This window comes from Martes martes, assembly GCF_963455335.1.
Source record: "Martes martes genome assembly, chromosome: 9".
Classification (NCBI taxonomy): Eukaryota; Metazoa; Chordata; class Mammalia; order Carnivora; family Mustelidae; genus Martes; species Martes martes.
This window is the reverse complement of record NC_137896.1, coordinates 14,452,293-14,521,344: the sequence shown is the minus strand read 5'-3', so window position 1 is coordinate 14,521,344 and position 69,052 is coordinate 14,452,293. Positions and strand designations below refer to the sequence as shown.

At 48.5% G+C, this 69,052-nt stretch overlaps 4 protein-coding genes across 17 annotated transcripts; 3 read left to right on the top strand and 1 right to left on the bottom strand.

The window, feature by feature from the left end:
• The first annotated feature begins 2,480 nt into the window (after positions 1–2,480).
• Positions 2,481–7,242, top strand: SYS1 (SYS1 golgi trafficking protein). Of its 2 annotated transcripts, none has more exons than XM_080813439.1 (4): positions 2,481–2,664; positions 3,013–3,120; positions 4,717–4,784; positions 5,982–7,242. In XM_080813439.1, the coding sequence occupies exons 2-4, from the start codon at positions 3,022–3,024 to the stop codon at positions 6,220–6,222; spliced, it is 408 nt and encodes a 135-aa protein (XP_080669565.1). In that variant the 5' UTR covers positions 2,481–2,664; positions 3,013–3,021; the 3' UTR covers positions 6,223–7,242. The 2 variants fall into 2 exon arrangements, with proteins under 2 accessions (XP_080669565.1, XP_080669564.1); XM_080813438.1 differs by having other exon boundaries at positions 2,511–2,664; positions 2,881–3,120.
• A 6,391-nt stretch (positions 7,243–13,633) lies between these two features.
• On the bottom strand, positions 13,634–16,151 carry TP53TG5 (TP53 target 5; the record flags this gene model as incomplete). Its single annotated transcript, XM_080814479.1, has 4 exons — positions 13,634–14,129; positions 15,472–15,602; positions 15,763–15,837; positions 16,104–16,151. 4 exons carry the CDS (start codon positions 16,149–16,151, stop codon positions 13,634–13,636), a joined length of 750 nt encoding a protein of 249 aa, XP_080670605.1.
• Positions 16,152–33,801: 17,650 nt separating this feature from the next.
• On the top strand, positions 33,802–43,263 carry DBNDD2 (dysbindin domain containing 2). 12 transcript variants are annotated; one of them, XM_080813432.1, is made up of 5 exons: positions 33,802–33,956; positions 36,267–36,439; positions 40,870–41,016; positions 41,210–41,347; positions 42,556–43,234. In XM_080813432.1, exons 3-5 carry the CDS (start codon positions 40,878–40,880, stop codon positions 42,759–42,761), a joined length of 483 nt encoding a protein of 160 aa, XP_080669558.1. In that variant the 5' UTR covers positions 33,802–33,956; positions 36,267–36,439; positions 40,870–40,877; the 3' UTR covers positions 42,762–43,234. The 12 variants fall into 12 exon arrangements, with proteins under 12 accessions (XP_080669558.1, XP_080669556.1, XP_080669561.1 ...); XM_080813430.1 differs by having other exon boundaries at positions 36,245–36,439; XM_080813435.1 differs by lacking the exon at positions 36,267–36,439.
• Positions 43,264–49,089: 5,826 nt separating this feature from the next.
• Positions 49,090–58,366, top strand: PIGT (phosphatidylinositol glycan anchor biosynthesis class T). 2 transcript variants are annotated; one of them, XM_080812700.1, is made up of 12 exons: positions 49,092–49,305; positions 49,867–50,044; positions 51,858–51,985; positions 52,314–52,414; positions 52,526–52,612; positions 53,147–53,234; positions 53,344–53,441; positions 53,532–53,697; positions 54,344–54,544; positions 56,654–56,819; positions 56,923–57,006; positions 57,721–58,366. In XM_080812700.1, exons 1-12 carry the CDS (start codon positions 49,119–49,121, stop codon positions 57,971–57,973), a joined length of 1,737 nt encoding a protein of 578 aa, XP_080668826.1. In that variant the 5' UTR covers positions 49,092–49,118; the 3' UTR covers positions 57,974–58,366. The 2 variants fall into 2 exon arrangements, with proteins under 2 accessions (XP_080668827.1, XP_080668826.1); XM_080812701.1 differs by lacking the exon at positions 51,858–51,985 and having other exon boundaries at positions 49,090–49,305.
• Positions 58,367–69,052: the final 10,686 nt, after the last annotated feature.

Sequence of the window (69,052 nt, the reverse complement as noted above, 5' to 3'; positions counted from 1 at the left end):
GAGGACAATTTGTCCCAGCTTGTGGCTGTTTTGTCATTCGGTCTCTGACCTAAAGTTTAAAATTTCATTCATAAGTTTGGAACCACAAACCCAGCAGCGTGGGAAGGGCCTTTGGAGATCAGCTATTCTAGTCCAACGCCCTCAGATTACAGATGGGAAAAAACCCTGAGGCCTAAAGAGAGGCATGGACATGGCAAGGTCACAGAGCAATTTTCTGTTAGAAGAGGATTTCATTTGAGGTCAATTACAGATCATCTTGTTCTGTAATTACCAAATGTTGGCTCTACTCTGAATCACTTGGGGAGCTCCTTATACGTCCAGATTTCTGCGTTCTGCCTCTGGCGATTCAGATTTTGGTTTGCAACAAGGCCTAGGAATCGGACAATATAATATGTTCCTCGGCTGATTCAGATGGCACAAGGCCAGGGACTGCATTTGGAAGTTGGAGTCCAATTCTCCTCCATCATTTTATACTTTGGCATACTAAGACGGGTCTTGCCCAAGGTCTTATGGCAGGTCACTGGGGCCCTAGTTCAGGCTTTGTGATCATTCTTCTTCTCTAGGCTTCCTGTGGTCAGATTCTCAAAATGGGCCAAGGAGGTTGACTAAGGGAGTTACTGTGGTTTTCCCCAGCTCTTGTTGTACCCAAATTAAGACAGAGAACGGTGCTCCATTTCCCAAGCTTGGAAAGATGGAATTCAAGAGCTGAAATCCTACAGGTAAAAGGAAACTGCAACAGGCTGTCCTGCAGGCCCATGGGGCTTTCCCAGAAGCAAGTTCCAGGCTCCAGGAATGACGTCAGACCCCAGCTATTCAGTGCCCTAACGCCTCAGGCTACCTGCGTTTTCCATTGCCAGAGAATGGCTAGGGAGGGCTTTCTGTCTGTGGGAGGTGACGGGTGGAGAGGGCCCAGCTGTGATGCGAGGGGGAGCCTGACTCAGGAAGAGCCAAACATTCCTGAACCTGAAAGACCAGGCTGCTTGCAGGAACTGAGTCAAACCTCTCAAGCACTTTTCCCGAGCTTCTCCCTACTCCGCCACTTATTTCGCGCTCTCCCCCCACCCCCCTTTGGGGATGGTTATTGGGGTTTTGGAGTGTGGTGTCTTGGGTTCAAATCCCCGCTCAGTTTCTTAGGAGCTGCCTTACCTACGTACGTAGAGGCACACTCCCTTTCTAGGCCTCTGTTTCTTCACCTTTAAAAAAGATGGGTAACACCCACTTTCTCGGATCGTGAGGATTAAACAAGATCATGTAAGTATTTGATAAACAGAAGATGTTTTCTCAGAAAATGGGTCATCAGTGGACCAGAGGGATTTGAATATATTTTTGTTGATCCAAATTGAGGCGCCTTAAAGAATGGTTGAGCTGGAAAGCACCTCAAATCTTTGGGCCTTAAGGACTTCCAAACTGGAGTCCAAGGGAACTGTTTACAGTATTTCTAAACGATAAGGGAAACCACATACTTACTCTTGATAAAGTCTCAACTTTTCTTTACTTTTGTCTGGAATAGTATCAACTCAAGGTGATAATATGATTATCACATGCTGTTCAGAGTTCTGATTGGCAGTTACATGTGTCTTTGATAAGTTTTTTTAATGGGGAACTAATTAGTGGAGGGTAGACTGAATGTTGACAAACGTTAATGTTGTCTAACTGCTCATTTCGTAATCAGGGAAGCTGGGGTTTAAGAAGGAAGTGGCTTGCGAGTCACGCAGCTCGTAGAGCTGGCTCTAAAACCCACATTCTTTCCCCGGAATCTGTTACTTCCCTTCTTTCCATTCTGGAGAAGGGGGATCTAGGCTCAATGAAGTTGAGGGGTTTGGGTCGGCTGGGACAGGAATAAAGTGATTCATCAATTTGCTGTTACTCTTTCTGTTTTGACTCATTCAGCAAATATTTACTGACTGCGTACACTCTGTGGACTCAGAGAAGGCGGAGAGAAAACAGTTACGGTGGCAGGCAGGGTCAGAATGTGCTTCCAGGTATGACTTCAGAACCTGTCCTTTTTTCTATTTTGAATATATATGTATATATAAATATAAATGGATACCCATGTTATAAAGCACCCACTACATTGCCTCCTAATAATCAGGTTATGTCAGAGGGCAGGGATTGTCCCAGTCGTACGTGTCCAAACCTTCCTGGCACCCAGTAGTAGGTTCATTTAAAGTTATCCCAGACTCTTACTAGGAGAAAGAAAACAGAACCTATATTTAGAGACTCATTAATTCCTAAACTTCTTTACCTCGCTCTTGCCCACCCCTCTCTCTCACCACTCTCCAAGTTGCCCCTCTTTTCCTCAAGATTCCCCTGTAGAGGGCACGCAAGCTCTACCGCTCTCGTGCCTCACTTCCGTTCGCCTTCACCCTTCATCTTGCGCATGTGCAAACTTCCCTTCCCGGCGGCCCGTACACCGGTGGAGGTGGCTGGGCCAAAGATTGCACCCACTACGCCTGCGCACTCTAGGCCCTGCCCCCTCCACCGCCGTCCCGGAAACGCTTCCTTCCTACGCCGTCGCCGCTGCTGCCGCCGTAGTCGTTGGACCTTTGCCTCTCTAGGCCGGTAGGGCTTCTCCTCCATGGTCCTATCTGTCAGCGCTGTTTGGGGAACCAGCCGGTGAGGCTGGGCCGCGCTCGGACGCTTGGACCCTCGAGTCGGTCACCGGTGAGTGAGCCCCGAAGGAGCCTGCGGACGGGCGGGCCCGAGCAGCTGGAATGGGCAGGATTTTCCCTCACCCTGGGAATGGGTCTGTCCGCCCCGCCTTTACCCACCCCACCCCCGGAATGGGCTCGCCCCCTCAGTCCACGTCCCTCCTCCCGGGAGGGGCGGCGTTGCTATGGTGACGGCCGGCTGGCTGAGGCCCGGCGTGTGTCCTCGCAGGTGCCAGGGCGGCCCTGGGCCCATGGCGCGGCAGCGCTGACCCAGGCCCCGGGTGGCGGCCGGGCCCCGAGGGCCGGCATGGCGGGCCAGTTCCGCAGCTACGTGTGGGACCCGTTGTTGATCCTGTCGCAGATCGTCCTCATGCAGACCGTCTATTACGGCTCGCTGGGCCTGTGGCTGGCGCTGGTGGACGGGCTGGTGCGCAGCAGCCCCTCGCTGGACCAGATGTTCGACGCCGAGGTAGGGTCCCCTGGACGGCTCGGTCTGAGTCTCGGCCTCATGGGGTGTGCTTTGTGGGTCCGACACCGCTCCCTCCTCCCCCTCGGGATCTAGACGTGGCTGGACCACCATCTCACTCTGTGACCCAGGGGAAAGGACCTCTTCTTTCTGAGCCTCAGGTGCCCCATCCATAAAAATGAAACCACTGAGAACAAAGGCAGATTATTAGTACAGAGGAAAGGGCCTGGATATCCTAAGGAACAGTCCTACATTCCAGGCAACGTGATGCATCTCCTTTCTGACACTCTGAGAAAGTGACTTCATTTCCCTGGCTGCAGATTCTCAGGTGCCAAGTGGGAGAGAGGGAGGATGAAAGAGCATTCATGCAGGTATTATGGTAACAGCCTAGACTTTGGAATTGGGCCTCGGTTTAAATTCCTCTTACTGCCTGTGTGATGTGGGGCAAGTGCTATCCCCTCTGAACCAATGTGTTCCTGTCTGCAAAATCATGGCAGAGCTCGTGGACTGCAATACAAAGAGCCTGTACTTTGGATTCCGAAAGCTTCAGCGTCCCATCTAGGTCTAAATATACTAACCATGGGGATTTGGGCAAGTTGCTTCACCTTTCTGAGCCTGTTTTCTTTCCTGGAAACTGGGCGGAATAATTCTCAGCACAATGTTATGAGGCCAGAGACCCCAGGGGTATCTAGGAAGGTGAAAGTGCTTTATCAAGTAATGGAGGGCAATGAAATGGTTGCATCTGAGAGGCAGCTGTGGTGTATGGTAATGAGCACAGCTCCTGGAGCCGGGAGGTCAGGAATGCAATCTTTGCTCCTGCTGCTGTTCTCTGTGTGGCGCTTGGGCAAGGTATTATCTGAAAAGGGGTAACAGTAATGTTAACAATAGCTTTGCGAGGCTGTTGTGAGGATAACAGGAGATTATCAAAGTCTGAGGTCTTTGTAAGCTGACGGTGCTGGGCAGATGTTTGGTGTTTGGTTGTCTCAAGAGTGGTGGAAGTTGCACACACACTGGGTGCCCAGTAGTAGCCTATTAGGAGTCCTCCTGGGAAGGGCCTTTGGGAATCCTGGGCGTTGTTGAAGAGCCTTCTCACGCACACGACCTGGATTCTAGAGCAGGGGTTGGTGGGCCTTGAAGGACAAGATAGTAAAGGGTTTAGGTCACAACTACTGGACCCCGCCATTGCAGTGCAAAAGTAGCCAGAGACAGTACTAAGCAAATAGGTGTGGTAGCGTTTCTGTAAGACCTTATTTACAAAACGATGCATCTGACTGGTGGGGCCTCAGTTTGCCAAACCCTATCTTAGTTCTTACTCTTGCCGTTTACTTACTGTATCACTTTGGGCAAATTACTTAACATCTCTGAACTTTTGCTTTTCCTTTGTAAGTCTCTTTTTGGCTGCTGTTTGGGGTCAAACGAGATACCATAGTGGATGTCTGTGAAAGCACCTTGTTGGAAATAGGCTGCCATACAGATGCAGGGACCTGTTGTCTTCTGTGCTGTGGGAAGAATGTGTTTTCCTTAGGAGGTCCTGGAGCCTGGAGCTCTGCCAAGCCAAGTCACTTTTCCAGCATATTTCCATTTGTGATTCCCCCCCAGATCCTGGGCTTTTCCACCCCTCCAGGCCGGCTCTCCATGATGTCCTTCATCCTCAACGCCCTCACCTGGTGAGTATCACCAGTTTTGCTTTCCAGCTTTTGGGGTCCTAGCACTGGAACTAACTTCCTCAATTCAGACATGAGACAGGCTGGCACTTGTTCCTGGGGAGTGGTGGACTAAATTGGTGGCAAAGGCCAGTTTTGGGACTGGCTTCATTTATAGGGCTCCTTCCATTATGATTTTGCTTTAGCTGGAAAGCTCTTACATCACTCTGCATGCTGCCTGTGGGATAGCTTCCATCTCAGATCACTTCCCTGTTGTGGAACGAGGTGAGGAAGGGATTGGACCAGTAGTCAGGAGAAGTCAGTTCTGTTCTTGGTCCGTGTGCCATTGGCCAAATTACTTCCCTCCTCTCTAGGCCTCGGGCTCCTCGTCAGTACACCTGAGAACTTTGACTGGGTAACATTTAAGGCCACTTGTGACCATTGCCTGCCCCTTGAGAGGCAGTCTGGCATAGCGATTAAGATCTCAGCTTCTGAAGGCAGACTCACTTGGCTTTGAATCTCAGCTTTCCCACTAGTCTAGGACTTTGGACAGTTGATCTATCTAGGCCCCAGTTTCCTCATCAGTAAAATGAGGCAAATGATATTACCCATCTCATAGTTGTAAGGGTTGAATGAATTCATTCATGGAAAGTACTTGGAACAACACCTTGCACATTACTGTTCTTGACCTTACACTGGAGATTGAAAATGGGTGGGCTATGACCTGAATTTGGCTCCTAGATATGTTCTGTTTGGCATCCCACAAATAGTGTTTAAAATATTTTTCCATTTAGTTGAAAGTCAGGATGTTTTATATATAAAATCCAGATTTCTGGCTTCTTTTGAAAAATGGGAAGATCATTTGATTCCAGGCCAACCTTCCAACATGAGGATTTGTCCAGCTGCAAGTAGCTTGTTGTCCCCACTTTCAGTGGCCCGTGTATGCTTCAGGGTGCCACAATCCCCACAGTCCCTAGGATTCCCCTGAGGGACAGTTACTATTTCTCATCAAGCTTGTACTTTTGTTTTTCTTCTACCCAGCCTGATTCCCTCCCAGCATTACCTGCCAGCTCTCTCTAGGCATCTAACAATGTAACCCTTGCTTCACACTTCTCTTGCTTGCTTCTGACCACTATGCTGTTATCTTAATTGTCTCTACTCCCCAAGTGATCTAAGGCCAGGACAACCCAGTGATAACTCACTGCTGTCCTCTCCCTACAGTGCCCTGGGCTTGCTGTACTTCATCCGGCGAGGGAAGCAGTGTCTGGATTTCACTGTCACTGTCCATTTCTTTCACCTCCTGGGCTGCTGGTTCTACAGCTCCCGTTTCCCCTCGGCGCTGACCTGGTGGCTGGTCCAAGCCGTGTGCATTGCACTCATGGCTGTCATCGGGGAGTACCTGTGCATGCGGACGGAGCTCAAGGAGATCCCCCTCAACTCAGCCCCTAAATCCAATGTCTAGAGTCGGGTCCTTTGGACACCTGGCTGGGCACTTGGCCCCACCTTCCCTCCCCACCCCCCCCAACACCTTGGGCTGCTCTGATCCTCCAGATGAGGTCCAGCCCAGGTCTGAGGGGCACCCTGGAAATGTGAAGTCTCTGTTGGTGTGGGAGAGACAGTGAGGCCCCATCAAGAAGGCGGGTAGCAGTCAGGACCACAGCTGCAAGAATGGCCTCTGTCTGCTGAAGCCTGGCTGTCTGGGAGGTCAGCAAGGGGACCTCTGTCAGGGTAATAACAGAATTGGAACCATGTCATTCTTGAGCCACCATACCTGTCACCAGCCTGTTATTTTAAAAAAAGAACCGAATCAAGGATATCTGATTGGAGCAAACCACTCTTCTAGTCATCTGTCTTACCTTCCCGGGACAGCTGTTACCTTTGCCATGTTGCTGAACTGCAGCTATTCTGTTTGGAGAAACATTCGGTTTCTGGATCCATAGCCACAGAAAGAGACAGAGGTACAAAGTACTAGGCTGCGGTCGGGGAGAGGACAGCAGATGGAGGCATCAAGCACAAGGAAAATGCACAGCCTGTGTCCTGCTATACGCATGTGTGCACACACCCATGAACCCATGACTAACTTTCTTCCAGTTCTCTCTACCGGGTCCCCACCTGCTGCCAGCTTTCGACAGAGCAGGCCACAGGACCCCGAGAAGAGTCCCAGCATCGCTCCTGGTCCACCCTTCATGACAAAGTCACTGCCTCTTCTCTAGGAATGACTAGGCACCCCAGCTCCCACCGGACCTCACTTCTGGCAATAGTTCCTTTTTCCTGCCTTCCTGGGAATTCTGCAGTGGGAAGGGTATGATGGGTGCCCAGAGACAGGAAGCCCAGCCTTTCAGCTTGGGTTGCGCGGATAGTGCTGAGGCAGATAGGAGTTTGCTGCTAAGATTTCTGTTTGGGGTGGCATGTCCTCTGTGAGGGGCTTGCAGCTGTCCCTCCTGTGTACATAAATACAGTATTTTCCACGGTTCTGCCTGTGCTTACTTTGTACTGCTGTGGTTGGGCCGGTGAGAGACCTGCACAGCCAGACAGGGTAGCTATAAAGAATGATTAGGCCACCTCCTCCTCTTCTAGACCCCAGATTGTTCTTCCATTTGGTTAAAATACGAAGTGCAGGGAATTCCTGTCCTACCCCTCCATCTACGGCCACCTGCCATGACTGAGTTTCCTTTTTCTAGCCAGTGGTTTCTCAGTGTGTCTGGTGGAACACACTTGGTCTAGACCCACTTCTGTACTGAAACCATCAGTGTTCCTCTTCGGGTCATCTGGAATCTACCAAGAGCGTGGTCAGCTTTCAGCTTTGCAGTGTTAGGGCTTCACAGATGAGTTTTGCTTTCTGCCCACGAAGCCTTTCTAGCTTCCTGGCTCCCAGCACTGCAGAGTAGGGAGGTGAGGCTAACAGGATGAAGGTTTAAGAGTGAACATGTCTGTGGGAGACAGGGAGGGTGCTAGGGTGAGGCACTTCAGTAACTCGGTGCTCTGGCCAAGCTGGAAGGAAGCAGCTTGTTAATGGGACTTGAATCCTGGCTGCACAGTCTAGCAGATAAGGCCAACTGAGGTGACTTCCCCTGGGTTGGTGGATTTCCCCCAGACACCACAAACCATAAAGGCATGTGGCTAACGATTTTTGGGGAAGGTCACCAGAGCACAGGTCATGTGGCTGTTGTCTTCCTTGGTCAGCTGGGGGCTGGTTGCTCCAGCTGTGTTGGCACACATCTTTGGGAGTTTCCTTCAGAGACCTGAGCCTGTTCTGCATATCTTCTGTAATGACAAACTTTGCCCCTTGAGTGGTAATTTGGTTTTTAGAAACTGCCAGAAGTCAGGGGAGCCAACTTTTTTCCTCCAACAATACAGTGACAGAGCCGGATGACAGGAATGAAAAATGTGTGACCTTAATGAAATTACTTAAAAAAAAATTTTTTTTTATTTATTAGAGAGAGAGAGCACAAGCCAGGTGGAGAGGCAGAGGGAGCAGCAGATTCCTCACTGAGCTGGGAACCCAGTGTGGGGCTCAATCCCAGGACCCCAGGATCATGACCTGAGCTGAAGGCAGACATTTAACCGACTGAGCCCCCCAGCTGCCCCGAAATTGTTGTGATTTTCTAAAATAACAATAAAAGCAGTGTCTAGAGGCAGAGAGAACTGGACAGTGGCAGGGACGTGTTTGTCATTTTATTTATTTTATTTTTTACTTTATATATTATTAAAGTATTTATTTATTTTAGGGAGAGAGAATTCCAAGCAGACTCTGGTGAGCAGGAAACCCGATGTGGGGCTCGATCTCATGACCCTGAGATCACAACCCAAGCTGAAAGCAAGAGTCTGATGCCCAATTGGCAGCACCACCCAAGTGCCCCTGTTTGTCATTTTAGTAATAAATAGCTGTGCTTAATAGATGTCCAGCAGTGGGCTAAGTGCTTTACATGTTGTTTTCTTAATCTTCACAACAACCCTCAGAAGTAGGAAATATCATCTGTATCTTACAGATGTGGAAACGAAGGCTTTTGCCCAAGGTTATGTGGTACAAACTGTCAGACCCAGGATTTGGGCTCTGGTTCTAACAAACTCATTCTGAAAACATTAAAGGATGTGCAAATTCTTCAGTTTTACAATCTTTCACCTCTCACCTCTGCCTTCCACTGTAATTTTTTTTTTTTATTACTAAGGATATGTAGTGCCTTGTAAACACTTGAGTTTTCTAAGAACTGATAGACTATATTAAATACAGCCACAGAGTTCCAAGTGAACAGATGAATGTAGGAAATGGTTTTATTTCCAAAGGATAAAGGAAAGTTAGCTCTACCCCGCCACTGAGTTGGTGTATCTCTTGACTTTCTAGGGGATCTGAAGGGTGGACCTCCTTTCATTCCCCACCCCCTAGCCCCCTACTACCTCAGGTTCCATTTGGAGAGAGAGGGGGAGACTAGTGCATAGCTCGTGCTCAGAATAGTTTATGACCCAGAGGGAAGATGGGAAAGGAGAAAGGGATGTCTAGCTCAGAGGGTGCCCCTAGCTCCCAGTTCTAGGCAGCCCTGTCTGGATCAGAGCCAAATGGGGGCTGGGATGGCAGCCAGCCGATGCCAGGGGGTGGGGTGGGAAGGCCCGCATGAATCCTGTCGGGTGCACAGTTCAAACATGCTCCCCTGGAAGCACTTCGGCTGCTCAGTGACTTCCCAGGTCAGAGTAGCTTCCTCTAGCTGGCCCAGGGGGCAGTCTGTGCACAGACATGGATCTCCTCCCTATATCTGTAGCCCAAGGAGCACAGAGCTTCAAGGGCAGGTGCAGTATGGGCAGATTGAGGGCACAAGAGAGGCCCTCTGCGCAGAGGGAATTAAAGCCTTGCTTGAGGTTTTTTTGTAGGAAAGTAGCAAGTGGTGGTGAAAACAGCATTGAGACAGGAATGGGTAGGGGTTGCTGAGAGTTTGGATCCCTGTCCTGCTACTCTATGGCCAAGAAAGAATTGTAGGGGCATGGGGCACTTGGGTGACTTGGCTGGTTAAGTGTCCAACTCTTGATCTCTGCTCAGGTCTTGATCTCACGGTCATGAGTTCAAGCCCTGCGTTGGGCTCCATCCTGGGTGTGGTGCCTACTTAAAAAAAAAAAAAAAAATGGGTTGCAGGGCCCAGAGGCTATAGGACTTGAGAGAGCTGCAAGGGAGTGCAGGGTTAAATCCTGGGTCCCATTACTAGCTGTGAGGATTTAGATAAGCTGCTTGACTTGGTTTCCTTGTTTGTAAAATGGGGATAAGCTAACAGTTCCCTGTGTTGTGAAGATTCAATGAGATACTTTGTGTAAAGCAGTTAGCACAGTGCATGGCGTGTAGGAAGTGATCCAGAAATCTTGGCAGTTCTACTTACTGGACCACTGCCCCATCTCTCCTCGTTTTACAGGGACACCTTTCTCCCTAGCCTCAGTGTTCTCAGCGGTTAGATGGGGGACAGGTTTGCCCATGATTGGGATGCAGCTACCAAGTACTGCATGCACTCCTAAGTGCCATCCACTGCAGAGTGACTTCTGTGTATTCTCACTTAATCCAGTGGGATAGACCCCATTATTTTCCCATTTTGCCCACAAAGAAACTGAAGACTGGGAGTAAACAACTTGCCCTAACATCACACAGCTGATGAGAAGCTAGGCCTGTCTGCCTTAATAGCCTCTTCCTTGCACATCCCAATCATGTTTAGTGGTAGGTGATCCAGAATAGGAGATGGACCGTCTCTGGAATCCGGACGTCATTATAACAAAAGGCTGTGAATGTGAACATAAGACTGGCTTTTTTTTTTTTTTAAGATTTTATTTATTTATTTGACAGACAGATCACAAGTAGGCAGAGAGGCAGGCAGAGAGAGAGAGAGAGAGAGAGAGAGGGAAGCAGGCTCCCTGCTGAGCAGAGAGCCCGATGCGGGGCTCTATCCCAGGACCCTGAGATCATGACCTGAGCCAAATGCAGCGGCTTAACCCACTGAGCCACCCAGGTGCCCCAAGACTGGCTTTTGAACAAGCAGCTAATTCCCATAAAGTTGAGCAGTTAGGCAGGTGCTCATGAGTGAGAAACAAGGGGCTTTAATCGGGGCACAGTGCCTGGAGAAGGCAGGAGAAAAAGGACAGACATTTGTTTAACGTCGCACAAACTGGCTTCACCTACATCAAGCCTGATTTGCTTGAAGCCCTGTGGAATGGATATTAGTATCCCTATTTTATAAACTGATGAAGTAGGCTCAGAGAGCTCATACAACTTCTAAAAGTCACTCTGAATCAAACACTTCAATCCCCCCCACCCTCACCCCCCCCCCCCAGTTAACTGGTAGGGAGCCGTTTCTGGGGTGGTGTCCTCTGAAGGCTGAGATCTGTTGGAAACTCCTGCCCAAAGCAGGATCTAACTGAGCCCAGAAGGGGAGCCTCACTTGGAAGTAGTCAAGCACAGGGAAGGTGGTAACGGGAGAACCTCAGCTGTGGGACTGTGGGAGACAGGTTGAGGCCCAAGCACCAGCTCAGGTTGGGGTAAGTCTAGAAAGAGTGCGCTGCTGGGAGTCATTCACACTGCAGCCTGCATCCTTGTCCCTCCCCGCAGCGGTACCCGGGATCCCAGCCTCACCAGCCTCAGCACACAGGCACGGCCCATCCAACTGCTGTCCTTGGGCCCAACTCTGGCTCCCTTTGCGGCAAAGTGGAAGCTGCCAATCTTACCCACGCCTTTCAGGTCCTCACTTGGGGCTCCCCGGGCAGGCTCCCAGGAAGACTAGTGCAGGGGGTCGCCAGCCCGGTGTGTTTTGGTTGGAGCGCGCTGCCCTGATTGCGCGCGGACAGACGTTCGCGCAGAGGTTGATGGAATGGTGGATGCTGGGGGTGAAAGAGCGAGTGGGGTGATTTTCGAAGACTGGTGGGATTGATGATGGCCAGCGAGGAAACCGAAACGACGACTACCCAGGAGTGGGCCATGGTGCGAGCCGAGCGGGGAGACAGCTCGGGGTGGAGGATGCGAGGAGGCGGCTGCGCTGGGGAGGCGCGCGGAGGCTCGCCGGAGCGGAGCCGGGCAGGGCTGCAGCGAGCGGCCCCGCGCAGGCAGGCTCAGGCTGGCAGCGCCGCGCAGGGCTAACGCGGTGCGTTTCCGGCCCCGCCGTCTCGGGAGGTGCAGTCTCAGAGCCGAGAGCTCCGGGGAGGAAGAGGGTGCAGGCGGGCGGGTTCGGGGAAACCCCTGCCATCTTCCTCTCTCCCGCTCCAGGCATCTGCTCCACCGCCTGGGGTCTTCGCGGGAGGGCTCTGCGCCCCTTGGTCGCTGCGCTGCTTTCTTGAGGGCGCCACTCCGCGCACCTGACTTCAGGGGAAGATCCCCAGATAGCCCGGGTTCCCTGGGCTTTTCCTCTTCCCAACTGCACGTTCAGGGCTGTGGCTCCTGCCTACTGAGGGCGACCCCAACTGGATGGGGTCGACCGGGCCTTGGGGTTGGGGGGTGGGCGTGTCGTGTCCCACGGGAGCTGTAGAGCCCAAGTCCTGACACTAGGCCTGACATTTCGAGGCCCAGCTGACACCCATTTGTTGACACCCAACGCCGCAGTAACGGGTACAGTGCACTTGAATGACGGGCTGGATGGGGGCACGCTTGTGCGGTTTTCCTTTCTTCGGAAAATGGAATGGGGAGCAGATCGCAGTTCTAGATTGGAGTTCTGGCCCCGTCACTTCCTCGTCGTGTGAGCCTGGCCAAGTCCCCTTATGCCTCAGCGGCGCCACGGGCTGTCATCTCGTTGGCTTGCAGGGCCATTGTGAAGCATCTGGCACCCAGAAAGTATGACCCAGAGAGTCCCTTCTGTGACCGCATAGAGTGCAATCGTCAGCAGACCAGCTTGCAGGGGTGGGGAGGGGTGCAGCTTGCTCGTTTCTGTGTGCCACGTTCTAGGCTGACCTGAGGGGCCTGGGAATGGGGTGCAAGAAACCTAAAATCGTGATGCACACTTTCCCTCCCCACCTCGGTCGAGGGCCTCTTTCCTCCATCCTTTCCAGTCCCAAACAAGCAGAGGAAGCGGTAGTATTCTTCAGTTCCCAATGGGAGATTTTATTTGTAGACTCGTGAATTTGCCCGCCCATCCCTCCCGCTCGGATGATTGCGCCAACTCCACCCTCGCCTCACACGTCGGGCTCCCGTCCCAGGTCGCGCCACCTGTGAGCAGAGACCTCGGTGTTAGGAGCAGAGACGGCCGCCAGGGGGCGCTGCCGTCCGGGGAGAGGGCTCAGGGACCAGAGCCTGCTGAAGTCAAGCGTGTTGGAGATCCGGGTTTTGTGAAGGGGAAACCTCCCTTTCAGCGGGACCCCCAAGCCCTCCATCCCTTCCTCTCTTGGGACCTCGGTTCTCTCATGGAAGGGTGGAGTATTTTGTTTTCTTTCTTCTTCTAATTTTTTTCCCCCTAAGGAACTTTTTGTTCAAAGTAAATCTTTGAAACATAAATGAAACAAATGTGGGGTGGTGATTTGGTCTAAGAGGGGATGGGATATGGCAGAGCTCTACTTGACTGCCTTCCCCTGAATTTGGAAATCCCCGAATTCCTTTACTCAGACTCATGACTGAGATTCCGAGCCTTAGCAGTTATGGACCCTCCTGAGGCCTCCAGGCAGGGAGACACCCCACCTCAGAACCCCCCCTTCCAGTGCCCCTCCCCAGAACCCCTATTTGGGTCTTGAGAGGCCCCAGCCTAGCCACCACCCTGCTGTGTGGCCTCCATCCATGGTTTCCCCCTCTCTGGGCATGGGGGGGTCCCCTTAGCACTGCTAGATAGCCATAGCCCCCCAAAAGTCTGGATCCTGGGCCTCTGACTCTGGGGCCCAGCTCCATGTCTGGCTCGGGGCCCGTGTCTCACTCTGGCTGGGCCGTGGTGTTGTCACACTCTGTATGGATGGCACATGGGTAGCTCAAGTGATGCGGAGCAGAAGCGGGTACAGCAGCGCTTGACCCAGCGCAGGGCAGACGGTCTGCACATCACCCGGGGCCCTGGGAGGTGGATTCGCGTGGGCAACCCCTCAAACCAGATCCACTGGTCAGCTGCTTCCAGCTGCTGCTTGTGCCCCGCGGGAGTTCTATGCTGGTAGGTCTTCAGGAAGACGATGCGGGGGTCCCCAGTGGGTGATTGCCTCCCCTGAGCTCCAGGGCAAGTGGTCAGGCCATGGTCCTTCGATGTCCTGGGGAGCTCGGGCTCCACCTGCGCCTTGCTCTGGCACGCTGCTGTGGGTGACTGCTGGGCTTTGTTCTTCTCCCCCAGCCCCACCTTGGGCTCCCCTGTGGACTCTAATTTCTTGGATTCCAGTATGTTCTTGGGGCACCCAGCCTCCTGGAGCTCTTCGTTACCTTGTTCCACTCTATCGCAGCCATTGCTGCTCCTGGCACAGGGAAGGAAGGCAGTCAGCAGAGCAGGACGAAGGCCCTGGTCTTCCAGCCTCGCCCTGAGACTGTTGCTATGCGACCAGCTCAGGGGAGAAAGCTAGAGAGGACCAGAAAGGAAACTTCAACACCCGGAGGCCTTGTGCCTGGAGGCAGGGGAGGTGCTAAGGCCTGGCAAAGGGCCAGGAGAGGTTGGGGAGGTGAGAGACAGTGACCCGTGGTTAGGACACCCAGGACTAGATGTTGTCTGTGCGGGCCGCTGGCCAGGGTTCTGCCTCTCTGGATTGCAGGTGATGGGGTGAACTAGCCCAGTGTTTTCAAACTGTGCTCTCAGAAACCTTACATTTCCTGAAGAGACCTCTCAGATGCCCTCCCCACCCTGGGGAAGGGCAGGGGGAGGGTAGAATCCTTTTCTGCCCAACACAATTGAGGCCTGAGGAAAGATACTCCAAGAGAGGGTCTGCTGCTTTAAACAGTTTGGAAAACTATGGGACGAGAGAGGCCTGACCCGCCCAGCCCAGTGTTAACTGACTGCCTGCGTCTAGGAGGCCAGCTCAGAGAGAGGAGCTCTGAGAGGGGGCATTAGCCTTCCAATGCTAGGAGACTTGCCCCAAGGGTGCGTGCAATAGACTGAGTGCTCTGTAAAGTGGCAGCATTGTCCTAGCTGAGTGTGTGAGGACTCAGGCTCAACATAATGGCAGTACCGATGATAATTGCCACCACTGAAATTTGCTTGTGCCTCTTATCGCCTGTCCGATCTGGGGCAAGAAATCTCACTTCTCAAAGCTTTAGTTTCCTCATCTGTCAGACTGGGATATCTCTGTTCACCTCATAGGACTGCTATGAAGAATTAACTAGACAGGAAATGCTTGTGAAGTACTTAGCAGGTGCCTAATAAATATCAACTTTCTTAATATTCTGACATGTTTTATGAGGAAGCGGAGCCTTAGCAAGATGGCTGGTCTGCAGGTGAATCTCTGGGTTGTGTGGATTTGAGGGTGGGGAGGAGGAGGAGGAGTGGCCCCCTTGCTTGGTTGGTGCCCAGTTGGTGGTTAGTCCCATAATTGGAAGATTGTGACAATGGTTAGGATCACAGCTCTGATACCACGCAGGAGTGGCTTCAAATCCTAGCTCTGCCACTTACCGGTTTAGTTAGCTGGGACAAGTCACTGCCTCTATTGAGTCTCAGCTCCCCATCAGTGAGCTGGGGCTAAGAGATACCTTTATCATAGATCCCTGGTGAAAATTAGGTTTTCTAAATTTGTCAGTATAGACAGTGCCTGTTCTCAGTGAAGATAGCCATTGGGTCCATGTTGGGGGACAGGGGTGTGCCGAGCTCACCCAGTGGAGATCCCAAGGATCTTTGGAACTCTGAGCAGTGAATTCCAACACCTTTTGGCCAGGTTATGCAGTTCTTGGATCCGGGGGTTCGAGCTCTTGAGCAGCTTCAAGAGCGACAAGTTTTTTAATACCTGTCAGGGTTGAGAAACCAGGAAAACAGAAGCTTCAGCTTTCTTGGGGTGGCCTCCCACACCCCACCTAGACTTTGGCTCAACTCAGTTCCGTGCTGGGCCTGGTGACTCCTGGGTCACTACAAGCCTGGCAATCCCAGACCAAAATGGGGCACCTCACCATCTTAAGTCGGTTCCGGCCGATTACTTTGCTGACAGGTTGTGGTATCTTGTCCTGTGGTGGTTCATCTTGTATCTGAGAGACAGAGGGAGAGAGTGTGCGAACGTAGGAGAAATCCCCCCCGAACGCCTCTACTGTGCTTCTCCATTTGGCTGAGCATGGATTGACCAACCTTTGGGAATTTTGTCACCTTGGTTTGGGGGCAGAAATGGGGAGACCATTCTAACTCTCCTGACCTCCCTTCACCCTTCAACTCTCCCTTCCTTTCCCCCCACCCCAGGCTGGATAGCCCCTGCTCTGCATGTGGTCCAGCCCCCTCTGTGTCCACTCCCAAGTCCAACCTTGGAAACCATTCTATTCTTGGGCCTCTTCTTTGCTGATGGACTCATACTGGGGCTGTGAGACCTCAAAGACAAATGGAGCAAGACTGGTACCAGGCACCACCTGCTCCCTGCCCCTCAGTTGGGCCAGCACTCGGGCTGGCCATCAGGGTGGCTCTGCTGGAGCTTCCGGCTCAGGGAGCTGTGACATCACTGAAATTTGTGACAGCAGCAGGGCTGGGTCTCCAAGGAGTATGTGTGTGGCAGGGGTGGAGGGTGAGGAGGAAACTCCGATCTGTGGAAAAACCTAGTAGGTACCAGACAGAGGCATACACTGTCAACACCTCCCTGTGAGGTAGGAGAATTATCTCCTCTTTTTAAATAAAGAAGCCAAGGTTCAAAGAGTTTAAATAATTTACTCAAGGCCACACAGCTGGATAGTGATGGAGCTGGAAATTTAAGGTCTGGCCATCAACACATGAAACCAGGCATTCCCAACTATGCCCATCTATTCATTCATGTCATATGTTGACTGGGCACCTGCTACATTTGTTATTCTAAGCACTGAAATAAAAGACAGTTCTTACCTTCAAGGAACGCACATTCTAGTGGGGGAAAACGAAATAGTGGGTGTGCTTGTGACTGTTTGACATTTGGCAATCTGAAACAATGTGTGTGTGTGTGTGTGTGTGTGTGTGTGTGTTTATTATGAATTTTACTGATAGAAATCTAAAATAATAAAATTCTACAACACTCTTTGTTATAAATTCCAAAGAACCAGTTCATTCTTTTTTTTTTTTTTAAGATTTTATGTATTTATTTGACAGAGAGAGAGATCACATGTAGGCAGAGAGGCAGGAAGAGAGAGGGGAAGAAGGCTCTCCGTCGAGCTGAGAGCCCGATGTGGGGCTCAATCCCAGGACCTTGAGATCATGACCTGAGCCGAAGGCAGAGGCTTAACTCACTGAGCCACTCAGGTGCCCAGTTCATTCTTAAAGTATGCTTTTCTTGGATTTTGCCTAACTCCTATCCATAACCGACCTATGGTTGCAGAGCATGAACAAGTGAAGTTCCAACATAAATGCTGACATTTTCACTTACACTAAACAGGAGGAAGAAGGTACAAAAGTGAAAGAATAAAAATGGTCGAATTTCACTCATTCATCAATGACATATTGACTTATCTGCTGTATTGGATCAGAGTTTTCAAATACTGAAAGTGTATTTTCTCAGATTTTTTTCACGGTGCGCTGTTTATAGTGGACTAGCTACAGACGGGACGTATGTGTTTACACTTAATTGCATTATTAACATCTCCTCCGTTAGTTTCTTAAGGCTAGACCAGGGGTCAGCAAATTTCTTCTGTAAAGGGCAAGATCATAAGTATGTCAGGCTTCGCAGACCGTATCATTACAGCTGCTCCCCTCTGCTACTGGAGTGTGAAAGCCGCCACGGATGCTAGCAAATGAGTAGGCATGGCTGTGTTGCAATAAAACTTTATTTACAAAAAGAGTTGGAGTGGATTTGGCCCATGATCAACCCCTGGTGTAGACAATCAATAAATGAATAAATCAAAACCTGATTTATAACAAGTGCCTGTGTCTCTGGGGTAAAAACTCCTACCAGGGCTGATTTCAGGCTACCAGTGTGATGTCACCAAACACACAGTTGAATGGAAACACACAGTAGCCTACCAGTCTATCCACTGTCGTCCTACAGATGGGAACATTCTCAAGAACACAGACAGTAGCAAAAGGTAGCAAGCAATTGGAAAGTGATGAGTTTGAGCATTTTTCACCTTTGTTTTTAACATCATTAATTTAATTAAGCTTGCATAATTTAATTCTTAATGGTCGCTATGCTTAATGACCGGTCAGCGGAGTTCGTGGAAGCATAATAGGCTTTTACAAGCCCTTATGAGTCAGTTCCAGCACACCACTGTCATGGCAGAGGGAAATAAGTGTGGGGAGAAACGTAAACAGGGCAGAGGGCCGAGGGAGAGCAAAGTAAAAGGTTTGCTATTATTAAAAAGGGTGGAATGGGCAGCATTCGCCAACCAGATGAGATCTGAGCAGGGACCTGAAGGCAGACTGGAGGCAGCAGGACATGAGGGTGGGGAGGTGGGGTTGTGGTGAAGGACTGGGGCAGAGGAGGGCTGCTCTGAAGGACCTGCCTAGCTGGCTGCATCGGTCACTGGAAGAGCCTGTGGATAACAACTTCCCAGCCCCCCGTCGTTCAGCCAGTCCGAAACCCAACGGAGCGAGAACTACTCTCCACCATACCGCCTCTAGGGCAGGGGGGTGTGCAGGCATAGGGGCTGCTTAACCCTGCCTTTTCGGGGTGACAGACCAAGCCTAGGCTATAGAACATCTCTGTCTATGTCAGTGTCCTTTATTATTAGGGTGAAGGGGGAAGGTTAACGTGCTGTGACCCAGGGGAGAAACCTGGAGGTGACTCAAGAGTGGGGGACACTCCCTCTCCCCTTCTTCCTTCTGTCCAACCCACCACTCCTGGCTCCTCTTCTTGCCGGCATGAGTTCAGCCCTTACCACGTGGACTCTGGTGGGCTGTCTCAGGGTCCTCTACAACAGCCACTCAGCGCCCAGGTGTCAAGGGCCTGGGGACCCACCGTGTGCTACACACTCAGGAGAGCAACATTGCAGGCAGAGCATGCTTCCTCTCAGGAAGTTTATGGGCCCGGGGGGAGGTACCGCTAGAATATGGGCTTTCCAGTGGCAGAGAGTTTTGTCTCTTCTATTCATTGATAAACCCCCAGAGCCTGGCAGGTCAAAATAAGTATTTTTTGAAAAAGTGAAATAAACAGCATTACCAATGACAAAGGTAATCCCAGGGGCTGGTGGACTCCCGAAGACCAGCCCATGGAGATTAGACAAGTCTTCGTAGACACGGTAACGAGGAATGAAGGAGTGGAAGTTGGCCAGGCAAAGGGATGTGAGCTAGGCTGCACGTTCTCAAAAGAGGGAATTTTGAAAACACAGGTGTGGAAAAGAATTATGAACAGTTATATGTTGCTAGAGTAGAAAGAAGGGGCCCAGAGTGCGGTGGCTGACTGTTTGGGGCTTTCCCACCAGGGGACTTGGAGTTTGTCCTGAGGCTCCAGAGACCCCCTGGAAGGGCTCCGGCAGCCAAGGCCAAGTGGCTGGATTTGGTGCTGGGGGCCTGGCCTGCTGGCTCTGCCACTCTCTTCTAGTCCGCGCTTCCCCCCTCACGAGCTCACCCCCCCCCTCAGAATTGGTGTCTGTCTGAGCATTTCACCCCCACGGGGCAGGGAGTTCTCCATGCCCAGACTCTACTGCGGCAGAGACTCCCACGGCCATTTTCCATGTTCCATCTTGTCTGGTCCTTCCAATTACAGCGGAAACCCTCTGGTGGGGAGGGAGACTTATCCAGTGACACACAGCCTTGTGGACCAACTCCAAGGCTCTTGAGTGGAAAACCACCACTCTTTTTCTCCTTAGTTGTGGTGAAATACACATAACATAAAATTTACCAACTTACCCATTTTCAAGTGTACAGTTCGGTAGAGTTAAGCACACTCTCATTGTTGTGCAACCGTCACCACCATCCATCTCCAGAACTCTTTTTCGTCTTGTAAAACTGAAGCTCAATACCCATGAAATATTGACTCCCTATCTCCCCCTCCTCCCGGTCCCTGGAAGTCAGCCTTCTGCTTTCTGCCTCTAGGAATGTGACTGCTTTAAGTACCCCTTGTAAGTGGAATCGTACAATAGTTGTCCCTTTGTGTCTGGCTTATTTCACTTAGCACAGTGTCCTCAAGGTCCATCCATGTCATAGCCTGTGTCAGAATTTTCTTCCCTTTTTAAGGCAGAATAATAATCTACCGTATACCATATTTTGTTTATTCATCTATCCATGGGCACTTGGATTACGTCTACCTTTTTTGGCTGTTGTGCATGATGCTACTAGGAACATGGGTTTATGAATATCTCTTTAAGACCTTGCTTTAAATTCTTTTGGGTATATACCCACAACTAACTGGATGAGACGGTGATTCTATTTTTAATTTTTTGAGGAATTGCCATGCTGTTTTCTGTAGCGGCTGCACCATTGGACATTTCCGGCAACAGAACACAAGGGTTCCAGTTTCTCCACATCTTCACCAACATTTATTTTCTTCCTCCACTTCCTCTTTCCTTTCTTCTTCTCCTCCTCCTCCTCCTTCTTGCTCAGATAGCAGCCATCCATAGGGTGTGAGGTCCCGCTCTTGTTTCCTCTCATAGTTTGTGCTTTGGATTCTTTAAAGTCAGGTTTATTGGGATATCTTCTAATTCAGTAAAATTAGTCCTTTTTAGTGAACAGTTCCATGAGTTTTGACAAGTGCAAACCATCACAATCAATATATAGAATGTTTTATAATCCCCTCAAGTTCCCTCCCACCCCGTGCAATCTCTTTGCAGTTAACCCCCTCCCCTTTCCTGGCCTTGGAAACAGCTGATGTATTTTCAGGCCCTACAGCTTTGCCTTTTCCAGACCATCATATAAATGGACTCCTGCAGTGCAGAGCCTTTTTTTTTTTTTTTAAGATTTTATTTATTTATTCAACAGACAGAGATCACAAGTAGGCAGAGAAGCAGGCAGAGAGAGAAGAAAGGAAGCAGGCTCCCTGCTGAGCAGAGAGCCCAATGCGGAGCTCGATCCCACCACCCTGGGATCATGACCTGAGCCAAAGGCAGAGGCTTTAACCCACTGAGCCACCCAGGTGCCCCCGCAAAGCTTTTTGAATCTGGAATTCTTTCCCTTCACACAACGCATCTCAGATAAGCACATCTCAGCAGGCGGTAGTTTGTTTTCATTGCTGAGTAATATTTCACTACTGAAATGAGTACGCTACCGTGTGCTTCCTAATCATGGAAGGACATCTGGACTGTACTTTACAGTTTTGAATAAGGTTACCAAAAGCACTTGTGTGCAGGTTTTTGTGGGAATATAAGTTTTTATTTCACTTGAGTAAATACCTAGGGGTGGGACTACTGAGTCAGATGGTAATTGTATGTTTAACTTAATAAGAAACTGCCAATTAGCTTTCCAGAGTAGTCATTCTTTTTTTTTTTTTTTTTTTATATTCCTGCCAGCAGTGTGGGACAGGTCTACTTGCTGCACATCCTGGGCAGAACTTGGTATTGTTGGGTTGTATCTTTTAAATTAATTAACTTATTTGAGAGAGAGAGCATGAGGGGGAAAGAGAGAATCTGAAGCAGACTGTGCACTGAGTGTAGAGCCCGATACAGGGCTTGATCTCTCCACCGTGAGATCAAGCCCTGTAAGAGTCAGGTGCTCAACTGAATGAGCCACCCAGGTGCCCCAGGTTGTGTTTTTAAAAAAGCCATTCTGGGGACGCCTGGGTGGCTCAGTGGGTTAAGCCTCTGCCTTCGGTTCGGGTCATGATCCCGGAGTCCTGGGATTGAGGCCGCATCAGGCTCTCTGCTCAGCAGGGAGCCTGCTTCCCCCTCTCTCTCTGCCTGCCTCTCTGCCTACTTGTGATCTCTGTCTGTCAAATAAATAAATAACATCTTTTAAATAAATAAATAAATAAAAATGAAAAAGCCATTCTAGTGGTATATAGTGGTACCTTACAGTAGTGTTAATTGACATTTCCCTAACAATCTTGAGCATCTTTTCATGTGCTAATTTGCCATCTATTTATCTCCTCTGGTGAAGTGTTTGTTCAGGTCTTTGGCCCATTTTTTAAAAATTGGGTTGTTTTTGATGTGCCTGGGTGGTTCAGTCATTTGGGTGTCTACCTCTGGATCTTGGCAGGGGTGTTGATCTTGGAGTCGTGGGTTTGAGCCCCAAGTTGGTCTCCACAGTGGGTGTGGAGCCTACTTTTAAAAATAATAAAAATTGGGTTTTTTTGGTACTATTATGTTTGAGAGTTCTTTGTAAATTCTGGATCCCTTTGTCAGACATATGATTTACAAGTATTTTCTGCAGTTTCTGGTTTATCTTTTCATTTTCTTAACGGGCCTTTGAAGAGCAAATTCTTAATTTTGATGAAGTCCAACTTATCAGTTTTTTTTAAGGGTTATGCTTTTGGTGTCGTTACTAAGAAATATTGTTTAGCCCCAAATCACCAAGTAGGTAATCACTTATTCCTGTGTTTTCTCCTCAACACTTTACAGTTTCAGGTTTTTATATTTAGGTCAATGACTCATTTGCATTAATTTTAAAAAAGATTTTATTTATTTATTTGACAGACAGAGAGAGTACAAGTAGGGGGAGCAGCAGGCAGAGGGAGAAGGAGACTCCCTACTGAGCAGGCGCCAGATGCGGGACTTAATCCCAGGACCCTGGAATCCTGACATGAGTGGAAGTGGATGCCCGCCTAGGCATCCCTTGGATATTTATTTTGCATTAATTTTTATATATAGTGTAAGGTATGAATCAAGGTTCTTCTATATGGATATCTAGTTATTCCTACACAATTTGTTGATAAGACTGTCCTCTTTCCTTTGAATTCCTTTGCACTCTTCTCAACAGTCAGATGACCATATACATATGGATCTGCTTCTAGATTCTGTTTCTTTGATTTATACATCTCTCCTTTTGCCAATATCATACTGTCTGGATTCCTTTATAGTAAGTCTTATACTCTGTCTAGATTTTTATAGCACTTTATAGTAACACTCAAAATTACATAGTGAGTTCTCCAACTTTCCTGTTCTTTTTTTTTTTTTTCCCCCAAGTTTGTTTATTTAAGTAATCTCTACGCCCAACAAGAGTGGCATGCTCTTCTGACTGAGCCAGCCAGGCACCCCTTCTGTTCTTTTCAAAATTGTTTTGGCTATCATGCTTCTTTTGTCTTTCCTTATGAATTTTAAAATCAGCTTGTTGATTTCTACACAAAATCCTACTAAGATTTTGACACTGTTCCTTGGACTTTTTGTTCTGAGTTATCCTTTCTTTTTTGGGCACATTTGCAGTTGAGTCATTTTTCTCAACATGCTTCCTGCCAATAAAATTTTGAGGTTCAAAGGCCTCTTTTAATTTTTCTCAATTATTTTTGTAAATTCTGAAACGATTGTAGTTCTGTAGGGAGTTGGGAAAGTAGTACAGTTTCCTCCCGGCGTGGCACCTTAAAACATATACAGTACAAAAACCAGGAAACTGACATTGTACAATCCACAGACCTAATTCAGATTTTAGCAGTTTTACGTGCATTCACTTGTGTGGGTATGTTCTATCACCACTAAGATCTCCCTTGTGCTATCTGCCCCTCTCCCTGCCATCCATCCCTAATCCTTAGGAACCACTAATTTGTTTTCCTTCTCTGTAATTTTGTCATTTCAGGAATGTTATGTGAATAGAATCATAGAGCATGTGACCTTTCGAGAGGGGCTTTTTTCACTCAGCGTAATGCTCTTGAGATCCACCCATGTTGTTGCTGTATCAATAGTTCCTTATAAACTTAAAAAATCACTATAGATTCACAGAAAATTCCAAGAAGATATATGCATGGAGGTCCAATGACCTTTCACTCATTCCCCCCCAATGGTAACATCTTACACAACTACATTATAATATCAAAACCACTTGTTGATTCATGCAGCCACCACCACAATCAAGATTCAGAGCTGTGGTATCCTCCCAAGGGTTCTTCACCCTCTTTACCCACCCCTCTTTCCTCCCACCCTACCCTCTGGCAACCCCTCTTCCTTTCTATAATTTTGTTATTTCAAGAATGTTATATAAATGGAATCTTACAGTATGTACATTACAAGTTTGGCTTTTTTTCACTCAGAATAATGCCCTCAATATCCACCCAGTTGTTGCATGTATCAATAATTTGTCCCCCCCTCCTTTTTTTTGATGAGTTTTATTCCACAGTATGGAATGTACCACAATTTGTTTAACTATTCACTCATTGAACAACATTTGAGTCGTTGCTAATTTAGAGCTATTATAAAAGCTGCTGTGAACATTCATGTATAGGTTTTTGTATGGACATAGTTTTCATTTCTCTGTAGTAAGTGCCGAGGAATGCAATCACTAGATCATACAGTGTCTGCTTAGTTTTCTAGGAAGACACAAACTCTTTTCCATAATGACTATATTATTTTACATTCCCACAAGCAACATATGTATGATCTGTTTTCTCTGCACCCTGACCTGCTTTTGCTATGGTCACTATTTTTTAAAACTATTCTAGTAAGTGTGTAGTGATATCTACACTACACTTGTAGTGTAGTGTAGTGTGGTGTAGATACACCATGGTTTTAATTTGCATTTCCCTAATGACTATTGATGTTGAACATATTTTAATGTGTTGTTTGCCACCTCTCTATCCTCTTTGATGAAATAACGGTCTTTTGCCCATTTTCTAATTGGATTATTTGTTTGCTGTTGAGTTTTGAGAGTTCTTTTTGTATTTTAGATTTGAGTCCTTTGTAATATACGTGCTTTGAAATATTTTCCCCATCTATATGCCTTTAATTTCCTCTTTTGGTCTTATTTTGCTGAGTAGGACTTCCAGTACCATGTTGTATAAAGGTGATGAGAACAGTCATCCTTGGCTTGATCTTATCTTTCATCAGTAAATATGATGTTAGCTGTAGGTTTTCTGTAGATGTTCTTTATCAAGTTCAAAGTTACCCTCTATTCCTAGTTTGTTGAGAGTTTTTATAATAAGACATTGGATTTTGCCTAATGTTTTTCTACATCAGTTGATATGGTCATGTGAATTTTTCTTCTTGAGTTCATTACTATGGTAGATTATCTTAATTGATATTTGAATATTGAACTGTGCCTGCATGCCTGAATAAATCACACTTTTTTTTTTAATTTTTATTTATGAGAGAGAGAGAGAGAGCTTGAACAGGGGGAGAGGCAGATGGGGAGGGAGAAGCAGGCTCCCTGCCAAGAAGGGATCCAGACTCGGAGCTCCATCCCAGGACCCTGGGATCATAACCTGAGCCACTCAGGTGCTCCAAATCCCACTTGGTTTTGGTGTTTAATTCTTTTTATTTATTTCTGGATTGAATTTTTGCTAATATTTTGTTGAAGATTTTTGTGTCTGTTTTTGTAAGGCCTCTGGGTCCTTTATACAGAACCTGTACTACCCTTGAACTGGTATAGTGTTACTTGAGAGTAGGCTTAAAATAGTTGTAAATATATATTATATACTATAGGGGAATGACTGAATTTTTTTTAAAAGAAGTGTAATTGATAGGCTTAGAAAGGCGAGAAAAATAGAATCACATAAAATTCTCAAAACAAAAGAAAGCAGAAAAACAAGGGAAGAAAGAAAAGGAAATATGGTGCCTGGGTGGCTCAGTCATTGGGTGTCTACCTTTGGCTCAGGTCATGATCCCAAGCTCCTGGAATCAAGCCCCATGTCGGGCTCCCTGCTCAGTGGGGAGCCTGCTTCTCCCACTCTCCCACTCTCCACATAGTTATAAACATGATCAATATTATGGCAGTTCTATCAAAAATCACTTTAAGTGTGAATGGCCTGAATATATTCTAATTAAGAGACTGGACCTGTCAGAGTGGACAAAAAACCAAGACCTAATTATATGTTGTCTAAAAGAACCCGACTTTACATATAAAGCCAAAGATAGTTTAAAAATAAAGGGATAGAAAAAGACATACCATCCTAACACTAATCAAAGGAAAGCTGGAGTAGCTATATCAATTTCAGGTAAAGCAGACTTCAGAACAAGAAACATTATCAGGGATAAAGAGGATCATTAAATAATAATAAAGGAGTCCATAATCCACGAAGACACAATAATCTTTAATATGTATGCCCCTAACAATAGAGTGTCAAAATATGTGAGGCAAAAACCGGTAGAACTCCAAGGAGAAATAGACAAATCCACCATTATAGTTGGAGACTTCAACACCTTTCTTTCAATATATATAAATCAAATTTGCAGAAAATCAGTAAGTGTAGAGTTGAACATCACTGGCAGTGAACTTGATCTAACTGGCATTTATAGAATACTTCATCCACTAAACAGGAGAATACACATTCTTCTCAATCTCATATGGAACATTCATGATAGACCACATTCTGGGCCCTAAAACACACCTGAATGGATCTAAAAGCATAGAAATCATACAAAGTATGTTCTCAAACCACAGGGGCATTAAATTAGAGACCAATAATTATAGCTAGAAAAGTCCAAGATATTTGGAGATTAGTAAACTACTAAATAACACATGAATCAATAAATCTCAAGAAAAACTTAAATATATTTTGAACTGGGGGCATCTGGGTGGCTCAGCTAGGTAAGGGTCCAGCTCTTGATATCAGCTCAGGTCATGATCTCGGGGTCATGAGATCGAGCCCCATGGAGGGCTCTGCTGTCAGCAGGGATCTGCTTGAGATTCTCTCTCTCCCTCTGCCACCCCCCCAACCCCTTATGCGTGCTCTCTCTCTCTCTCTCTCTCTCTGAAAATAAGTAAATAAAATCTTTAAAATTTTTTGAACTAAATGAAAGTGAAAATACAACTTATCTGAAGTGTAGGGTCAATGAAAACAGTGCTTAGAAAGGGAAATTTATAGCACTAGTGCCTATATTGGAAAAGAGGAAAGATCAGAGATTAATCTAAGCTTTCACCTTATAAAACTAGAGAAAGAAGGGCAATTTAAGTCTAAAGCAAGCAAAAGAAGAATAATAAAAATTAGAGCAGAAATCAGCGAAATTGAAAACAAACACAGTAGACAAAATCAATGAACCCCACAAGTTGTTCTTTGAAAAAGTAAATAAAATCAACAAAACTCTAGCCAACCTAACCAAGGAAAAAAGAAAAGAAGACACAAATTAACAACATCAGAAATTTAAAAGAGGCCACCACTACTGATCCTAGGGACATCAGAAGGATAATAAAGGAATATCATGAACAACTCCATGCCCTCCAATTTGATAACTTAGATGAAATGTGTCTATTGTGTTGTGTTTTGTTTTATTTTGGTACTGTCTTTGTCTGGGTTTGGTAATACTAAGCTCTTGAAATGACACTGAGAAGTGTTCCTTCCTATACTATTTTCTGAAAGAGATTGTGTAGAATTGGTATTAATACTTCTAATAAATATTGGGTGGATTTCTCCAGTGAAACTATCTGGTGCTAGATATTTCTTTTTCAAGAGGGGTGTGTGTGTGTGTGTGTGTGTGTGTGTGTGTGTTTTGCATTGACTACAGATTCAATGTAATCATTATAGGGCTATTTTTATGATCTATTTAATGTTGGGTGATTTTTGGCAGTTTGTACTTTTTGAGAATTTGGTCCTTTTCATCTAAATTGCCAAATTTGTGTGTGTAGAATTGTTCTTAGTAGACCCTTATTATCTCTTTAATGTCTGGGAGCCCGTAGGGATATCCTCTGTTGCACTCATGAAATTGATAGTTTAGATCTTCTCCTTTTTTTCCCTTTGTTCAATTTTGTTAGAGGTTTGTCCATTTTGTAGATCTTTCCAAAGAACCATCTTTTTGTTCCTTTGATTTTCTCTATTGTTTTTCTATTTTCAGTTCTTTGGGATTTTTGCTCTGATTCTAGTTTAAGGCAAGAATTAGATTATTAATTGGAGGTCTTTCTTCTGAAAGTAAACGTTTAGTGCTGTAAATTTCTCTTTCAGCATGGCTTTAGCTGTGCCCCACATATTTTGATACTTTGCATTCAGCTAAATTTTAAAAAGTGTTGTTGAGATCTACACTTTGACCCACAGATTTTTTAGAAGTATGTTGTTTAATTTCCATGTGTTTGGATTTTCCTGTCACCTTTCTGTTACTAATTTGGATCTGTTTGATTCTGTTGTGATCAAGGGAACACACACTGCATAATTTTGATTGTTTTAAGTCTCTTGAGGTTGTCTTTGAACTTAGGATATTGTCTGTTGGGGTCAATATTCCATGGGCACTTGAAAAGAATGTGTATCTCAGTGTTGTTAGATGGAGTGTTCTCTAAATGTCAGTAAGATCCTTTTGGATGATGGTTTTGTTAAGTTCTTACATATTCTGCTGCTTTTCTGCTTAGTATTTCTATCAGTATTTCATTTTATTTTTTTAAAAAGGTTTTATCTATCTATTTATTTATTTATTGAAAGAGAGAGAGAGAAAGAGAGAGAGAGGGAGAGCACAAGCAGGGGAGCAGCAGAGGGAGAGGGAGAAGCAGGCTCTCTGCTGAGCAGGGAGCCTGATGCACGGCCCGATCCCAGGACCCATGACCTGAGCGGAAGACAGACGCTTAACTGACTGAGCCACCCAGTTGCCCCTCTATCAGTATTTTAGAGATGGGTTGAAGTCTCCAACTCTGGTAGTGGATTTGTCTGTTTCTCCTTTCGGTTCTATCAATTTGGTGCCTATACATTTAGGATTGCTTCGTCTTCCTCATGGTTTGACTCTGTTATCATTATGTAATGTAACCTCTTTTCCTGGTGATTTTCTTTTATCTGATTTTAAGATGGCAGATTCTGCTGTCTTTTGATTACTGTTTGTATGGCATATCTTTTTTAATCCTTTTACTTTCAACCTACGTATGTCATTATACTTGAAGTGAATTTCTTGTTGGTAGCTTTTATTTGGGTCATTTTTTCATATGTTATTTTGCAGGTCTCTCTCATTTTTAAATGATATATTTAGGCCATTTCCTGTTCATATAATTATTTGTGTCTTAGTGCTTCCATTTGCCTTTTTATTGTTTGTTTCCTCTGCTTTTCATTCCTCTGTTCCATTTTTCCATCCTTCCTGTGTTACTCAAACATTTTTTAGGATTCCGTTTTTTACTTAATCTATGGTGTTTTCTTTCTTTCTTTAAGATTTTGTTCTTTCTTTTTTTTCTTTAAAGATTTTATTTATTTATTTGACAGACATAGATCACAAGTAGGCAGAGAGGCAGGCAGAGAGAGAGAGGAGGAAGCAGGCTCCCTGCTGAGCAGAGAGCCCAATTCGGGGCTCCATCCCAGGACCCTGAGATCAAGACCTGAGCTGAAGGCAGAGGCTCAACCCACTCAGCCACCCAGGCGCCCCAAGATTTTGTTCTTTAAAGTAATCTAAACTCACAACCCTGAAATCAAGAGCTGCATGCTCCATGGATTGAGCCAGCCAGGGGACCTCTTTGGTCATTCTTTTAGGGTAGGTCTTCAGACAGCAAATTCTCTCAGTATTTCTTTCATTTGAGAATGCCTTGATTTCTCATTCTTCAAAGGTCTTCTCACTGGGTATAGCATGTCAGAGATAAACAAATTATTTAAAGTAGGAAGGACAGGGATGCCTGGGTGGCTCAGTGGGTTAAAGCCTCTTCGGCTCAGGTCATGATCCCAGGGTCCTGGGATCAAGCCCCGAATTGGGCTCTCTCCTCAGCAGGGAGCCTGCTTCCTGCACCCCCTGCCTGCTCTCTGCCTATTTGTGATCTCTGTCTGTCAAATAAATAAAATCTTAAGAAAAAAAAATACACTGTTGTAATAGGAAAAAGAACCCAGTGTGAACTGAAGTCAACTTTGATTTGTACAGAGATGACTCAGCATCTTAAGGAATTTGGGAATAGGAAGGGGTTGAGGGGGGTGATGTAGAGTTAAGGAAGTGAAAATTTACAGAAAGCAGAAAGGGTATATTGGTGCATGTGAAACCCATCTAGGTTTGCTAACTGGCACTACTGATGTTAGGCTCCTACCCTCCCACGGAAGATGTGTATCTTGCTGTTGGCAAACAGGGGTCCTATCTTCAGGGGTTGGCGGGAACAAACAGTGAATTCATTTGGCAGTCTTGCATTTTCTCAGGCAGTCACTTTAAGGGGTCTGGGGTCATCCTAGGGATTAAGTCTTGAGCTGTTAAAAACTATGTTAGTGTTTGTTTAAATCTTTATAGACCAAGGTTAAGGCCTGGTCAAAAAGAGGGCTCAGAGGAGCCTGGGTAGAGCTTGGTCAAGGAGAGAGTCTTTGTCAAGCACTCTGGATGGACTGTGCTTTCCTTCACTGCTTCAAACTGTTGTGCTACTTTTGTTCTGGCCTCCATGAGTCATGAGAACCTGCTGCAACTGAACTATAGTTCTCCTCTCCGTAAGACAGCATTTCTCTATCTCCGTAAGATAGCATTTGACTTGGGTTTTCACAAGTTTGATTATGGTATGTGTCATCATGGATTCATTTGGGTTTATGTTAGAGATTCAGTCAGCTTTTTGAACCTGTAGGTTCAGGTCTTTGTTGAATTTGGGAAATTTTCAGCCATTATTTTCTTGAATGTTTTTTCAGCTTCACTTCCTTTTCCTCTCCACCTGGGACTCCAGTGACAGAAATGTTCAATCTTTTGTTACTGTCTCCCAGGTTCCTCAGGCTCTGTTTGTTCGTTCGTTCTTTCTTAATATAATTTTCTCTCTTTTTCAGAATGTATATTTCTACTGTTCTCTCTTCAAATTCACCAATCCTTTCATGCATTATCTCCATTCTTCTACTGAGCCTCTCCAGTAAGGTTTTTGTTGTTTTGTTGTTGTTTTTAAATTTGGTTTCTGTATTAATTTCCTAGACCTGCCTGCTGTAACAACTGGCTTGATGGCTTAAAACTATAGAAGTTTATTTCACACAGTACTGGAAGCCAGGAGTCCAAAAATCAAGGTGTTAATTCTATCTGTAGGCTCTAAGGGAGACTCTGCCCTGGGGCTAGCTAGCTTCTGGTGATTGACAGCAACCCCTGGTGTTCCTTGGCTTATAGACCTATCATCCTGGTATTTGCCTGCATCTCATATGTTGGTCTCCTTTGGGTATCTTTCTGTGCTTTCACATAGTCTTCCTACAAAGGAGACTAGTTATTGGATTTAGTGCCCACACTAATCCAGTATGACCTCATTTTACCTAATTATTTCTGCAAAGACTCTATTTCCAAATAAGGTTATGTTCTGTAGTACTGAATAGACATGCATTTTTAGAGAACGCGATTCAACCCAGCACAGTAATTTTTTCTTCAGTTCTAAGATTTCTATTTTCTTTATGTCTTCTATTTTTTTCCCCTGAGTTTTTTTTTTAATTTTTTAATTTATTTCAGGCATGTTTGTTGAAGCACTTTTATAGTGGCTGTCTTAGAATCAGAGTCAGATAAAGCCAGCAACGCTGTGATCTGTTGGCATCTGTTATTTGTCTTTTCTTACCCAAATTGAGATTTTCCTGGTTCAAGGTATGATGCATTATTTTCAGTTATTACCTAGACATTTTGGAAGTTATGTTAAGAGACTCTGGGATCTCATTTAAATCTTCTGTTTTAGCAGGCTCAGATGACCTGGGCCAGTGAGACAGGGGGTACCAACTCTTTACCATCAGGTGAGAGTGAAAATTGAGGCTAGGTGCGTGACCCCATTCATACCACCCAGTAGGGCAAGGGCAGGGTTATCTCATTATGGCCGGGCAGAGATTGACATCTAGGCTCTACACTTGGCCTCCTTTATACTGGGGGAAGGGAGTGTTGCCTCATTATTGCTGGATGGGGATGGCAGCGTGGTTCTGCACATGGTCTCCTCTGACACCATGGAAATAGGGAGGGATTTTGGGGGAGGGGTACTTGTTACTGCTGGACAGTGATGAAGCCGAGTCTCCCACCTGGTCTCCAAGCTCTCACACCACTCAGAGGTGAAGTGGGGGAGTTGCCCTGTTACCTTTGTTACAGGACAAATATTGAAGTCTGGCTTTCCCCTGTTTTTGTTAGGCGAGGCTGGGAATGGTTTCTCCTCTAGTATTGCTGGAGTAGGACATTTAATGTGAGAAGATTTCTGTCTTGCTAGGGTGCCCCTAGCACCCTAGTTCAGTCCTTTGACAAGAGAAAACAGGCTTTTCATGGGGACAATTTTTACCTGTGCCTGTTTGGCATTTTGAGGTTGCAGTCTTCTCCAGACCCCAGCAAAAAGGAAACCTACTAGGTTTCCTGATTGATCTGCCTTCTTATGTTTATTTGAGGTATAATGACCAGCATTTTAAGCTGTACTTAGTGGGAGGGATAGAGAGGAATGCATCTACTCCATTTCGTTCATGACCAAAAATCCTGTTTTTATTTTATACTCTCTTTATCCCTATACATCCAAGCTGGAGTTGTTTCTCGATCTATAATCCTTTTAAGAACTTGTAGGTCACTCTGAATCTTATTCAGGGCACTCTAATAGACAAAAGCCATGCCCACAATTTCTTTGAAATAAACCCTTCTCTGCATTAGGCTTCTGCTGGAATGGCTAAGGACAACTCCCCCAAGCTTTCTAGAACCCCTGTTGTTTGAGTCAAAGGATTAGTGAGGCACACCTATAATTTCTTTAGAGATCTTTTATCTGACTGAATAGTACTCTGAGGCATTGCCTTTAATCTCCCTGAGATGTAAACTCAAGATTTTGTAGCCATAGTCTCAGTTTCATTTTTTTTTTTTAAGATTTATTTATTTGAGAGGGAGAGTGAGAAAGAAAACACAAGGGAAGGGAGGGGCAGAGGGAAAGGGAGAAGCAGATTCCCCTGATGAGCAGGGAGCCCAACGAGGGCCTCCATCCCAGGACCCCGGGATCATGCTCTAAGCCGAAGGTTAAGCTTAGATGCTTAAGGTTAAGCTTAGATGCTTAACAGACTGAGCCACCCAGGCGCCCCCTCAGTTTCATTTTTGGACCATGTTGTTTTGAATGTTTTCAATGCCCTGGATTTGAGGTTTGCTAGGAAACCACTTAATGTTATGATCATTTGCCATTTGGAGTGGCTGAGAATTTCATAGCATGATGTCCCAATTCCCTCAAATTTAACAATGCTTCCTTTTAGCTCTGGGTTTCTCTGCCTTGGCACTGCGGACACTCAGGGCAGGATGAGTGTTTGTGTTGGAGGGCAGTGGTGAGAGGGGCCTGTCTTGTGCACTAGAGGATATTTAAGAGTATCCCTGGCCTCTACAAACAAATGCCAATAGCAACCTCTCCATTCTGACAACCAAAAGCGTCTCCAGATATTGCCAAGGTCCCCCCAGGAGGTGGCCTCACTGTCACTTGGGAACTGCTGCTTTATTCCTTTCTCCCTGCTAGCATTTTACTGTCAGCAGCAAGAAGAAACTAGGTGGCACCTGACCACCTTGCTTGGCAATGTCCGCAGCTCGATCACCCAGTTCATTCTGCACACTCTCTGCTCTCTTCTTTACTGCCGGCACGGGTCTGCTAGGCTCAGGTCTGTTAACCTCTGGGTCCTGACATAATGAGCTTCCTCTTCCCACGGTTTCCAGGAGCGTTTACCCACTTTTCTGTCTGTCCTGGCTGTGGCCTTATTAAAGGCCTGAGGCTTCTACCAGCAGCTTTTCCAAAGCCCTTTGACAGCACTCTTCTTCGTTTGTGGCCAGTTGTAACGCCACTGCCACGCTCTGGAGCTGACACAGTAGCGCTCTACCCCAGTACCAAAGTCTCTGCACCATACCTATTGCCCTGTTGCCACATGGCATTACACCTTAGCAGTTTGATACAAGTATTTGGTATCGCAAAGGCTTTGGGCAGCAGGAATCCAGGAATGCTCTCGCTGAAATGGTTCTGCCTCAGTCTCCTCAGTCTCTCACGAGGTTGCAGGTAAGCTGCTGGCCAGGACTGCGGTCTTCCCAAGGCACTACCAGGGCTGGTGATCTGTTTCCCTGCTCACTGATGCCGTTTGCTGGCAGGCCTCTGCTCTTCCTGGCTGTTGGCTGGAATCTTCTCTTGCTTGCCACGTGGGCCTCTCTGCGTGGCTGTTGACAACATTGTAGCTGGCTTCCCCCAGAGTGAGGGATCCAAACAACAGAGGACACACACCCAAGATGGAAGCCGTGGTCTTTTGTTTTTTTTTAATCCTAATTTTGGACAGGATCCACCATCATTTCTTACTGGTCACCCAGAGTAACCTTGATTCACTGTAGCAGAGGACTACACAAAGGTATGACTAACAAAAGGCACTGAGTACTGGGGGCTATTTGGGTGGCTGGCTGCTGCATTTCAATTTCATTCAATTCAGGATATTTTTCTAATTTCCTTTTGGATTTCATTTTTGACTCATGAGTTATTGTGAAGTGTTGCATTTTATTTCCAAGTATTGGGGGTGTTTCCCAGGTGTCCTTATTAGTTATATAGTTATATTTCAATTCTCGTATAGTCATATCAACATTTTATATGATTTAAACTCTTTTAAATGTGTTGAGGTTTGTTTTGTAGCCTAAACCATGATGGATCTTGGTGAATGTTTTATGTGCAGTTGAAAAGAATGTTTACTGTTGTTAGTAAAGTGTTCTAAAAGTGCCGGTTGGAACAAGTCAGTTGATAGTGTTCAGGCTTCCTATTATGCTCCCTTCTTTGTCCTACTTGTTTTATTGATTACTGAGAGAGCAGTATTGCATTCTCTAACTGAAATATAGATTTTTCTCTTTCTATTTTAGGTCTGTTGGTTTTTACTTCATCTATTTTGAAACTCTGTTATTAGATGTAGTTACATTTATAATAGTGGAGTCTTCTTGGTGAATTGAACCTTTTATTGTTATGAATATCCCTCTTCATCATTGGTTATAGTCTCTTTGAAGTTTACGTTTGTCTGGTATTAATATTGCCACTCCAATTTACTTTGATTACTGTTTGTATGGTATATCTCATTCCATTCATTTACTTTTTTAAAAAATTAATTTATTTATTTGACAGACAGAGATCACAAGTAGGCAGAGAGGCAGACAGAGAGAGAGAGGGAAGCAGGCTCCCCACTGAGCAGAGAGCCTGATGCGGGGCTCGATCCCAGGACCCTGAGATCATGATCTGAGCCGAAGGCAGAGGCTTGAGCCCACTGAGCCACCCAGGCACCCCTCCATTCATTTACTTTTAACCCATATATTTCTATATAGTTAAATTGGGTTTCTTGTAGACAGTACATTATTGCCTTTTGCTTTACTTCCCACTCTACTAGTCTGTCTTTTAACTGGTTGTCTTTCATTGACAGTTGGATTAAAAACATATATCCTGCTATTTGTTTTATAGTTAACATCTTTTTTTTCCCCTCACTTTTTCTCTTTTTCTTCCTTACTTTGGAATAATTACATTTTTCAGGGAAAAACATCCATCTGTTGGGTACCAAAAATAGATAATAAGACTTATTGCATTTGATCGAAACAGTTGATTACTCATAGCACACCAAGCAACATGAACAGCAGCACAGTTGTGTGTTCATTGGTTCCTTTGGCCCCAAGTCCGACAACTGATATGGTGGTCCCAGATGCACAAGACAGACACAGTGGGTTCACACTCTGGCTGAGGAGCCAGACCCAGAACTTTTATAGCAAGCAGTAAGCAAGCCTGCCTTGATTTGAGAAAGACATGATCTGATCTCTCAAGCTCTATAAACAATCAGCAATCCTGGGCAAGAGCCCAGGTGAAAGAGAAGTCAGATCCTTGCAATCTTGACCTAGTCAGCAAGACATGTTGAACACAAAAAGGCTCAGTGGGTTAAGCCTCTGGCTTCAGCTCAGGTCATGATCCCAGGGTCCTGGGATTGAGCCCCGCATTGGGCTCCCTGCTCAGCAGGGAGCCTGCTTCCCCCCCTCTCTCTGCCTGCCTCTCTGCCTACTAGTGATCTCTGTCTGTCAAATAAATAAACAAAATTTAAAAAAAAAAAAGGCTTAGGGAGAATGCCTCCCCATATTTCTATTATCCCACTTTGTCTCCATATTGGCCTGTTATTTATACTTCTTTAAAAATAAATTTTAGTGGTTGTCCTTGCATTTACAATATATATCTTCAATTAATCAAAGACAATATTCAAATAATGTTATTACCACTTCTTACATAGCAGAGGACCCTTCAACAGTCTATTTCCAGTTACTTATCCCATCATTTTTATTGTTATTGTTATACATTTTACTTTAGTGTATGCTATCTATCCACAACCTATTGCTACTTTTTAAAATTGAAGTGTAGTGACATACAATTTTACATTAATTTCAGATGTACAACATAGTCATTTGACAATTATATACATTACAAAATGCTCACCACAATAAATGTACTTACCATCTGTCACCACACAAAGTTATTGACTATATTCCCAGTGCCGCACTTTCCATCCCCGTGACTTCTAACGCAAAAGAGTAGTGTGTGGCCACTCTTTTGCTTTAGTCAGTTGTCTTACAACGTGATTAAAAACAGAAAACTGTCTCTTCTGTTTACCTTTATTCTGTTCATTTCCAGAGATCTTTACTTCTTTATGTAGATCTTTCTGGAGGCAGAAAAAATGTGATACCAGAGAGAAACCTGGATCTACATAAGGAAATGAACTTTTCTTACCCTTCTGCACGGAGGCCCCGTCTTCCTCCCACCTCACAAGTGTGCCAGTGCCTGCGTCCCATTTCTTCTTGGAGGCGCCTGTCCTTCTTTGGAATTCAGGTTAATTGGTTGCTCTGCAGCCTCAGCTCTCTGATGGGTTTGACGAAAGTTGTAATTTTATAGACTACCTAACAATTTTTAAAAATTGTGATTAGTGTGGCAATGATGCTCTTCCCAGCTTTCTGTATCCTGGATGGAAGCCAGAAGTCTCAGCCATCTACTCTTCCATGCCTCCCTCCACTTCCTTTGCCATCTGCTCCGGAGGCTGCTACCTGAGTCTTTCTCTTGCCTGATGCCCTTCCAGCTTAGCCCCCTGAATTATCTCCAGCTTGGATGCTTTTCCCTTTCTACCCCTTCATGTGGCAACTATCGGACAAAGAGAAGGGATGGAGGTTCCAAATCTGTCACCATCTTGAGGACAGGTCAAAACAATCCATGGAGTTCTGTTCCTAGGGATAAGCCTGGAACGGGGAGAGGAAGTGGGTTTGGGAGCTGAGCTCTCACCCACCGTACTACTGAGCTGGTCTCGTTCCTCTGTGCTAGGAAGTGGGACCAAGAATCTACTTCATCCATTAATGAGGAATAAGAATCCAACTGACTAAAACATTTCTTGGGAGATGAAAACTGCAACAGGACAGAAGGGGAACAGGCTGGGAGCAGTGGTTACAAGCACAGCCTCTGGAAGCAGCCTAAGTGGATTTGAATTCCATCACTTATTTGCTGTATGGCCTTGGGCAAGTCCCTTCACCTCTCTGTCTGTTAGTTTCTGGATCTGTCAAATGGAGATCATAATAGTATTTACCTCACAAGACTGTTAAGACGGTTAAAAGAGTTAATATATGCAAAGCACTTATAATAGCAACAGATATTTAACAAACTCTGTAGAAGTACTAACTATTAGGGTGTACTTCCTATAATTTCAGAAATTCACGGAAGAAAACACTTTCCTCCCTTTCTCAGAACCCATTACAATAGAAACACCTAATGTTTATTGAGCATCTCCAAAGTACCCACATCCTGTACTAAGCATTTTATATGAATTATCTCATAAGTGGTAGGGATTAATTATTCCTACCTAATAAGTAAGGAAATCAAGGAACAGAGAAATTAAGTGTTTACACAGCTGGCTAGATGCAGAGCTAGGTTTGCAATCCTGGAGGGTCAGACTACCACGCCCGTGCTCTTAACCACTTGCCTCCCACAAACTAAACTTTTTGCTTGTAAAAACAGTGGGAACGCTGCTTGCTGTATTTCTCTCACAGGGTTGTTTTGAGATCCCACTAACAATAGAAGAAGCAGTGCTTTGGCTATTTGTACAGGGCTGGTCCCCTGACAGGGAAACCTGCATGTGTCATGGTTCCATCCCTTTGCACATTCCCATCCCCCTCTCCTCTGCTTGTTGAACTCATTTCTTGAAGACTCGGCTCAGATATCAGCACTTAGATTTTATTCTAACAATGGAGGGATTTAAGCAGGGGGTGGCGTTTTGAACGCAGATTTGCGTTTTGAAATGGTGACTGACTGCTGTGTGTTGCGGGGAGAGGGGAGGGGAGAGGGATGGAATGTAGCAGGGCCAGAGCGAGTACGGGAAACCCAGATCGAAGGCTACCAGAGGAGCCAAGCGAGAGAGGGTAGTGGAAACGGCGAGGAATGGTGGATTGAAAAGTTATTTAGGGCAGAGAATCGACAAGGAATGGAGGAGTATTTAGCACAGGACAGGGAGGTGCTAAGGAGGAATCCTGGCTTGCTCGCCGATGCTTGTTGAGTGAATGAACGAATGACCCCATGGAAGAAGTATTCCCGACTGAAACCCCCGACCCTGTCCTGTTCCCGCGGCTTCTGGAGCTGTGAGCACAAGTGGATGGGTGGGAGGGAGGAGGAGAAGAATCGGCACAGAATCTCAGTACAGTAGCTGCCAGATTAGACACTTCTGGCCCTGGTTTGAGCAGGAGGCGCGGAGACGCGGGCAAGAGTTTCCTCTGTCGGCCCGCAGTCAGCACCTCGCCCCTCCACCCCCGCCACCCTGGACGCGCTGCGCCCCCGTTCGCGCCCTGGAGGACTTGGCTCCACGCCGGCGTCTCGGGGTGCGGCGCGGCGGCCCACCCCTGCAGCCCTGACCCGCCCCGTCCGGGCGCCCACCCCGCCCAGCGCGCTGGAAAGCTGGGCGGCGGTTCGGTGCGGTCCCGGAGCGAGAACCCGGGGCTGCCGGGTGAGTCCCAGGGTCAGGCGGGCCCTCCGCCGCGGCGCACCTGCCCTGATGGGCGGCACCGGGTCAGTGCCCTCCCCGCTCCAGAGGGTCCCCTTCCCCGCCGCGCCTTCTCGCTCAGGGTGCGGGTGCGGGTGCGGGTGCTTTGTCGCGGGGCTGCCCGGGAGTCGCGAGCAGCAAGTGCGCGTGGGTCGAGAACCCGCGCGTGTCCCCGCGGCGGGGCTGCGCGGCCGAGCGCGGTGCAGCAAGTGGATCTGAGCGTGCGGAGCCGAGCGCCCCGGCGGCGGGCGGAGTGCGGACGCGCGCGGCCAGCTGCGGGGCAACGATGCGCGCCGGGAACTTTTCGCCCGGCCTGGAAGTGCGAGCGGCCGCGCCCGAGGGGGCTCCCCGAGGCCGCCGGGAGGGAGGCGAGCGCGGGTGCCCGCCGCCGCCCCTCCCCCACTTCCGCCGCCCGCCGCTTCCTCGTTCCCGGCTCCCAGGGCCCGGCCGTCCCGCGGGAGCCCCGGCGGCGCAGCCCCACCCCGGCCGGCGCGGCTCGCTCCCACGCCCCCGCCGCCGTCTCGCCGGAGCCGAGCGACCGAGGCAGCGGGGGCGCGGGGCGCTGCAGGTAGGGGCTCGGCGGCGGGGGCACAGAGGCGGCGGGCGGACCAGGGCCGGGGGCCGGCCGCGCTAGCCGAACGCCCGGGAGCCCTCGGCTGCCTCCTCCCCCAACCCGCGGGCGCGCCCCGGCCCTTTTTAGGGAATTTTCTCCCTCCCGTGGACTCCAGGGCGGGTGGGGCGGAGACTGGCAGGGCGCTCTGCATTTGTGGGGCTCCCTGGGCTCCCTAGACCTCGTCTCCCTTCTTCCAGCGCCTTTCGTCGCGTAAACAACTCCCTTCCTCTCCCCGGCCCCGGCTCTGCTCCCTCCTGGGGACAGCCCCTCAGGTCTCGGGAGATGGATGGGGTTAGGGGGAGGGGGAGAGGGGGCGTCCTGGCACCCCCGGCCCGTGGGTGCCCCCACCCTCGACCTCTCCCTCCCCCGCCGGGCCGCTGGAGCAGACGGCCCCAGGGGCCCCGGGTATTTTTAGCGCTGTGACCTGGGCGGCAGCTCGGAGAGCCTTTCCCAGGAATCGGCGTCAGCGCCTCCCTCCCCCGCGCTGCCAGCCGGCGGCCACCCGGTCTCAGCACACTGCCTTTGGCCCTGGCTGGCCCAGTTGGGTTTGAATCCCTCGCGGTCCGCAGCAGCGCCTTGTGGCGCGGGCCGGGGTCTCCGACACTGAGTCCCAGGAATCGAGGGAGGCAGGCTAAAGAGGATGACGAGCTGGTCCTCAAGCCAGATGCTCCCTTGCCTCCGGTGATGGGTTTAGAGCGCGCCGCCGGAAGGAGATGGAGTGAATGCAAGTGGATGTATAGGGCCTGGGCTGGCCCAGAGCTCTGGTGTTCTGGAAAGCTCTCCGCAGTGGGGACACCGGGGGCCTGGTCTAAATTGGACCCAGGACCCGCCCTTCCAATTGCTACTCACTGACTAATGGGGATAGAAGCCTGAGATGTGTCAGGGGAGAGAGGTGCTCAAATAAAGGGCTGGGGAGTAGGGAGAAGAAAGAGATGGGGGTGGGGGGCCGGCTCGAAAGAGCACAGTGTCGGGGCTCTACATTTTACAGAGCACCTGCTCCAGCAACTGCTGGGTTGTGTTTGAAGCAGGTAGGACTATTAAGTCATTTTTGGATGGGAAGACTGAGGCTGGAAAGATGATTTCCTTAGGGGCAGAGCCGAGTCTGGAAGTCAGGTCTGTGACTTCAGAGCAGGGTTTGGAGGGGATGGTGGTGATGGGGTGTGGGCCAGAGGGGGGCTGCTTTAGTCTTTGGGTTTGGAAGGCTGGGCATGAACCAGAGTTGCAACACTTGAGCACCCTGAGATCCCCATCTGACCGTCTTCCCTTCTGAGGGGAGGCTGGGTCTGTGGGAAGTGCCTCCCTCTTTGAGGCTGGACCAATCCCTCCAACCCCCCTCACAAGGCCATGATAGTGAGACTTGGCTGTTGGCCCCGTTCCCTGAATACAGAGGAGCTTCTTTTGCCGTGCCTGGAACCAGCATCCCCTTTGTGGAGCCAGGCTCAGCCCTGCCTCTCTCTGAGACTTGAAGTTTGTAGTAACAGACTTCCTTTCAAGGGAGGGAAGGAGGTGGCCAAGTCCGGTGGTGTCCAGGCTGCAACGCCGGGATGCTGGCTGCAGAGGGGTTCCCCAAGCCCAGGCCCCGGTTGTATTCCCGCTCAACTTCATAGCTGTACGTGCTCTTCCACCTTCCAGGAGCTGACATGGACCCAAATCCTCGGGCAGCCCTGGAGCGCCAGCAGCTCCGCCTTCGGGAGCGGCAGAAATTCTTTGAGGAAATTTTACAGCCGGAGACAGAGTTTGTCTTCCCCCTGTCCCACCTGCATCTCGAGTCGCAGAGACGTAAGCTCTGAGTCCTGGGGAGAGGGACTGGGGTGGGGTGGGGGATAGATCTCATAGGTTCTGAATCCTGGGAACCTCTTCCCTTTGTTTTTTCGGCCCTCAAGACTCCTGTCTCTGGACCTGACATATATCTTTGACCATCCTAGGGGTTCTGGCCTGCCTCCTCCTGACTTGTCCCCTTCTTGATCTGCAGCCCCCATAGGTAGTATCTCCTCCATGGAAGTGAACGTGGATGCCCTGGAGCAGGTAGAACTTATTGACCTTGGAGACCAGGATGGAGCAGATGTGTTCTTGCCTTGTGAGGACCCCCCACCAGCCTCCCAGACATCTGGTATGGCCCTTGGCTTCGAGGACTCGGGCTCCAGTTAGCCAGAACCGGGTGGCAGGCTCTGGAGTGAGGCTGCAAGGCAGGGCTGGGGAAGTGTACTCGTAGGGGCTGGAAATATGTGTTTCTTTCTTTCTTTTTTTTTTTTTTTTTTTTTAAGATTTTACTTATTTATTTGATAGACAGAGATCACAAGTAGGCAGAGAGGCAGGCAGAGAGAGAGAGAGAGGAGGGTAAGCAGGCTCCCTGCTGAGCAGAGAGCCCGATGCGGGGCTCGATCCCAGCACCCTGGGATCATGACCTGAGCCGAAGGCAGAGGCTTTAATCCACTGAGCCACCCAGGTGCCCCGAAATGTGTGTTTCTACCAGTGAAACAGCTGTCTGTTCTGATTTTAGGGAAGTTGATCCCGAGGGGAACTGGGTGACAGATTTCCAATCTAAAATTTCTGGGAATGCCCCAACCCCACTTAGGCTTTGTTAATTTTGCATTTGTGAAATTAATCTGATTAATTCATGTAATTAAAATAATACAAAATATAAATTTTTGTATTAGATAACTTATGCCATTTTAGTCATCTTTGTATGAGTATTTACTGAGCACTTTTTTTTTTTTTTAGGTTGCTAATACAGTGGTCCATTAGCTCAACCCTTACAATGTCCTATTAGGGCAGGTGGTATTACCCTGATTTTATAAAGGAGGAAATTAGACTCAGACGTTGTCACACAGCCAGAAAGTGGAAAAGCTGGGTTCAGACCATGGCTGTGTCAGTCCAAAGCCCATCTGTTGAACTTGTAAGATAGATATTCTCTTATTTAAACCTGCTGCTCTTTATAGATGGCCTTTTGCATGCCAGATATTTTATACTCATTCTTCGATTTTATCCTCAAAACTCTTCTGGAATATAGGTGCATATCGCATTCTTAGAGAAGATTTGTCTTTGAGGGGGAGAATGACTTGCTCATAGCCCCTGAGTAGCAAGTAGGTGACGTAGGTAGAGCTTGAACTCGGATTGATCGACCTGACTCTAGAGCCCAGACATGGTGTAGTGAAGTAGAAGGAACTGGGAGTCCGGAGACCTGGCTCTTTGTGGACTGGCTCAGTGGCTGGTCACTCCCCTGCCCTTCTCTGGGCTTCAGCCTCTCGTGGCCAGACCATCTCTGAGAGTGCCCTGAAGCCCCATTTGTGGCCCTGACCAACTCTTCTTTCTGGGCAGGGCTGGATGAGCACCCAGAGGAATTGAGCCTTCCAATGCCGACGCCAGACAGGACTGCATCCCGCACGTCCTCCTCATCTTCTGACGACTCCACCAACCTGCACAGCCCAAATCCCAGTGACGGCGGGGCAGACACGCCCTTGGCACAGTCTGATGAGGAAGAGGATGGGGCTGATGGAGGGGCAGAGCCTGGAGCTTGCAGCTAGCGGCGGGCCTCCATCTACAGACTGACCGAGCCGGCTCTTCTCCACAGGAGGCTATAGGCCCAGCCAGAGCCCTTCAGAGAAGACCAGACTTTACTTGCAGTAGGCACCAGGGGGAGGCAAGGACATTGGGATAACGCACCTCTCTGGGAATTAACCCTCCTGCTTTTCTGCTAACCTTTCCTGCTACAACCCTCCCACCAGTGTTTGGCTTCCCCCTGAGGTAGGGCTTACAGGCGAGAAGATGGGAGATGAGCAGGACAAGATGCTACTGCTTTCCCTCGCACCCCTCCCTCCCCCACACTATCCTGCCATCTTCTGATAGTGTTTCCTAAACCAGTGTCTGTAAGTGGACGTGAGCTCCTTAGCACGCCCTGAGTAGTAGTGGTACTCCAGCCGTCCTGCTCCCCCACATCCTGTTTGGGAAAAGGGCACGGTATAAATAATAAAAAGTAATCCACCAACCACTCCCCTTCATGTGTCACGCTGCAGAGATCTCAGACCCACTCTGTCCAACCAACACCATCCTTCTGTCTCTTCGGGAAATAGTTCTCGAGTACGTGTGCCGGGCATTTGGAAAACAATTCTTTTTTTTTTTTTTCTAAGATTTTATTCATTTCTTCGACAGAGAGAGAGAGATCACAAGTAGGCAGGGGCAGGCAGAGAGAGGGGGGGAGGCAGGCTCCCCGCCGAGCAGAGAGCCTGATGCGGGGCTCGATCCCAGGACCCTGAGATCATGACCTGAGCTGAAGGCAGAGGCTTTAACCCACGGAACCACCCAGGCGCCCCTGGAAAACAGTTCTGAACAAGACAGCCTGCACCCCTGCCTTCAGTACCTGACTCTCTCTCTCTGGCGGAGAAAACCAAGTAAACACCACGGTTCACAGGGTAATCAATAGCATGATGAAGAACAACTCTGGAATCAGAAAATAGCTCATGTGGCCACCGAAGAGCTGGTTTTTCAGCTGAGATCCAGAGGCTGAGTAGGAGTTTGCCAAGTGGGGGCTGTAATCCCAGCAGAAAGAGCAGCCTGGGCAGACGGTGAATGGAGAGAAATAGCTCTGAGGAACCGAGAGGCATTCAGCGGGGCTGCACTGGTACAACTGGGGACGAGAGGTAGGTGAGAGAGGGGACACTGACCAAGGTTACTCGTTAAATACTTGGAAGCCTATATCAAATTTTTATTTGGCTGCTAGTAAAAGGTCAGAGGCTTAATTTATTTCCTCATATAAAAGAAGTCCAAAGTGCAGGGCTACGTGGCTGCTCCGAGGTCCTTTTTGGCTTTTTTTGCTCAGCCGTCCCAGCCACAGGGCTCGAATTCCTATTGACGGCTCCTGTCTGAGATGGCTATTGAAGCTTTGCCCATCGTGCCCTTGAAACCGGGAGAAAGTGGGAGAGACACTGGGGACGGGCAAAGCACAGACTGCTGTCGATTTCCGCTTCAGGATGCGTCCTTGGAAGTTCTAACCAGTGGCGTCCACTTTCATCCCACTGGCCAGAGCTTGCTAACATGAGCAACGTCTCATGGATGTTTTATAGACAGAGGGACACAACATTACCTGGAAGAAAGAAAATTCTGGCCTTTGGAAAGACAATAAGCTTTTTGAGTCAGTGCATCTGATTTCTGTACTACCTTTCAAACCTCTCAGAAGCACTGTGGCTACTGGAGAGGTCGGGATGGGCCTTTAGTAGAGCATGCTGCTGTCTTGATAAAAATCAGGGTTATGTTTCTAAGGAACAAGACGACAATAGTCTTTGGATAGGTAACTGGCACTTTACATGTTAGAGGCCACGTTAATGAATCTGAACTTTATGGGAACTAATGAAGGACTATAGGTGGTTGCATTTGCTTGTTAAAAAGGCAACTCTGGCCACAGTGTAGGGAATACGCTGGAGGAGGACAGGCTCAGGACAGACACCTAACACAATACTCCCGTGTGAGAGATAATGGTAATGATCAGCTTGACTGGGTTGAGGCAGGCTATAAAAAATAAATGACATTCATTCAATAAATATTTATTAAATTAATGTCAGTGTTAAACATCTGTAAGACACAGAGTGAGGAATGTAGAGTGGAAAAAAGAAAGTGCCGCTTTTATGGGAGTCAAGTCTAGTGGGGGGGTCCAAGTGCAAAACTGCAACTCTGACCAGTGCGAGGAAGGAATTAACAACCTATTAAGAGGAGTCATGGGGGCATTTCCCTTGAGAAAGTAGCATCTGAGCTGAGCCCTGAAGGATAAGAACGAGTCAAGGAAGGGGAGTGAGGGGGGCGGGGGGGGGGAGGCTCCTCATGGAGTGCTGGCTGGAGAGCACCAGCCTGGATGCCTGGGAACCAGGAGTGGATGGCAGCCAGCTACATAGCGGGGTAATGGACTAGCACGGAGGTGGACGGGTTGTAGAAAGGTGGAAGGAACGAAGAGAGAGATTTAGGGGACAGGTTCCAAAAGATTTGACACGTAGGTGAGAGGAAGAGGTCAGGGTGCCACCATTGTTTCTCCCTTGTGCAACAGGATGATGTGGAGGGTTGTTCTCCCAGATGGGGAGTGCAGGGCAGAGCCAGGTCTTGGGAAAAGGTCACAAATTTGGTTTTGGCCATGGTGAGCTTGAGGTGCTTCTGAGACCTGCAGGAAGACACGTTGGGTAGGCAATCGGAGTGTTGGATTTAGAGAGGATTAGGCTGAGGAAATAAATAGACGGGAGCAACCCGTGTGTAGGTGGTAAGTGAGAGAGTGTGCGTGCCCAGGGAGGGAGGGGGAGTGGAAGAAGAAAGGAGGGTTCTAGGACCCAGCCTGTAAAGGGCATCTAGTCATTTCTCACATCAGAAGAAAGAAACCATTCCACCTCCCTTTGTACATCAAACTGAAACCATGGGATCAGTGGCCTTCAGCCGAAATCCAAAAGTTCTTTGTGCCACCCAGGCTGAGTGAGTGACAGGCCTGCAGTCTTCCCATAGTCCCAGCCTGCTTCCACCCCTGTAGGAGGCCATTGTAAGTGACAGCTCTTAAGTGCTTTTCCTAGCGCTGGTGAGAAACTTGTGGGAGTTTTGTGCTCCTTTTGTCTAAAAGCCTCTGTGTCCAAGTTGAGATCATCTACTAAACTGGGCCGGGGCTCAGTCTCGTGTGAAATTTTGCAGTTTTTCTGGGTTGCTTATGATTTTGCTGCACATAAAAGACGTGGCCCTGTCCTTGTGCCCTCTCCCTGCCTTTGGAGTAGCAGAGCTCAACCACCTGTCTGACTGTGGCTGAGCCTTCTCTGGGCTGCAGCCTGTGAGCTCCATGACTCTGCTCTATGGGGCTTCTCAGCTCCCAGGATCACCCTAATTCCCTCCAAGGCAAATGACAGGAAGCTAGACTAGCTTGGTAGCTGTCAATATGTCGACAAATCTCTTAGTACTCCAGGCACGTGATGCTAAGATCTGTGAGGTTTGGGGCAGGGTGCCTGCCTGGGGACAGGGATCTCCAGTTGTCTGGAGAAGCAGAATTGTGTGTGAGCCTCTGGGGAGCTTCCAGTTCAGCTGCCATGAGCCCCAGAAAAGAAAAGCCCCTGGAAAAGTCTAGGGTCAGTGGAGACCCCAGGACCACTTCCTGCTTGGACAATGATCTCTTCTTCTGCCAAACTACAGGGGTTTGGCCAGTCTTCAGAGCCAGCAGCTCCAGCTGACTGTTTCTTGAGGCCACGCCGTGCCCCTGGAGAGGAGAGGATGATCTGGAGCCAGCTCCGAGGCAAGCAGCCCAGCTTTCAGTCTCCAAGCCACAGTGTGGCTATTGCGGGCTTGTCCCAGACTCTGGGGAGGAGGGAAGAAGACAGACTCATCCCGTAGAATCCTATGCTGTGGAGGAAATAGGAGGGACCACAGCTTGGGAGAAGATTCCCTGGAAGGTGCACACTGTAGTCCCTAAAGAATGCACAGAACCTGACACTGGGAACAGCATTGCAGTGTGGGGACGGTATGAACTGTGCTGTGACTTGTTCATCCACATATTGTTGAGCACCTGTGCTAGCCTCCTTGCTTAGGCAACAGGAATACAACGGTGACCAGGAGCTCTCCCAGGAGCAGATGTGGCCACAGATAATGGAAAGAGAACACGGGCTGTAGCAGAAGTGCACAGAAAACTGCAAAACAGTACAAAGGGAGAAGCTAAGTCTGGAGGCGACTTGGTCTTCAATGATGGGGACAGGCAATTTCAAAAGAAGACAAAGCATAGAAATATGCATCATAATGATGGCAGCTCCTCTTTTATTTTTTGTTTTGGTTTTTTTTTGAGGTCGACGGAATAAACTCTAGTCCTGGCTTCATGACGGACTGTGATCTTAGGCAACATCTGAGTTTCTGTACCTGTTTTCCTATCTGCAAAATGGAGATCACAGACTCTACCTCCAAGAACTGTTTGAATCAATGATGGTCAATATTATTAAGCAATTACTACATTCTAGGTCCTACATATACATAATTTCTAGTCCTTACAACAACCCTGAAAGGGGGTTCATCCATTTTACAGAAGAAGAAAAGTGATCCTCAGATTGCTCATGCTCCTGCGGATTAGAAGCTGGTCTGGGGGTTTTTCTGACATCTAAGCTCATAGCCTTTATTCCATGTCGAGTGGGAGAAGAACACTAATTGGAAGTAGAACGAGGTCATGATGACAGAAAGACATCTTTTTGACACTTCCTCTTTGGTTGGTTGGGGTATATCTTGGCAGACCTGTCCAAAACCAAATTTGACTCTTTGTAGAAGTATGGTTGTGAGTTTTACCAAGAGACTATGAGCGAAATCCTTCATGAATGTGTTCCTCATAGGGCAGCTGGAAAAACCAAAGCAGGAATTTAACATCGGAACTCCACCAACTCAGTAACAAGGCAAACAAGCCAATATAAATCGTGGGGGATACAAAAAGATTTCAGCTCTTCACAAGAGAAAATATATGTATGGCCAATAAGCATATGAAAAGATGCTCAACATCATTAGGTACCAGGGAAATGCAAAATAAAACCACAGTAATACATATACCATATGTACATATACCATAGTACATATACCATATGGCTCAAGCTAAAAAGTACCCTCAAATTGAAAACAAGAGTTGAGCAGGATGTGGACCAACCAAAACTCTGATATATGGTTGGTACAAGTATAAAATGATACATTTTGGAAAAAGATCTGGCAGTTACTTAAAAAGTTAAACATTATCTATGACCTTTGACCACCTTTGACCACTACAGCAACCAACTTCATAACAAAGACTTGAAAGAATTCACGTGTTGATCATCAGGAGAATGGATAAACTGAGGTATATTCTTACAATGTGAAACCAGATAGCACTAAAGAGAAACTGCTGATACAAGAGAGAACATGGATGATTCTCAGAAACATTCTTCCTGTGAAAGAACTCTTACACAAGAAAATACACGTTCTATATGATGGTTTCACTCAGATGAACCTCTAGAACAGATTATTTTGTCGAGAAAAATCGATAGCGATCGCCTCTGGAAGGTAGGAGGGGCCAGGGATCTGCTGGCAATGGGCATTAACCAACCTTCTGGGGTTCCAGGAATGTTCTGTATCTTGATAGGAGTTTCATTTACACAAATATATGCTTTTGTCAGACTCCGTGAATGTGCACTTTAGAGTTGTGCATTTGTGTGTAAATTTTACACCAAAATGTAAACAAATATTAAGCTTTATTTAGTGACATGCATGCCGAAATATTTAGGGGGGAAGTGTAATTATGTCTGCAATTTACCTTGACATGTATCAGAACATAAGAGGAATTGAGGGACTTACAGACCAAAATGTGATAAAGCCAGTATAGTAAAATGTTAATGGAGGAGTCTATGTGATGGGGAAATAGGTGTTCATTATAGCAGGTTTTCAGTCTTCCAACTTTGCTGATGTTTGACATATTTCATGAAAAAGGGGCCAGTTATTTGGGGGTTTTACAGGAAAGCTCTGCACCCGATTTAGGACTGGGCAAATGGACACGCCTAGAAGCTGAGGAAGCCGCATGCACGAGCCCTGCCATGTGACCCTCGCGAAAGACTTTCTCAGTCTGTTTCCTCAACTATCACATAGGCACAGCAGCGGCGGCGCTCGGTATTATTAAGCACATTCTAATGGACACGAATACCCAAAAGTGTGGGGGGGGAGGTGGTCCTCAATCCAGCCCCCAGTCGAGCCAGACATCCACCGCCCTTCGTGCCCCCTCAAACCCACCCGCCCTGAAAGACCCAGCCCGGCCGCCTCTCTGGTAACCTCGCCCGGTTTCCGGGATAGCACCGGAAGTCATTTCTCTTACGCTCTTCCTATTGGAGGCCGGCCTTCGTGGGGGCGGGCACCGCTGGGAGGCGGAAGCAGCCGCAGGCATGGCGGCGGCCTTGCCGCTCGCCGTGCTCGTGCTGCTGCTCCTGGGGCCGGGGGGCAGGGGCCATGCAGAGCCCCCACGCGACACCCTGAGGGAGGAGCTTGTTATCACCCCGCTGCCGTCTGGGGACGTAGCCGCCACATTCCAGTTCCGCACACGGTGGGATTCGGATTTGCAGCGGGAAGAAGGTGAGAGGATGAGACTGGAGAAAGACAGTTGTGGCACCTGCTGGGAGGGGGCGTGGAGGCAGGATCCCGGGGGCGGAGCCTGGTCCCTGGGCCGGGGGAGTTCTGGACCCTGGGCGTGGGTCTGGATAAACTAGCTATTTGGGGAAGATGGGATAGTTATTGAAGAACCCCATTGTACTGGTGATGAAACTAAGGCCCGGAGAGGGGTGCTGACTCCTCCAGACTCCTAGACCAGGTGCTCTTTCCTCAGGTCCGGGCTGCCACTCCCATCCTTTAGTTAGAGCCCTTTGTCGACAGTGCCGCCCGATGATGATACTGTTGACTGTTGCCATTTAGCCTGGGGGCTAGGCACAGAGCTAAGTTCTGTAAGAGATTGTGAGGAAGAAGTTGGAGACGTAGACAAATAAAGGCACTTACTTGGTCAAGATCACATCGCTAGTGAGTAGCAGTTTCGTCCTGCATTCAGATCTCTCCGGCCTCAGAGCTCGGGGTCTATTGCTGCTTTGGGGTGGCTGAGCACCCATCCTCCAGGATCATCACTCATCTACTCCCCTTTTCCAGTGTCTCATTATAGGCTGTTTCCCAAAGCCCTGGGGCAGTTGATCTCCAAGTATTCTCTTCGAGAGCTGCACTTGTCATTCACACAAGGCTTCTGGAGGACTCGGTACTGGGGGCCACCTTTCCTGCAGGCCCCATCAGGTGCAGAACTCTGGGTCTGGTTCCAGGACACCGTCACTGAGTGAGTGCCCGCCCTGATTCCTGTTGCAGGCAATGGAGGGAATGTGGCAGTGGCCGGTGTTGTCATCCTGCCACTGCTCTTGGGGGGCAGCAGTTCCAGCAGGCAGCAATTCCTTGGGGGGTAAAGGTGGCATCGGAAATAAGAAACGATATTACCATATTACTGAGTGGCATTCCTTACTTCGGTGTTTTTCACTTCCCTGACACTTCCAGACCTGAGGTAGCACATGGATGTATCTACAGAGACAGGTGAGAGATAATTTGAAGCTTACTTGGATGTAATGCAGTAGAAGTCTGTGACAAACTGGATAACCTTGTAAAAGACATTCACATGATGATGATGATGATGATGGTACCATGAGGGCCAAACAAAACATCTGTGGGCTAGAGTTGACCTACAGGATCCCAGATCTCGGCATTGGAGGACTAGCTTTTGTTTGGGAGAGGGACAGGTTTAGGTACCACTGTTGTACCCTATTTGCTCTTAATCCCACTATGAGAAATCTGTAGGACAAATGTGAATTTAAAAGGGGGACATAATAGGGAGTGGTGGGGACTGTGGCAGGCTAGAGAGCTTGAGAGGACAGCTGTCACTCACCCCCAGTGGATTGTGGCCATCTGGGAATAGAGGCCTACTGTCATCAGGTAATCTCATTTTTAAGAGATGCCAGAAATCTGGATTTTAGTGTGAAAATTGGCAAACTTAAATATCAGTCAGTAATTTCAAAATGTAAGAAAAGCGGCGTGGGTCAGTGTTGTGCTCACCACATGAAACATGATTACAGCTTATATAGAGCTTTCAGGCTTCAACTCTGCAGTCTCTACCTGAGGCTTAACTATTGGAGCAATTGAAAAACTCTGAACAGAGGGTTATCAAAAAACCCCAGGACAATGCTAAGATGATATCAAATGAGGTGCAAGCAGTGACTTCTAGATTTGCCGAGTCTTTCTTTTTTGCCCGAACTCTAACTCCTTTGTCCCCCCCCCCCCCCCGCAATGCCCCATCTGCCTGGCTATCACTCTCTCCCCTCAGCTCATAATTTCCTATAACATGGAGCTGGTGTTCAGAATTTTGATTTTATACTTTCTGGTCTTAATATGGAGAGCAAATCTGTTGTGATATTTTTCTTTCTAATTTAATTTGATATTTTTGTAGGGTACTAGAATGGTTGTTTTCCCTTGTTCAGTGAGCCTTTATGGATGTAGGACTTCCTGCTGTGAGGGTAGAGGCAGGACTTACTTTCATGGCCAGGGTGTGCACCAGGAAGCCTGTCTTTTATGCCTAGCTGGGCACACCTCAGAGCGGGTCAGCGGGCTGATCTCAGCCTCTGAAGGTGTGGGCACTTTACGTGGTGTTGTGGGATATACATAGGTGACCCAGACTTGTTCCCCATCTCCAGATTGCTCATAGCCTTGTTGAGGAGAAGAGATGCTTAGAACAAGAGGCTGCTGCTCCCTCGACATGTCCCAGGAGGGACCTCAGGAGAGGCTTAGATAGTCAGATGGCAGCACAGGAGGCTGTGGGTGTGGAAGGCAGGAAAGTCGTTCTAGAGGAGGGAGCCTCTTTGACTGTGGGAGGAGAGGGGTGAGTAGCGCGTTGCCAGGCAGGAGGAAGAATCGCCTGAGCAGAGACCTTTGGGGATGCCGGGATGTCCAGAAGAGAGTAAGGAGGAAGGGGTGGGTAGGGCGAGACCCAGGAGGCAGCTGAGCAGGGCAGGGGGGGCACGGCAGCTGCATCAGCTAGCCAGTCTGTCAAGTGCAGGCTTGGAGGGAGGGAGCCCTGTGCCAGTGAGTGGGTTTGTGTCTCCATCCAGCGTGGATAAATCTTGGAAGGAGCTCAGTAATGTCCTCTCGGGGATCTTCTGCGCCTCTCTGAACTTCATCGATTCTACCAACACGGTTACTCCCACTGCCTCCTTCAAACCTCTGGGGCTGGCCAATGGTGAGATAGCCCCGTGGCCCTTTCCTTCTCCCTCTCACCCGAACGTTTGCCTCCTTTTATCTTCAGCTTCCTCCTCCTTCAGCTGGGCCGGATCCTAAATCCCCTGGGTGTGTAGACCCCGGAGGAAGGCTTCCTGAGACCATGCTGACTCTAACTTGCCTTCTCCCAAGGAGGGGAGGGGTCCCACCCCAGCCAGCACCATTAGGGTGGTGGTACTGGAGAGCTGCATGGTGAGCAGGAGGGGGGTCCTCCCCCACTGTCTTAGGAGCATGGGTCCTGAATTGTTGGGCCACAGGGCCCAACCCAGACAGACTCGTGTCTCCCTCAGGCACTGATCATTCCTTCCTGCGCTACGCTGTGCTGCCGCGGGAGGTCGTCTGCACGGAGAACCTCACCCCGTGGAAGAAGCTCTTGCCCTGTAGCTCCAAGGTGAGGCCAGAGTGCTCGGAGCACCCGCCGCTTCCCTGCCTGACCTCCAGGCCCCTGCGCAGGTGTCCCACAGTGAGGGGCCCTGACTTCCTCTCTTCCTGCTTCCTCCAGGCAGGCCTGTCTGTGCTGCTGAAGGCTGACCGCTTGTTCCACACCAGCTACCACTCCCAGGCGGTACACATCCGTCCTGTGTGCAGAGTAAGTCATGGAGAGCGGGGGCAGGTGCCCTCAGGCGGCTCCAAGGGAACATGCAGATGAAGCTTGTAGCCTGGTGTGTTTTGCGGGCTGCGCCAGGAGTGTTAGCTGGGATCCCGATTATTTGGGGCATTGGCACACACCGTGGAGATGGAGTGGCTGCCTGGCAAGCGTTCAGTAAATCCATGCCATGGGGCATCATGGTGGAGGACAAAGCTGTGCGTGCAGCGGCCAGCCCGGTCACTCAGCGGGCATGACCTCAAGCACATCGTTTCATTTCCCTGAGCCTGATTTCGTCATCTGTCAAGTGAGAATAACAGGAGTGCCAGTGCCTGTGGGTGGCGGTGGCGGTTTCTCCGGCTGGTGCACATCCCGCTGCTGGCACAGGGCCGCATGCTCAGTAGTGAACGGAAGCAAGTGGATGGGTGGGAGGGTACATGACAGACAAGGGACAAGCCCAGGTAGGAGTCCCTGCAGCGGTGCGTGGAGGGTGGGGATGGGTGCGTCCCGACTGCTGCTGTCTGGCCCCTGTGGTAGAACGCGCGCTGTACCAGCATCTCCTGGGAGCTGAGGCAGACCCTTTCCGTGGTGTACGATGCCTTCATCACAGGACAGGGGAAGAAAGGTAGGCTGCCTCGGCAACCCACTGGCTACCCACCATCACGGGTCCTGCCCTGTGTCTGCGGATCAGGCCTAGTCCTCAGCCCCGCTCAACCCTCCTCTCTGCTCCTCAGACTGGTCCCTCTTCCGGATGTTCTCCCGAACCCTCACAGAGCCCTGTCCCCTGGCGTCAGAGAGCCGCGTCTATGTGGACATCACCAGCCACAACCAGGTACCCGCGTCTCCAGTCACAGTCGTCCCCCTCCACCCAAGGCCAGTCTGTGCCTCTGCTCACTTCGCAGCCCTGCCCTTGTGCCCCCAGGACAATGACACGTTGGAGGTGAACCCGCCCCCAACCACCACATACCAGGACGTCACTCTCGGGACCTGGAAGACCTACGCCGTCTACGACTTGCTTGACACAGCCGTGATCAACAACTCCCGTAACCTCAATCTCCAGCTCAAGTGGCGGAGCCCTCCCGAGCATGGTGGGCGCTCATGGGCCGGCAGGGCCCTGGGCTACGGGGCTTTCCATCTCAGGGGAGACTCCTACCTTGGGATGTGAAACATGTGGTTCGACCCAGGTCCTGAGTCGATGTCTTGATTCTAACTCCACATCTTCTAAGCTCTATGACCTTGGGCAGGTTCCTAACCTCACTGCCTTATCTAGAAAATGGGGACATAATTACCCAGCAGATTGGATGAGATTATTAATGCAAAACACAGTTTATTCACACATTCATTTAATTATTAGCAAATATTTTTTGAAGACTGAAGATACCCTGCATTCAGGAGACGTAATGTCTGCCGATTGAGGCAGGTCTGAAACAATTATCGCATTCAGTGTTCCCGAGGCCAAATGCAGACTATCATGAGGGCACCTGGTTTGGGTTGGAGGGGCACAGGGCTCGGCACCTATGGGTACTTAGTACAGAAGAGTGATTCTGTCATGCTGTGGGCCGGGGAAGACAGGAATGATTCCGGGATGCACACTTCCCAGGTCTGGTGGCCACGCTCTTCCCCATCGCCTCCTGTCGCCTCCCTGGCTGTGAGACTCTGGACGTGACCAGGGAAGTGGGGGTGAGGAGTGACCCTTTCCTTTAGAAGCTCTTAACCGTGGACTCATCTTCACAGAGGCCCCTCCGGCGCCGTTCCTGCATGCCCAGCGATACGTGAGTGGCTACGGGCTGCAGAGTGGGGAGCTGAACACACTTCTGTACAACACTCACCCGTACCGGGCCTTCCCCGTGCTGCTGCTGGACACTGTGCCCTGGTACCTGCGGCTCTACGTGCACACCCTCACCATCACCTCCAAGGGCAAGGAGAACAAACCGAGTGAGAGCCAAGGCCCGCAGCTGCCGCCCCTCCCCTGCCCCGTCTTGTTCTCCCTCCAGGTCCCCCAGACCCCCCTTTCTCAGGGCAGTGATTCCCCACGTACCTCGAAAAACCACATAGGCAGAATTTGGAAGAGTTTGAAACGTGGGGAGGGTAGCCTTACTGTGCCAGACGTGGAAGTAATTTATAAAGCAGAGATAATTAAAACACACAGGACTGGGGATTCTTTTTTTTTTTTAAATATTTTATTTATTCATTTGACAGAGACCGCAAGAAGGCAGAGCAACAGACAGAGAGAGAGGGGGAAGCAGGCTCCCTGCTGAGCAGAGAGCCCGATGTGGGGCTCGATCCCAGGACCCTGGGATCATGACCTAAGCCGAAGGCAGAGGCTTAACCCACTGAGCCACCCAGGCGCCCCAGGACTGGGGGTTCTTAAGAGGACTTCATGAGAGCAGTGATTTCCCGACTTTTTTATTTCTTTGCCCCTTCTTTCTTGGTGCCCCGGGCACGTCCTTTTGTGCGGATTTGTAGGCCTGCAGTGGAGAATGGGTTAGCTGCAAGCAAAACGGTATTGGAAACCAAAAAGATAAAACTGGAGTAGATGGTTTTTGCCTCTTCGGGAGGGGTAAAGAGGCATTGTTTTAAAAATTTATTTTTATTTCCCATGCTTTTTCTGAAGAGGAGTTAGTATTTACTGTGTGCTTTCTGTCAGGTGGCAGGCATAGCACTAAAGCCATTGTGGTTTGGAGTGGAGGGAGACCTAACCCAGAAGACTTGTCAGGAAGAGGTTCTGGCACATTCCAAACACCCAGACTCGCCATCCGTGACTACCCCGTCGTTGCCTGTACTTTCCGACCTGGGCTGTTCTCCTTACCTTCACCACCACTGTTTGCGTCCCCTTCAGAATCTTCTTGAACATTTATGCCTGTATTTTGTAGGCTTTTCTGTTTTGTTTTTTAACCTTTGGCTCTGGAAAGTGTCAAGCACACACCCACATGGGGGAGCGTGACACATTCCCACGCGGCCGGCTTCCGTCTCTCGCTCCCCCGCTCTGTGTGTCATCTCTGCCCTTGATTCGTTTTCTCGGTTTTGTTACTTTTCTGCTAGTTTCTTTTGATCCTAGATGTCAGATCCACCTTTCAGTGCTTCGGTCTACGTCTCTAACAGGGAGAGGGCCTCCCCAAAACACCGCTGGTCCTTATCACGCCCACTCGCCCCAGTGAACAGTAACACTTGATAGTTTATTTGAGTTAGAACTAAACAGGGTCCTCGTATTGCATTTGCTTAATCTTGTTAATAGACTTCATTTTCTTAGGGCGGTTTTAAGGTTAGAGAAAACTGAACAGAAAGCACAGAGTTCTGTGTCCTCTTCCCTCTCCTGCCACTCAGGTTCCCTATGAGCAACATCTTGCATTGGGCTGTTTGCTCTTAAGTCTCATAATCTATAGCAGTTCCCGCTCTCTCTCTCTCTCTCTCTCTCTCTCTCTTTGAATCTATTTGTGAAGAAACTTGGTCATTTGTTGTATGGAACGGAATGTTCTTTTTTTTTTTTTTTTAAAAGATTTTATTTATTTATTTGACAGACAGAGATCACAAGTAGGCAGAGAGGCAGGCAGAGAGAGAGAGGAGGAAGCAGGCTCCCCGCGGAGCAGACAGCCCGATGCAGGGCTCGATCCCAGGACCCCGGGATCGTGACCTGAGCCGAAGGCAGAGGCTTTAACTGAGCCACCCAGGCGCCCCTGGAACGGAATGTTCTACACCCTGAATCTCTCCTTGGGCCTATGGCTAACGGGTCTTTCTCTCCCCTGCATTTCTTGGGTGTTGGTGGTTAGATTGAGAAACTTGATTTTTGGCCAGGAAACTGGTGGTTCTGTGAACTTCCCATTGTGCCACATGAGGCGCCTGATGCTGGGCGCCCCAGTTTCTATGCTGGAAGGATTAACTGGGTTGAACATGCCCTTGGGACAGCTGCCCTTTCCCGAGACCCTGCTCCCCTCCCTGAACCTGCCTGGCTCCTGTGACCCAGAGCCTCAGGCCTCAAGGGGTAGGGACGAGGGTGCAGGTAGTGTGACGGCCACAGAAATGTGGGTGACCCTTGTCTGTCCCCAGGTTACGTCCACTACCAGCCCGCGCAGGACCGGCTACAGCCACACCTCCTGGAGATGCTGATCCAGCTGCCGGCCAACTCGGCCACCAAGGTCTCCATTCAGTTTGAGCGGGCGCTGCTCAAGTGGACCGAGTACACCCCGGACCCCAACCACGGTTTCTATGTCAGGTGGGCTCCCCTCATAGTCTGCCCCCAGCCTCCCGGCCGCCCGCCATGCAGCTTGCCCCGATGAGGGAGCCACGCACACCAATGCCCATCTGCCTCTCCACAGCCCGTCTGTCCTCAGTGCCCTTGTGCCCAGCATGGTGGCAGCCAAGCCCGTGGACTGGGAGGAAAGCCCCCTCTTCAGGTCCCTGTAAGTGTGACCTCTGCCGCCGGTTTCGGGGTGGGCAGCCATATGGGTGACCAGGTCAAGGCGGGGTGTCGCCCCTTCCAAAGCAATGTGCTGAGTTAACTCAATCCCAGTAAAAATCCTAGTGGTCTATGATATTTGTCCAGACTCTAGGAAATGATTCTGAAGTGGTTCTAGAGGAAGAAAGAGGCGAGAAGAGCTGTACTTAGAGCCTGCACGTACTCATTGTTTCTTGTCACGAATACTTCACTGAGCGCTTATCGAATTCCAGGTTCTTCAGAGAGTACTGGGTGTACAACGGGACACAGAACAGCTTTGCCCCTCTCCTGCTCATGTAAAGAGGCTGGAGGGGAGATTTTGGTCTAGGGTAATGGGGTCAGGGGTGCTGGGAAGTAATCTAGGGCCTTATCCAGGAGGGCTTCTCTGAGGAGACAGCCTCGAGGCAGAGACCAGAGGCAAAGGAAGAAGCAGCGAGCAAAGGCAGGGCCCCATCCCTCCCTTCAGCACAGGCTCCTCTCCTTTGATCAGGTTCCTGTGTTGTCTCGTGTTTCTGGGTTGACCTGAGATGTCTTCTGTCAAAAAGGTTTTGAGGTTGACAAGGCTTTGCATACCTTTCCCACCGGGTATGGGCCTGGTGCAGCTTGGAGAGGCAACAGGGTGGGCTGGCGGGGGAGCATCCTAGGCCTGCCTCGCTCACCTCTCCTTCCTGACTCCCAGGTACCCGGTCTCCGACAGCTCTAGCTACTTTGTGCGCCTGTATACAGAGCCGCTGCTGGTGAATCTGCCCACGCCAGACTTCAGCATGCCCTACAACGTCATCTGCCTCACATGCACCGTGGTGGCAGTGTGCTATGGCTCCTTCTACAATCTCCTCACCAGAACCTTCCACATCGAGGAGCCCAGCACGGGCGGCCTGGCCAAGCGGCTGGCCAACCTCATCCGGCGTGCCCGTGGTGTCCCCCCACTCTGAGGTTTGCCCCCTGCACAGCGGGGCTGCTCTTGCTCCCTGGGGAGGGCTGCTGATGGCCCCAAGGGCTCTTTCTGCCACTTGCTCTCTCCAGAGTTGGCTTGTAAACAAACTGGCCCTGGCTGAGGCCGGGGCGTAGCTGTGCTGTCTAGTTCAGTAGCCGTAAGCCAGGTGTGGCATTTGAATTTAAAGTAATTTAAAAATTCATTTCCTCTGCTACTCCAGCCATGTTTCAAGTGCTCAGTAACCAAAGTGGTTCGTGGCTGCTCTCTTGGACAGTGTGGACAAACGTTTCCTCACGGCAGAAAGCGCGTTGACCCAGATACACTGTGAAGAACTTGTATCACTGTGGTAGCTGGGACTTACTGGTTGTGGAATAAAAGCGGCTTCCTTGGTTCTTTGCCTCCTGTCCTTGAGGCCCAGGAAGAGGGAGCTAGGGCTTGTTTCCTGGGCACCTGCATAAGACTTCGTACACATCCCCCCAAAACCCCAACAGACAGAGCTCCTCTTCCTCCTGCTAAAAATTTCTTCTTGCTTCCTCCTCACTGGTGTTTCCCAGAGCTCCCTGGGTTTGGCCGGGAGTATTTATAGAAGTGTGTCCATGACCATGACCATGAACCATCCTCCTGCCTCTCAGGAGCCCTGGGAACCAGTGCCCTATCACCGGGGGGTAGAGCTGGGGAGGGAGAAGAGCTCCACGTGTTGGTTTTCTGTGTCGTGCGCTGGAATCCCCTGAGATGCTTGTGAAAATAATGCAGATTTCTGGGGTCTAGACCCTGTGAATTCAGTTGGTTTGAGTGTAGCCCAGACTTGGAATTTCTGTCAGGCTCTTCATCAGCTTGTGTTCTGAGTGGTTCCTTAGACCTCCCACAGGCTTTGAAGCCAGGTCCCCTGCCCACCTCCCCTTCTGGTTATAAAACCCTGGATTCCTGTGGTAGGTCCTTAAGCACATGCCCCTCTCCACCCCTATCTTCTGTCTCTGCCTCTGGCACACTTGGCATTAACTGTAATAAGTATTTGCCATCTGCCCGTCCCTTTCCCAGCTCTCCCGTCATAACGGTTTGGCTTAGAATGCCCTGTTCCCCCAACCAGAGACTGTCCTCTACTGCCTGGTTCACTCTTAAAAACCAGAGAGTTGTTTCCTCCAGGAAGTCTTCCCTGATACATCAAGCTGCTGTAGGTGCCCCTTCCCTCTGTTCCCAGAGCTCCCTGGACTTAACATTTACAGGTTCCTTTCACTCTCGTTGTTCATGTTCTTTAACTTCCATTGAACTCTAAGCTCCCTGGAGGCACAGGGCTGTCTTCCGTCTGGACCAGATCCAGCTCAGGACATTATGTATGCATGACTGGGTATAGGCTATTCTGGCCTGGGATCTGGGGTTCAAGGGTAGGGATGGGAAGGGCAAGGGGCACCAAGAAACCCCACGAATATGAGGGCAGAGTCTTGAGCACAATAGTACTGGCGATGTCCATACAGCCAGCATAGATGGTGTTGGTAGGTCGCCTCTGAGGGTTTTCCAAGAGCTCCCAGGACGTACGAGGCACATGTGTATAGGAAGGAGGTGATGAGCTCATCTAGCCCACAGGCAAAGGCAACTTGGTCAAGATGCTTTCACTTGAGTTTTTCTTCCAGGCACAAATAGGCAGGGTGTAAATGAGATGAGCATGCGGTGGGCGGGTGGGTATCCGAGGCTCCCGCAGGGAGAGGGATGCCTGCCACGTCCGGAGGGCCTGGCTGTGCCTTATACCCCCAGCTGGGCGGGCACTGGGACCACCTCTGTTGTCACGACATACGTCATACATCATACATAATCTGTGCACTGGCAACACCATGTCTTGTGCCCCTCCCTAAATTCCAGATTCATTTACCCCACTGCCTACCTGCCGGCTGCACTGGGACATCTAAGGACATCTAGCTTTAATATTTCCCAAACCAAGCGTCTGCATCCTCTCCCCCACTACCCCCGACACGTGCATGGGTGGCCAGCCATCATCCCGGTCGCCCGGGCCAAAAACCCTAGAGCCATTCTTCATGCTTCGCTCACCTGTCAGGCTTGCTCTGTTGACAGCTTTGCTCTACCTTCAAAGTAAATCCAGAAGCCGGCTCCTCTCTCACCACCCCTGTCCTGTGCCATCTATGGACGAGGGCTTCCTGGCCATACCTGTTTAAATTGCTGCGCCCCCTATGAGCTCCCTCCTTTGCCCTTCTCTTTTCCTCGATGTCTCTCACTGCCATCAACGTGCAACTCATCTTACTTACCTTGTTTATTCATTATTAAGCTCCATAAAGATGAGGATTTTTGTCTTGTGGCTTCAGTGTCTGTAACAGAGCCTGGTATGCGGTCTGCATTCCAGTAATTGCCAAGGGAACGAGTGCATGAATGCACCAGTATCACGCAGTACTTTTAATGCTAAGCAAACCAGGTCACCCAAACATCAGGGTTCTGAGCCCTGAACTTCTTGCTGTGCCCGCACCAGGACCATCTTCCCTAGTCCCTGCACTCAGGGCCTGGGCATTTCCAGGGGGAGGGCCAGAGGTGCTGAAGGCCAGGCCAGCCAGGGCCCCCGGGCATTGTGAGGTCTGCTTTCCCCTCACAAAGCTGGGGCTGTCTGTGGAGCTGCTGTGGGCATAGCACCGGGGGTGGAAAAGGGAACTTCTGTCCTCTGAGGGCTCCCTCGGGAAAAGCAGTGAGTGAGTGAGTAGATGAAGGAGATTTGCACAAGCAGAACTGCCCAGAGGAACTAGTCTCCTTTCCCGGTTTTCCTTCAACACCAGGGACAGTTCCTTGTGACCAACTATCACTGTTACTCACTATCACTCAGACACTGCACATGGATCAGGAGACTTCTGGGACATGGCAGGGCCGGTCCTCTCTGAAGAAGGCTGGGAGACAGCTGGCTTGGGGGTCAGGCAGGCTTTGGCAACAGCTGCCCGGGGAGGTTTACGGCCTGCCTGCCTGCCTGGTGCATTCAGAGGGCTCAGGGAGGAGCAGTGGGGCACCCAGATCCCGACCCCCTTCCTCATCCCCCGTGACCAGGATCTGGAGAGGTGGCAGGGAGGCCTCAGCCTTGTGGACCCGCAGTGGGACAGGCATGTTGTTCACACATTGAGAACTGGGTTGAGGGGCGGAGCCCCCGCCCTGAGCTAGGGGTGCTGGGAAGCGGGAGAAGAAGGCAAAGTCAATCAGCCTTGCATTTTCCGGCTTCCCTTCCTCAGCGCCTGCTCTTCCCTTTCATGCCCCCCTGCCTCTGTCCCTGACCTCGAGCTCCTTCCATGAAGCCTTTTGTGACCATTCTCACTTCCTCACTGAGGCTGTATGCTCATTCATTCATTCATTCATTCATTTACTCGCCTAACCTCTGACCTGTCTGTCTGGCACTTCTATTATCCATCTGTCTACTCATTCAGCAAATACGTGTCAGGTATCTGTCCTGTGCCCAGTACTCTTCTAGGCACTAGTGAACAAGAAAGGAAATCCCTGCCTTGTGGTGCTTACACTTTAGCGAGGGAGACAGACAAAAGCTTGGCTGCGCTAAAAGGTATATAGTGTAATCCCACTATGTCCTCGTAGCGCTATGGCCTCGAAGAAAAGGAAAGCAGCGGGAACAGGAAATGGATGGTCGAGACCTCTAAGAAGGTGAAGAATGATCAGGGATCCAAGCAAAGTGAAGGAGAAAATCACATGAAATTCAATGAAAGAGCAAAAGCAACCACCATGTGCCAAGAGCTCACTGAGTGTGTCTGCAAAACAAGGAAATCCCAGTAGCTGGAGCTGGGAATGGGGCAGTGGCGGGGGGCGGGGGGACGGTTTGGGGTGAGTTTGCACAGGTTGGCCAGGGCAGGAGGAAGAGAGCCCTGGAGGCAAGGACACTATCAGATTTGCATTTGCTTATTTGCTTATGTACATTTCTGGCCTTCTGATGCAGGTTAGGTTAATAATTCTTGCTTCATCATTCTCTCATCATGGGTCCGTGTGTGGCCCGTTTTGTGTGTTACTTACCTACTCATGCATGTATTTCGGTGCAGTAAGGACCCAGGAACCTACCCTCCTACAGGAAAACTAGCACGTGGTAGCAAAAGATTTGCTGTTTAAAAGATCACCCTGGCTGCTGTGAAGAGAACAGACTGTAGGAGGTAAGAACGGACACTGGGAGGCCAGCGAGGAGGTGAGAGTATCAGGAGGAGCAGACTGGACCGATCGCAGCAGAGGGGGAGGAGGTGGTTGAGTCTGGGACAGATCATTGGATGGAGTGTGGCTTCATGTGGTTTCTACGAACCCATGCAGTCAAAAATGAAGTCACAAATTATTGATTCATTCAGTGCTTGCTGCTTAACTGCTTACTATATGTTAAGTTCTTTACAAAACATGCATTCCACACGGTCCTGCGCTGCCCACGGCCCAGAGGCGGAGATAAACAAACACACTTAAAACGCTTTGGAGTAAGTGCTGCGATCCAGGAAACCCAGGGAAGGGAGAGAAAAGCATGGTTAATATGACTTGCACAAAGGTGCTCAGTTACTGTCCCATCTCATGACGATCTGAGCAACTGATTAAATTCTTGAGTCGCATGTGTATTTATATTTTTTACTGTAAAATTATTTGTAATAATCATATTTTTTTAAATGTCTACATTTCGGAGCATAGACACAACTTCAAATGCCAGTCAAAGGCTGTCCTCAATTAGTCTTCCAGACCTCAATCTCTCAGATAGTTTAAGAACACGAAAGAGAATGGGGAAATTAAAGGGGAAACACACCTTTTCTCTCAAATAGGTGTATTTTTGGGGACGGGCACACCAAGGACACAAACGACATCACCAAAAACAGGGGTCTAGTCTGGGAATCCCAGGTTCTGGATTCTAGTATTGCTGTTTGGTCCTGGGCAGCAGTGTCTCTTTCAAGGAAGGGTAAGTGGCTGGACTACACATAGGGCAGCAGGAGAAGGTTGTGGGGGAGGTGGCAGGGATGGTCAGGACAGAAGCCATCCAGCATTCCAAAAATTATGTAACAACAGAGTATTCTTTTTTTTCCAGAATATTCTGGAAATCCTGACAGGGACTGCCACAAGGATGAACCTTGAAAATATTACACTGACTGGAATAAGCCAGGCACAAAAGGACAACTACCGTATGGTTCCTCTCATATGAGGTACCTGGAGTAGCCAGTTAATTGACACAGAAGGTAGAATGGCCGTGACCTGGGCCTGGGGACGGGGAAGGGGAGTTAGTTCTAATGGGCACAAAGTTTCAGTTTAGGAAGCTGAAAATGTTCTGGAACTGGATGGTCACGATGCTTGCACCACAATGTGAGTATACTTAAGACCACTCCATCGTATACTTAGAAGTGGGCAAAATGGTGCTTTTTTGTTTGTTTGTTTTTGAAGATTTTATTTATTTATCTGACAGAGAGAGACACAGCGAGAGAGGGAACACAAGCAGGGGGAGCAGGAGAGGGAGAAGCAGGCTTCCCTCCAAGCAGGGAGCCCAATGCAGGCCTCGATCCCAGAACCCTGGGATCATGACCGGAGCCAAAGGCAGACACTTAATGACTGAGCTACTCAGCTGCCCTGAAATGGTGCATTTTATATTGTATATATTTCACCACAATTAAAAGAATATATAGGGGCACCTGGGTGGCTCAGTGGATTAAAGCCTCTGCCTTCAGCTCAGGTCATGGTCTCAGGATCCTGGGATCGAGCCCCGCATCGGGCTCTCTGCTCAGCGGGGAGCCTGCTTCCTCCTCTCTCTCTCTGCCTTCCTCTCTGTCTACTTTGATCTCTGTCTATGAAATAAATAAATAAATAAAAATCTTTAAAAAAAAAAAAGAATATATAAAATCCTCGTTTTTCCGAGATCCCGCTGCATGGAGGGAAATTCCCACCTGAGTGACCAAGATTCCCTGACTTTCTAGCCCTTTCCACTCTCTAGGATATATCTCCTGCTGGACAGAAAGAGTAGAAGTAGACCTATTAGCAGAGCCCCAGGCAGCAAGGAACAGGTGGCCGGACTTTGGAGACAGATGTGCAAGGTCCCCAAATTTGCATTCAGTCTGGCTTCCATGCCTCCCTGGTGGTAGGAAACTTGTGTTCTTTGTCCTCAACCACCTCCCCCTTCTTGTTACTCCTCTTCTTCTTCTCCTTCTCCTCCTCCTCCTCCCTCTTCTAATATTATTAAAATTTATTTTATTGAGAAAGAGAGAGCACGCAGGAACAGGAAAGGAGCAGAGGGAGAGGGAGAGGGAGTTAATCTCAGCCAACTTCATGCTGAGAACAGAGCCCAGTGCGGGGCTCGATCCCAGGACCCTGAACTCATGACCTGAGCCGAAACCAAGAGTTGGGCACTTAACCAATTGAGCCACCCAGCCACCCCAGTCCTTAGCCTTCTTCTGAGGGCACAGGACAAGTAGGGGGGCAGTGAGGCAGGTTTGGTCACCCTTGAGAGCAGAGGTGGTTGTGAGCAATTCATGAGGAGAGGCCCAGGGCCCTCAGAGGAAAGCTTCAGGCCACACCAACTTTGAATGTTTTATTGATCCAGACCTGGAGGGTAACAGGACGGGTTCCAAGCAGGGACCAAGCCCAGGAAGCGAGGCCCAGTAGCTTTCAGACAAGGCTGGGAGGATGCAGGCATGGTCTTCAGCTGTCCTTTACCTCGTCTCTGTAATGGAGATGGCCGTCAGTTTCTTTCTTGGCTGGCATATTGGTGACCTAGGGCCAGAGCCATCAGCCGGACTCTTTAGCCACCGCCTTCAACAAACACCATCCCGGGAGCCTCCTCAGCTCTCTCACCTCCCACCTTGATCACCGCCACCAACACCATCATTTCCGTCAACACCATCATCCCCTTGAAGTTTACACAACTATCTTCCCCTTGGCCAACACCACCACTTAGATGAAAAGCTTCAGTCCCCACCGAAACTGCTTTCATCTTCACCCTCCAAACCACCATCAACCACATCCTTGCTGTCTCCTCCTCAGCACCCCCATTGCCAAACACACAAGTGCCTCTTGGTGATGCATCTGATTATTTCCGTCCCCATCACCTCGCACAGTAACATCATCAGGACATCACCACCATCCTCCACCACGCCGTCTCCCTTCCTGCGAGCACCCCCTGCCCCAGTCACCAGCGTTGCTTCTCCTGTTTCTACAAGAGGACTCACCAGGGGGCTTGCAGATCCTTACGCAGATCTCGGCGGTCTCAAAATTGTTGGCATTGCCCTGACAGCCACTGTAGGTAAAACGCTCACACTCACTGGACGTGTCATTGTAGAAGTACCGGTAGAAGAGGCCTCTGCAGGGGCCCCTCACTGGGGGGAGCTGGCACAGGGCAGGCAGAATTTGGGACAGCTCCCAGGGAGCCCCTTTCTTGAGATGGGCTGCAGGGGTGAGGAGGGACATGTATTGTCACTTAGGTGTCCTTTGAAGGAACTGGCACATGCTGTTAGTTTTTTTTGTTTAGAAGCACACCTTCTACACCAAGAACTGTGCTAGTGCTTGCCATTTTTTTGCATGATTTAAATGACCTTCTGGAGCAGACATTACTGTCCCTACCCCACAAATGAAGAAGCAGTTTCAGAGAGGTTTGGTCATCTTCCAAAACTCATAAAACCAATCATTGAGGCCTGGGGTTTAAACCCAGTTCCGATTTCAAGTCCCAGGCTCTGCCTGCTACAGTTTCTTATAACCCGACTCAAGATAGTTGAGGTAGCTTTGTTTATGATTGCAAAAAACCCACATAATTTGGAAAAGATATCGATTTCATCAACAGGGGATTGATATGTTACATATAGTCATTGATAAGCACAGTGCTGATCAAATGGAGGGAGGTTCATAATTTTGTGGAACAAAAATAAAATTTCAAAAGACAAGATCTAGAATGGTCCTATTGATGTAAAATATATCTACAAACCCATGTAGTGATGACTAGAAGGTGGTTCACCACTATATTTGTAGTAATTTTCCTGGGTGGTGGAATTTCAAATGATTTTTATGTTCTGATCATTTTTAGTGTCATTTAAATGTCAATGAACAAGTATCACTTTTTATAACTAGGAAAAAGATATTTACAGTAAAAAATCTTCAGTATCCATGAATAATGAAAAAATAAAGAAATGGATATATTTTACTGAAACACTGTTATTTTAACTCCTTTCACATCTGGCTCTGGTTATCACAAGTGATTTATCCGACATGTGTACACACAGACACACAAACACACATGCACACACACACATACCCTTACCTACTAATTGGCTATGGATCCCAATGTATCCTTTCACAGGGTACAATACACCCTGCTTTGATACGTACACTCCCTGACAAAGATAGCATCCCTCAGACAATGAGTTCATGGGTCAACTCTGCTCTCTGGTACCATTTTGGGAATCTTCAATTGATAGGACATGCCGCGTTTCCTGGGAGAACCCTAAGCTAGAATTCTAGGAAGGGAATTCAAGGTCTTTCATTAGGGAAGTAATTCTCAAACTTGGCGGAACATTAGAATCCTCTTCAATGCCCAGGTTTTACCCAAGACTAATTAAATCAGGTTCTGGGAATGTGGGACCCAGGTAGCCCCCAGGTGACTCCAGAGTACAGCCAAGTTTCAGAACCTGACCTCCTTTTTAAAGCAGTATGAAGATTTATTTTTCTCATAAGAATCCAGGGAGTAGGATTCTGGAGAGAAGGATTATTTGGGAAAAAGAAGAAGAAGAAGAAAGAAGAAAGAAGAAAGAAGAAAGAAGAAAGAAGAAGAAGAAGGAGAAGGAGAAGGAGAAGAGAAGGAGAAGGAGAAGGAGAAGAAGAAAAGAAGAGGGATTATTTGGGCTTTGTAAAATAGGGGACCCACTTTTAACATCACACATTTCCATATTGTTTGTCTTTTTAAGACCAACACATGTATTGCTTTGTAATAAAAATTAAAATTTGGTGAGGATTGAATTCAATCAAATAGGCATCTGTGAGGTCTCACCCCAGATAGACAAGCCTCTTCCCGAGCCTAGGCCCTGGTTTCCACCTGAGGTGGAAGTGACCAGGTAGCCCTGTGGAGCCAGCCTCCCCACCCTATACCTCCCCTACCCCAGTCACAGGCTGTGGGTCTCAGGGATCCTCTACTTAACCTTTCAGCTCACGTGAGCTGGTGATGTTCACCAGGCAGAAGGGGACGCAGAAGACAAGGAGCGGTCTGAACTTCATGGTGCCAGTAGCCGAGTTTTCTAGGGTCGGGCCAGAGGCTAAAGTTATACCTGCAGCTGAAGCAGAAGGGCCCTATTCCTCTGAGTTGAGAGAAGTACCTGGCCTTTCATTACCTGGAAAAGGAAGCACCTTGGGCAAGGAGTGTGGGCCCAGAGGAAGTGGGTGTCTACCTGGAGGCCTCACCTTTTGGCTTGGAGGGCTTCTTGGAGGCTTCCGGGCAAGTGCCCTAAGTCAGTGTTTCTGCAGCATCTACTCCAGACTTGAGTTCCTCTGACCTTGGACTGGTGGCCTCAGTCACCTAAAGTGACTTTAGGTGGCCTCAGTTTCCCTATCTATAAAATAAGTGGGTTGGACAACACAGTCACTAAGAAACCAACTTAGCTATTTTCCATTCTGTTATTACTGGTTCCCATCCAGATCCTTCCAGCTAGTTGTCTCGACATCCCAGGAGAGAAAACATAGCTCTTTGTTTGCCGCTTTATTTATTTAATTTAGAAACAATGAGTTTATTGTTTCATATAAATCAACATACTTATTTTTAAAAGATCAAGCTATAGTGAATAATAAAAAGAAGCAAATCCCTCCCCAAATTCTACTATAGTCCTGTGCAACAGAAATATAACAAAATACATTCCAGTATAATTTTCTAGTATCTGCATTTAAAAAAGTAAAAAGAAGAGGTAAGACTAGTTTTTTAAAAAATCTTTATTTATTTTAGAGAGACAGAGTGTGTAGGGGGAAGGGCAGAGGGAGAGAGAGAGAGAATTTCAAGCAGATTCCTCACTGAGCACAGAGCCTGATGTGGGGCTTGATCTCACGACCCTGAGATCACAGCCTGAGCCGAAATCATAAGTCAGACACTCAACCAACTGAACCACCCAGGCCCCCTAAGACTACTCTTAATAATACTTAATTTAACTTAACATATCCAAAATATTGCCATTGCAATGTATACTCAACATGTAATAAACATACTAATGCAATATTTTACTTTTCTTCATACTAAGCTTTTGAAATCTGGTGTGTATTTCACATTTGTGGCACCTCATGATTCATACTGGCCATATGTTGCATACTTAGCAGCCATATGTGGCTAGTGACTACCATATTGGACAATGAACTTCTACCACATAAAGTAACTATTAGAGTTTGCAGGTATTATTTTCTGAGAATTTTTGCATATTGCCCTAATACTTGAAAGAAAATTTGATGGGGTAAAAAAAAACCTGGGTTATGTTTTCTTTTCCCAAAACTTGGGACCTGGGCAGACCTGGCTCCACTGAATTCTGCCATGGAACATTGCTAAGACGTTGCCTGAAAGTTTTTCTCCCTTAGGGGTTACTCTTTTCCTACCTGAATGTCTAAAGACTTCTTTGCTTCTCTTTGAGACCCAGTAAATTAACAATGTTATTTTGGTATCATTCTGCATCTTTTTTTTTTTTTTAAGATTTTATTTATTTATTTGTCAGAGAGAGAGAAAGAAAGTGAGCACAAACATGGGGAGAGGAGGCAGAGGGAGAAGCAGGTTTCCTGCTGAGCAAGGAGCCCGATGTAGGACTTGATCCCAGGATGTCAGGATCATGATCTGAGCTGAAGACAGATGCTTAACCCACTGAACCACCCAGGTTTCCTTTTTTTATTTTTAATGGGACATGGAGTGCTAAAAATCTGCAAATTTTTAAAAAAGATTTTATCTACTTATTTGACAGAGAAAGATCATAAGTAGGCAGAGAGGCAGGCAGAGAGAGAAGGGCTTGGAGGCTCCCAACGCGGGAGCTCCATCCCAGGACCCTGAGATCATGACCTGAGGCGAAGGCAGAGGCTTAACCCACTGAACCACCCAGGTGCCCCAAATCTACAAATTTTTAAGAGGATTTTATTTATTTGAGAA

Bases quoted from the DNA above. Each gene is read 5' to 3' on its own strand.
- SYS1 (XM_080813438.1), top strand. From the start codon at position 2,959: ATGGCGGGCCAGTTCCGCAGCTACGTGTGGGACCCGTTGTTGATCCTG. The intron at 3,121-4,716 runs GTAGGGTCCCCT...ATTCCCCCCCAG, and splicing joins ACCAGATGTTCGACGCCGAG to ATCCTGGGCTTTTCCACCCC. The intron at 4,785-5,981 runs GTGAGTATCACC...CTCTCCCTACAG, and splicing joins ATCCTCAACGCCCTCACCTG to TGCCCTGGGCTTGCTGTACT.
- DBNDD2 (XM_080813429.1), top strand. From the start codon at position 40,878: ATGGACCCAAATCCTCGGGCAGCCCTGGAGCGCCAGCAGCTCCGCCTT. The intron at 41,017-41,209 runs GTAAGCTCTGAG...CTTGATCTGCAG, and splicing joins GCATCTCGAGTCGCAGAGAC to CCCCCATAGGTAGTATCTCC. The intron at 41,348-42,555 runs GTATGGCCCTTG...CTTTCTGGGCAG, and splicing joins ACCAGCCTCCCAGACATCTG to GGCTGGATGAGCACCCAGAG.
- PIGT (XM_080812700.1), top strand. From the start codon at position 49,119: ATGGCGGCGGCCTTGCCGCTCGCCGTGCTCGTGCTGCTGCTCCTGGGG. The intron at 50,045-51,857 runs GTGAGTGCCCGC...GTCTCCATCCAG, and splicing joins TTCCAGGACACCGTCACTGA to CGTGGATAAATCTTGGAAGG. The intron at 56,820-56,922 runs GTGGGCTCCCCT...GCCTCTCCACAG, and splicing joins AACCACGGTTTCTATGTCAG to CCCGTCTGTCCTCAGTGCCC.